This window comes from Durio zibethinus, chromosome 6 (genome assembly GCF_047325235.1).
Source record: "Durio zibethinus cultivar Kanyao isolate XHJ-2024 chromosome 6, ASM4732523v1, whole genome shotgun sequence".
Taxonomy (NCBI): domain Eukaryota; kingdom Viridiplantae; phylum Streptophyta; class Magnoliopsida; order Malvales; family Malvaceae; genus Durio; species Durio zibethinus.
This window is the reverse complement of record NC_143167.1, coordinates 25,782,434-25,843,381: the sequence shown is the minus strand read 5'-3', so window position 1 is coordinate 25,843,381 and position 60,948 is coordinate 25,782,434. Positions and strand designations below refer to the sequence as shown.

At 30.3% G+C, this 60,948-nt stretch overlaps 4 protein-coding genes and 1 long non-coding RNA gene across 7 annotated transcripts; 3 read left to right on the top strand and 2 right to left on the bottom strand.

The window, feature by feature from the left end:
• The first annotated feature begins 455 nt into the window (after window positions 1-455).
• LOC111285856 (Eukaryotic aspartyl protease family protein) lies at window positions 456-2,677 on the top strand. The gene has a single exon (XM_022875488.2). The coding sequence runs from the start codon at window positions 456-458 to the stop codon at window positions 1,815-1,817; it is 1,362 nt and encodes a 453-aa protein (XP_022731223.2). The 3' UTR covers window positions 1,818-2,677.
• Window positions 2,678-3,020: 343 nt separating this feature from the next.
• LOC111285403 (uncharacterized) lies at window positions 3,021-6,814 on the bottom strand. 2 transcript variants are annotated; one of them, XM_089762384.1, is made up of 6 exons: window positions 6,686-6,814; window positions 6,572-6,655; window positions 5,532-5,725; window positions 4,362-4,446; window positions 3,398-3,463; window positions 3,021-3,302 (listed from the first exon to the last, which is right to left on the bottom strand). In XM_089762384.1, the coding sequence occupies exons 2-6, from the start codon at window positions 6,653-6,655 to the stop codon at window positions 3,210-3,212; spliced, it is 522 nt and encodes a 173-aa protein (XP_089618510.1). In that variant the 5' UTR covers window positions 6,686-6,814; the 3' UTR covers window positions 3,021-3,209. The 2 variants fall into 2 exon arrangements, with proteins under 2 accessions (XP_089618510.1, XP_022730582.1); XM_022874847.2 differs by having other exon boundaries at window positions 6,572-6,804.
• A 20,476-nt stretch (window positions 6,815-27,290) lies between these two features.
• Window positions 27,291-33,108, top strand: LOC111285402 (uncharacterized). The gene is made up of 15 exons (XM_022874844.2): window positions 27,291-27,651; window positions 28,120-28,374; window positions 28,470-28,549; window positions 28,866-28,966; window positions 29,136-29,258; window positions 29,484-29,553; window positions 29,991-30,077; window positions 30,224-30,289; window positions 30,384-30,476; window positions 30,617-30,673; window positions 30,762-30,890; window positions 30,979-31,069; window positions 31,764-31,852; window positions 32,353-32,546; window positions 32,835-33,108. The coding sequence occupies exons 2-15, from the start codon at window positions 28,158-28,160 to the stop codon at window positions 32,938-32,940; spliced, it is 1,503 nt and encodes a 500-aa protein (XP_022730579.2). The 5' UTR covers window positions 27,291-27,651; window positions 28,120-28,157; the 3' UTR covers window positions 32,941-33,108.
• Window positions 33,109-53,720: 20,612 nt separating this feature from the next.
• LOC111285773 (uncharacterized) lies at window positions 53,721-55,878 on the top strand. Its single transcript, XR_016342928.1, has 2 exons — window positions 53,721-54,452; window positions 55,605-55,878. It is a non-coding gene; the product is annotated as an uncharacterized LOC111285773 (long non-coding RNA).
• A 1,478-nt stretch (window positions 55,879-57,356) lies between these two features.
• Window positions 57,357-59,660, bottom strand: LOC111285774 (uncharacterized). 2 transcript variants are annotated; one of them, XM_022875376.2, is made up of 5 exons: window positions 59,321-59,660; window positions 59,037-59,216; window positions 58,822-58,954; window positions 58,509-58,622; window positions 57,357-57,964 (listed from the first exon to the last, which is right to left on the bottom strand). In XM_022875376.2, the coding sequence occupies exons 1-5, from the start codon at window positions 59,495-59,497 to the stop codon at window positions 57,891-57,893; spliced, it is 678 nt and encodes a 225-aa protein (XP_022731111.2). In that variant the 5' UTR covers window positions 59,498-59,660; the 3' UTR covers window positions 57,357-57,890. The 2 variants fall into 2 exon arrangements, with proteins under 2 accessions (XP_022731111.2, XP_089618509.1); XM_089762383.1 differs by lacking the exon at window positions 57,357-57,964 and having other exon boundaries at window positions 58,306-58,622.
• Window positions 59,661-60,948: the final 1,288 nt, after the last annotated feature.

Genomic DNA, 60,948 nt, shown 5'->3' with positions numbered 1-60,948 from the left:
TCCCTAAGTGATTCTTTTTATATAGGGTATATAGATTATTATTATTATTATGATAATAGGTTAAAAATATAACTAAACCAAGACATTACTTGTTATATAAAGATTAAACAACCTAACCCAAATTAAACCAACCGGTTGGGGATTCCCCAATCCCGCATTCTCTTCTTTTTTTCCCCTTCCTTTCCTAACCAGAAATTTTTTTTTTAATTATTACTTCTAGGTTGCTCATGATCTTTAGTTCTTGGAATATTCAATGTTCATTAAACCCTTCCGATCATTTTACCTGTTAACTACTCTCAAAATAGGATATGTAGAAAAATCTATGAACAAAAGAAAAGGTGAAGTGGAGGATAAATGACTTGTGCGTGACAAAATCTCTCCATACTAGAATTGTTGCTCAGCTATATATATAAGATATGAATGGCCGGCCAAAAGGTTAATCCATTGGTCTTGCTATGGAGCAAATTACATTAGCCACTGCCCAATGTTTTATCTTCTTGACCTTCACAATTATAAGCTCAGGCAGTCCGACCTTCCAAGCAATACCTTTCACATCTAGCAAGCTGGTCATTAAGCTTGTCCACCGTGATTCAATTCACTCCCCATATTACAATAAGAAAGACAATGTCACAATCCGCATAAAACGTGCTATGGAAAGTTCAATCCTGCGATTTACTTACTTGCAGAAAAAGGTTAGAAGAACTTGGCCCGAAGATGATTTCCAAGCTGATGTTCTTCCTAGTGCAGATGGTTGTGTGTTTTATACGAACATATCAATAGGCCAACCATCTGTTCCTCAATTCACTCTTATGGACACTGGAAGCAGCCTTCTATGGATTCGATGCCTTCCATGCAGACGATGTTCCACACAATTTGGTCCAATATTTGATCCTGAAAAGTCCTCCACATATGCTTACCTCTTGTGCAATTCTCAGTACTGTCACTATGCTCCTCATGGCAGGTGCAACTTGCTCGACGAATGTGAATACAACCAGACATATATTCAAGGCACTCCATCAGTAGGAATCCTTTCCAAAGAGCAATTCATATTTAAAACATCAGATGAAGGCTCAGCTCCCATCCCAGATGTGATATTTGGGTGCAGTCACGAGAATGGAAACTTCAAAGATCACCAAATAAGTGGAGTAATTGGACTTGGCTTCAAAAAGTTATCACTAATAGCTCAATTAGGTTCGAAGTTTTCTTACTGTATTGGCAATGTTTTTGATCCAAACTATATTCATAATAAATTGATTCTAGGCGATGGAGCCATGTTCGAAGGTGACTCAACACCTTTAGAAGTGATCGATGGCAGATATTATATAACTCTTGAAGGGATTAGTGTAGGTGAGAAAAGGCTGATTATAGATTCTAACATATTCAAAAGGAAAACGTGGAAGAAGAGTGGAGTGATTATTGACTCTGGTTCAAGTACCACTTGGCTGGTGCAAGAAGGGTTTGAAGCACTTCGCAATGAAGTTCAAAGTCTACTGGATACATGGATGACACGGTTTTGGTATAATTCATGGACGTTGTGCTACATGGGAACAATAAGTCAAGACCTTATCGGATTTCCAGCTGTGACATTTCACTTCGCTAGAGGAGCCGATTTGGTGCTAGATACAGAGAGCTTGTTTGTTCAGCTGCACCCTTATGCATTTTGCATGGCTGTGCTTCCAAGCTATGCTAGTGGTGACAATATAACCAATTTTTCTTTGATTGGAATGTTAGCTCAACAAAACTATAACATCGCCTATGACATTTATGGAAAGACAATGTCCTTCCAGAGGATTGATTGTGAGCTCCTCGACGATTAATAGTTTGTAATTATTGCAGGATCATGTAATACCCTGATGAAGTGCAATTTTTTCCCTCCCCTATTGTTCACAGTCTTTCTTCAGAACCTTTCAAAGAAAAAGAAGAAAAAGGGTATTAATGTTCTTAATTTTTTTGCAGTCTATTTTGTGTGTGTGTTCAAAACAGAGGACTCTTAGGACCCAAGCAAATAGCCAAACAACAATATCACAAAGGGGTATCAAACAGAATCAAATTTACAAGGTATGCAGATGGGAAGTGACCGGAGGCAAATCCACACTTTAAAGTAGGGGTGTTCATAGATATCTAAAAATTAGAAATTAAAAAAAAAAAAATTCTCCGGATATCTTGAAAGAATATCTTTTTTATTAACAAAATTAATAAATTTGTCTATATACATATATATATATATATATATATATTATAAGCAGATAACTTCCAAAAAAAATTTTTGATCCGTCATTAGAGGCGACCCAATGCGTGCGGCATTGTGCAATCTTGATTTGACAGCAATCAAGTTAGCAACCTCATAGGCCTTTTTTGAAACATGATGAAAGGAGATCTGTTAGATAAAACTCTAGTGATGCTATGTCAATTGGTAATAGAGGAGATCAATCAGTGGGCCTGACTTGAATAGAAATCAAAATATAAACTTGAGTCATATTCATTTACGAATCATGAGATCGTATGAAAAACTATTGACCTGGAGATTCGTTTTGCTCCTTGAGGGCATTAAAAATTTATTGAATCTGGCTTCAGATTTTATAAGAACAACACACATGTTGGTTAAAGCAGAGAACCTCAAAACATTGAAACAACGGAAGCCCTTCCCATCCTGTAATCTCACCTCTTACTGTAAAAGTTGGCATATAATACCCTCCACATGCTAATCAAACAAGCAAAACCTTAGGCTAAGAGTATTGCTATGACTAGCTAGAGCATATTCTCGTTTTTCTGAAAAAAAATCAACATGAATTTGTAAGCTGCATACAGAATTGGTGTTTCTGATTTTGCTGACATGGCATACGGTAATACTTTTTGCTGCAAGAGTCCCAGTGCCAGTAGGCTGCAATCAAGAACTTATGTTTCCAAAGCATCAATTAGACCAGTCTCATCCTTCATTTTCCTAAGTGACTACACTGGTTCTGTAACTAATTGCAAGAAAAACCACATAAATGAATCAAGAATAAGGGGACATTTGGAAGTTAGATAAAGCTTCTCAGTTTCCCTTTTCATTAGGAATAGATTTACATGTTCCCTTTAACAACTACAACATGCTTTCCTCAAACTTATACCAATTGTGGTCTAACTTCTAAAATTCGAAAGCAACCTCAGAAATTTTCAAGTGAACTACTTTCAGCCAGGAGCTTTGTTTGTTCATTTTAGGGTTAAACTCATCTATTCCTTGTCTTGACAAACTTTGGCCTTGAAGCCTTTTTCTCCATCTTTTCCCTTTTCTTGCGAGTCTTTTCATCCTCCACCTCTCCCTAAATCACACACAATCATACCAAAAATTATGTTGAGTATAAGAATTCACTATTGCCTTAAACGTGGTAAAAAGAATATAAAGGTGCGGAAATACCTCTGAGCCTTGCGATAGAAACCCTTTAATGAACCCAAAAGATTTGTATGCTCCAAATGCTGGTATCTGAAATGCAACAAGTAGCTCCGTAATGTTTTGCCCTTATCTTATTTGTTCTACCTAGGTGAGTTACAAAAGATTCCACCACGGAATTAATAATTTGTCAGCAAATGCATAGTAGCATAGAACTTTCCATTGGGAATGTTTGTTCTTAAAGACTCATATCATCTTAAGAGCCTAAAACACAATTCCTTTCCATTGGAATCCTAGACAAACCTGGCAAATGACAAAAAGATATTCACTTGCCAATAGCACATCAAATCAAGAACTTTTCGCCAAAAACAGAAACAACTAAATAGCCAACCTAGAGATACACATCAATATTCTAGGAGAAACTGTCAACAGAAAAATAATTTCTCATGAGAAGCTCACATGAAACATGATCCCTCCACCAATAAGCCAAAGCCTTCCGGTCTAGAGGTACCATAGAAAGATCTCCACACAAGTATGTCTTCCGAACATAATTTAACAATTAGATGAGCTACCCTTTGATGGACAAATCTGACAGAAGATAGACAACTAGATTAAAAGCTAAGATTTATTCACCTTAGAGATCCCTAAATAACATTGCCAATCCACCATGCTGCCACCAAAGTCATTTACTTGTTGACTATTTAAGCACCCAAGGAACATGGGATGATATTAAGCAGAAGAAGTGGAGCCACCTTACCAAAATTACAATCTCCTAGTAAATGAAATTAGCAAATTTTCTTCTGCAAATTTCACTCCTTCACATTTTTTCCCTAAGATATTTTGACAATTTTCACTCTTCACGTTCCCTAAAGCACATAAGCATTAGGTGAACTCCCTCCAGAAACTATAAAATGCTCTTCCATTCCAAAAGCAGATCAAAGGATGGAAGTATTAGATTGGAGCTTTCTATGAGCAATCTAATAGAACTTACCACAAGATATGCATACCAAAACTTGTCTGAGATGATGGACGTCAGTTGCACGAAACTTGTAATGTAGATTACATCATGTAAATAGCTGCAAACAATGAGAAACTGTAAGTCGGAAATATTTAGTACATGCAGAAGAAAAAATACAGATTGGAAGACAGTAGATTGAATCAGTTCATAAAGTCAATAAAACTTAGATATGAACAAATAATTAAACCATCCAATTAATAAGTAAATGAACTTATTGGCAGATAAGGTCTAATTTCCCAGTTTTAAAACATACACAGCATGATTCTCTACAAAAGGCTTCTCCTCATCTCCTCCTCTCTTCTTATTCCTAAGTGTTTGAATCAAGTAGGATAATTTTCTACTTTTCTGAGCAGTTACATCCAAACACAATCACCATGACTAACATTAGCATAGAATTGGATTCTATTCATAAGCAACAAAAAATATCTCACTCTTTCCCACAATAAACATACGGTCTTATTATATTATGACTCATATATATATATATACATATATATGTATACACACGCGCGTGCGCGCGCACACACACACACACACATCATAACTAATCATAGTTGCCTAAATACAAGAAAAAGATCCACATTAAAAGGAGAAAAGTAAAACATCTCCAATAAATACTGAAATAAATCAGTAAAGAAACAGGCAAAAGAATAAGGACAACCTAAATTTATGATCTAAGAACTACATTTCTTGCATTCCGCCCTGCCACTTTTGGAAAAACCAAAACTGCAGCTCCACTGATGCAGAAGTAGTAAAAAATAAAGAGAAAATAGAGAGAACAAAGAGAAACAATAAGACAAGAATAATTGGGAAATCTCAAATTTATATTCAAATTCTCATAGAAAAAAAAAATAAAACACTAACAAGTCAACAATAACATAGATATATGAGCTCTCAAAGCCTAATATAGAGCCCATACAAATAAAGCCAAAGCAAACTAATAGTGATGTTCTGCCTAAGGTAGCAAAGCCTAGAGGCAGTGTTCCTCCATTACATGCATTGCCTCATTTACAAAGAATTAGAAAAAGTAATCAGAATGGTCCTTCTAACCAAGCTCCTCCTATCAATAATTAAGAAAAAATAAAAATAAAACCACACATTGAAATTAAGGTGAAAATAGAGAAAACATTGAACAAGACATACCCACATATTCCACCAGTACTCATATCAAATCCACCATCAAGAAGCTCTCCATCATCAGCATAAGCAGGTTTTGCCATCTGGGCAAGTTGTTGATACGGGATAAAGTAAGCCACAGATGTCAAAACAAGTCCGACCCAATGTTTCCAAGTAAACGAGGAATGGAACGTCAGCATCCTAACCAAGACAAATATAACCTAGATAAACAGCAAATTAGAACATAAACCCAATAAAATAAGATAGTAAACAAGTAAAGAATGCATCTATGAAGACAAGAAAAATAGATAGTACTTAAAACGCAACAACTACCCCTCCCCCTTTTAATCCACATCAACAAAAAAGTAACAAAAACAGCAAGACTATTAATGTAGTTGTATGTCAAACAATAGCTAACTAAGACAAGGTTTCACAGGCTAAAAATGACAATACATAATTTTCAACTAAAAGGGGCAATATATACTTCGTAGTGCATTTTTGTTGCTACATATTAATAAAGAAAAATAAATTGATGTTAGAAACTACCAAGATAAACACTAAGAATAGGTTCCAACTTCCGATGGTTATGACTGACAAGATCACCACTGTTTACTAACCAAGCTTGCACCTAATTGCCTATGCCTGTGCAATTACCGTCAGCATGTTAACGTGACTAGCCACAACTTTAAAAGTTAATAATTTTCGCTTTTACAGGTATAAAATATGCATACACAATAAACACGTATACAGAGAGACCTGCAGCCGGACTATTATCGGATTGATTTAACGGCGAGCTAAAGGTGCATTAAAAATGTCTACAGAAATCAGAAAATTCAGTTCAATTCAATTCCAAATAATTAAACCCCCTTTCCTGATTGTACATCATAAACATAATGTTATCACTAAGAGCATAAACATACTTACAAAAGGCATTCATTCATAAACATAATTTAATCAGAATCTAACACTTTCAATCAATTGCAAAATAACCAAGTAATTACTCATTATTTAATTAAAGTAGGATTTCAAGAATGAGGGGAAACAATAATAGGACGATGAGAATATACATTGCAGGCAATGATGAGGCGACGGAGGTTGGCCATATGGCGAGTATTCTCTTCCTTGCGCTTCTTGGCACCTTGATTTGCCATATCTCTCTCTCTCTCTCTCTCTCTCTCTCTCTCTCTCTCTCTCTCTCTCTTTCGGGTAGTGGTAAACGAGTTTGACTCTGTGGAACCCTAACGAAAGTCGGCTTTATTGAAGAGCCGAAGTGGAGAGGAGAGGAAAGTGATGAAGCTTTAAGAACAGTAACTTCCACTAGATTCCTTTTTCGCAAAAGCCCATACCAATGGGATTGCCTAGGCCCAACGCAAGAATCTGGCAACAGATTCGTTCATTATTCGAATTATAAATATTTATTGAAGAAATAATTCAAAATTTTGGGTTTTCAAAATTGGAAAGTAGAGAAAATATGGTTGAGAAATAAAAATTATTACTAATATTTTCACCTTCATTGCTTATAAAATGAGCTTACAAAATGATTTTTATCTTTTATATGTCTTTATTGCTTTTTTTTTTTTTTTGAAAGAGAGCATTTATTGCCTTTAACTATTTATTTGATGTATAACTGTAATTACTCATATAAGATTTTTTTTATTTATTTTATTACCTTTTTTTTTAATGAAAGTATGCCATGATCTTAAATTTTATTTAGTTGATTTTCTATTATTTTAAGATTTATTAATTTGGATTTCTTTATTTTAAGATCTATTTTGTTTTTATCTTATGCTTTCATCAAATGATAAAAAAATAAGAGTAATCTTTTATTTTAATTTATCTTTTAAGGAGTGAATAAAAATTTAAATTTATAGTTTTGTATAATTTAGGTTGAGTTTTAGTAAAAACTTCAAAGTTGAGTCTTTTTTTTTTTTAACTTTTACATATCCTTTTGGTATTCAAAGCATCTTTGAACTATTTAGTTCTTTAGGATTGCACTTTAGACAAATAAGCTTTTTTTTTCAAAAATTTGATCAAAATGATATGTTCGTAACAATTAAAGATTTATTCTTGAATTAATAGACATATAGAGTTCGTATTGAATCCACATAAATTTTCAAGGATACGGTATCATCGTCGTAAGAGTGAAATCCTTGAATTTTTTTAGTTCCTTAAAATTGTGCTTTGAACAAATGAGCCTTCTCTGTAAACTTGATCAAAATACTCTCTTTGAAACAATAAAAGATGGTCAAATTATAATAATTGTTGTGATACTTTAATAAAATTTAAAATTTAGTTCATTTATATAATTTATAGAAACATAGTTCTTTTACTGTTTTGATTTAATAATTTTAATCTAATGACTAACCTTAACAATATCAAATTTTTGTTGTTAAAATATTGATGTAGCGATTAACTTAATAAAGTAATTATTGATTTTATTGATGTGATAACATGGATGAAAAAATCAATTATCAAATTATATAAATAATCTATGTACTCACAAAAAGTTTAAATTTTAATTAATCTAATATAATTTCTAAAAATCTCATTCTTGTATAAGTTAAAATTAATAATTTTGATCAAACTACAAGTATCATTATTTACTCTTCATTAATTTTATTGACATACGAAACAGTTGTCTCTTTAGAAAAACATTTAAAAATTAAAAAATATTAAAAAATTCAAAAAGAATAAAAAACTAAAAATGATAAAAAATTTTAAAATTTATTTTTAGGCTTTTTTTCAGATTTTTAAAAACATTAAAATAATTTTTTCCAATATTTTAATTTTTTAAAAATAATATTTCTTGAATTTTAAAAAAAGTTTTTATTTTAAATAAACTTCAAATTTATGAATTATTTAGAATTATCTTCATTTAAAAAATTTTAAAAAATTTTTTTTTCCAATATTTTATTTTTTCAAAAAAAATATTATTACTTTTATTTTAAAAAATTTATATTTCAGTTTTTTAAAAAATAACTTTCAAATATTTTGAATTTATCAATATTTTTAAATATTAAATTTAAATTTTCCAATATTTTAATTTTAAAACGTTAATTTTAACATTTTAAAAATGTAAAAATTTAATAAAAAGTTTAAATTTTATTAAAAAGCTTAAAAAATATTATTTTTTAAAAAATAATATATTGTTAAATATTTAAAAAATTCTAAAATTTGAAAATTATATTTTTAGAAAATGAAATATGATTTTTCATTAAATTGAAGAAATAAATATTTTTTAAAACATTAAAATAATTTTTTCCAATATTTTAATTTTTTAAAAATAATATTTCTTGAATTAAAAAAAATTAAAATAAACTTCAAATTTATGAATTATTTAGAGTTATCTTCATTTAAAAAATTTTTAAAATTTTTTGTTTTCCAATATTTTATTTTTTCAAAAAAATATTATTACTTTTATTTTAAAAAATTTATATTTCAGCTTTTTAAAAAATAATTTTCAAAATTTTTGAATTTATCAATATTTTTAAATATTAAATTTAAAATTTCCAATATTTTAATTTTAAAATGTTAAATTTAATATTTTAAAAATCTAAAAATTTAATAAAAAGTTTAAATTTTATTTAAAAGATTAAAAAATATTATTTTTAAAAAATAACATATTGTTAAATATTTAAAAAATTCTAAAATTTGAAATTTATATGTTTAGAAAATGAAATATGATTTTTCATTAAATTGAAGAAATATTATTTTTAAAAAAATCAAAATATTTAAAAAGATAAAATTAATAATTTTCAAATTAGAAAAAAAATTATAAATAATTCAAATTGTGAATTTTTCAAAAAAATTGAAATTCGTTTGTGAAAAAAAAAATAAAAAAATATGATTTTTTTTTAAAATTAAAATATTTGAAAAAAAATTTAATTTTATGTTTTTAAAATTTTTGAAGAAGTAAAAACAAATAGATTTCTTTCCTTTTTTTGTTTATCATTTTTAAATTTTAGATTTTTTCAAATTTTTTTTAATTTTCAGATATTTTTCTAAAAAGATGGACAATTACGTCAATAAAATTAACAGAGAATAATTGATGACATTAGTAATTCAATTAAAGTTATCAAATTTAACTTGTACAAGAAAGAAAATTTTAAAAATTATACTAGAGGGACTAAAATTCAAATTTTGTATGAGTATAGGGACTATTTGCACAATTTAACAACTAATTTCATTCATCCATGTTATTGTGTCAGCAAAGTCAATATCATATCAGCAAAGTCAATGCCATGTCATTAAATAAACGATTACATTAACATTTTTAACAACAAAAATTTGATTGAGTTAATGATTAGACAAAAATTATTAAATCACAATAGTATGGTCGCTATATTTCTATGAATTATAATAAAATAATTAAATTTCACATTTTATTAAAGTATAAGGAACATTATCATAATGTATTATTTCCAAACGGGAAAATGCTTCCAGCATTAACTCAATAATATAGGCATTGGTCCCAGAGTGTACAAATCCCAGCACCATAAAATACTACAGGCTAATATCGTGTTTTGCTATAGTCTGTAAGTGCACTACAAGGATCTTGGCGAACTGACTGAAGAAGCTACTTCCTCACATCATAAGTGCAAGTCAAAGTGCTTTCATTGAAGGCAGGAGCATTACAGACAATATGCTCATGGCATAGGATTATAAGGGGATATGGTAGGACTACACTCTCATCTCGCTGTGCTATTAAAATTGATTTGCAGAAGGCATTTAACACAGTGGATTGGAAGTTTATAATTGATATATTGGAGGTCATTGGATTGCCTTTTAATTTATTGGGTGGATCAAGTGCTGCATCACCACCTTAATGTTTTCAATATCTTTAAATGGACGTTTAGTTGGTTACTTTCAGGGACCAAGGGGTGTAAAACAAGGACATCCACTATCTCCTTATTTGTTTGCAATGGCAATGAATGTGTTGTCAAGGTTGTTAGATGTTGGTGCAAAATATAAAGTGTTTGATTATCACCCTAAGTGCAAGAAGATTGGGTTAACACATTTGTGTTTTGTGGATGATCTACTGATTTTTGCTAAAGGTTACAAAGACTCTATTTTGAGGATAAAAAAGGTACTGCAAGTCTTTTATTCATACTTTGGATTGCAACTCAACTGTGAGAAAAGAGAACAGTTTACATCAGGGAGTAGAAGAGAGGAGATGCAAGGAATACAACAAGCCACCGGGTTCAAGAGAGGCGTACTACTAGTAAGGTACTTGGGAGTGCCATTGGTTACTAGGAGACTTACCGAAAAGGATTGTGCTCCATTGCTGGAAAAGATCACGACAAAAATAAGCGGATGTACTGCCAAATAATTATCCTATATTGGAAAGCTACAACTGATTCAATCTATTTTATTTAGCATGCAGAATTACTGGTGTAGACATTTTATGCTACCAAACTGTGTAATTAAAAAGATCAATCAGCTGTGTTCAAGCTTCTTCTGGAAAGGAAAAGACGGCAATGCAAAAGGAGCTAAGGTCAATTGGGAAGCAATATGCTATCCTAAATCTGGAGGAAGGTGAGGATTGAATCTTCTCTATGGCTTGGAACAGGGTTTGTTTATTGAAGAATATATGGTCTATACTGATAAAAGCTAGTTCAATATTGAGGCATACGTACTGAAAGGTAGAAGTATTTGGCAGGTTTCACCACAGTAAAAGTGTAGCTGGAGTTGGAGAAAACTGCTTCAACTAAGGCACACAGCACAACAAATTTTGAGGCAGGGGTATGGTCTATTCCTAGAAACTGCTATTCAACTAAGGTAGTGTGGAATGAGATCAGGCCAAAGTAAGGGATAGTGGAATGGCATAAGTCGATATGGTTCCAGCATCATATACCAAAGCACTCATTGATTGCATGGATGGCAATCCTAAACAGACTCCCAACCAATGATAGACTAAGAGCATAGTGAATGGAGGTGGATAAGCAATGCTGTTTATGTAGGAATGGCAATGAATCCAGGGATCATTTGTATTTTGAATGCGAGTTCACAAAAGCAATATGGCAAAAAGTGTTACAATAGTGTAGAATGGTATGAAGGATAGATGAATGAGCTGCAGATCTTAGGTAGGCAGAAAGCAAGATGAAAGGGAAATCATTCATCTTAATCATTTTGCGAATTGCTTGGAGGGCTTGTATATATGAGGCATGAAGAGAAAAGAACCACAGGTTGAAGAGACAACTGAATAGGTGTTTGCTGGAGTACGGGAAGCTGGCAAGAATCAATTAGAAAGCCTACACTCGGTTGCTGTGGACTTAGTGAATAAGGATTTGTATGCTACTTGGAATATTAACACCAATATATTGATTGCTATATAAATAGTGAATGTTAGTATGTACTAGTTGTAGTTGCATTGTAGTTCGATTATAACAGACTTCTGCTTTTCTTTGGATAAGTAAAGCACAGCATATCAAAAAAAAAAAAAGGACCATTATCATAATTTAACCATTAAAGATTCATTTTTAAATTAAGAAATTTATATTGAATCAGTGTTGAATTTCAAGAATACAATGTTATCATCAAAGGATTTTGAACCACTTCAATTACAAGACTAGTAAATTTTTCCAGAAGAAAAAAGTATTCATGTGTGTATGTGTGTTGAACTTTTTAAACGCACATGTTTGAAAAGTTCTATATCATATGCAATATGGGAGAAAATGGAAGAAAATTCTACTATTTCCTCGAAAGATATTGAAGGTTTAGAAGTGAAAAAAACCTTCAAGTGGCATGACTTCGTGGATTGGCTTCGTCGTATGATGGGGTTCAAGAAAAAGAAAAAATTCAGAGTGCAAAATTTCAAGAAAATGTTTCTTTCCCCCGATTTAAGGGAAGAAATTGTTATAAACAACTAGGCTATGACTAAATTAGTTATTATCTTAAACTTTGTTTAGATGATTTTGTATTATTTTCAGATTTATTATTTTTGATATGATTATATTATATTGTATTTATCCTATTCTTTAATAAAAGGATAGGAGTTTTTTTTTTTTTTTTTTTTTTAATCTTTTAGGAAGTGGGTTTATAAGTATAGACTTATAATATGATGTTATTCTTTTTTTTTTTTTGGCAAAATTAGTGACTAGTTAAGAACTTAAAAATAATATTATAAAAAATTAGTATATAATATATTGTCGAAATAAAATTTTAATTACAGAAACAAAGTTGGTTATGTGATATATGTTTTATTTTTTAATTAATTTTTTTATTTTTTAATATATATATCACCAAATTAATTTTATCAATGTAATTAAAATTTTATATTGATAATATATCAAATATTAATTTTATTATGAATTTAAAAAAATTGATTTTTTTCCTATTTGATTTACCTAAAAATATTTTGTTAGAAAAGGCATCCCTATTATTTTAAATGATGCTCTCCATCGTAATTATCATTTTAAAAATATATACTATAATTATGTTTAGTTAATCATAACTTAGAAAATTATCCAATTCAAAATAAACAAAAGTGAATTAATGAAGCCTAATGACAAAAGAAGCCTTAAAACATTAAAACTTGGATTCAAATCAATTTTTTTTTCATGTAATAAAATATTATCCTCTTTTGAAAAAATAATTAATCAATTATGATTTAAGATTTCAGAGTGTACATATTACTTATTTATATGCTATTCCACAGAAAAAATGCCAAATACGCAACTGATTTTCTTTCGGGCAAAAGACAACTCCACGACAAAAAGATACCTACTTTTTCACTTTTTTTTTTAAGGGATACTTTTACTTTTTTTTTTTTCAAGGGATACTTTTTGTGACTAACAAATTATCATGAATGACTCTTGTCAATTGTTTGTAAATCATACATAATGACAAAATTTTGAATTACAGAACAACCAAAAACTTAATCATTTATCTATAAAATTAATTTTACTAATGTACGGAGTACATTGCTCCTCCCATACTGTGTCACGTGTGGCCTTCTGGTTCCTTCTTTATTATTATTTTTTTTTTGCTTTTTAGTTTTTTTTTTTTTTTTACGTTTTTAAATTTTTTTTTTTTGGCTTTTTTGCTTTCAACAACACATTTATGGGCTGCCCTGTCCTTTCTTACCATGTCACGTGTGGGTGATATAATTGACTTTTTCTTTGGGTTTTTTGTTTTTTTTTTTAAATTAATAAATTTTTAAAAAATAAAAAAAATGTGTTTATAAAGATTGTATTTTTAAATGTAAGACCTATTATACCAAACTTTTATTTCTTTTTTTTTTTTTTTTACTTTTTTCGATTTTTTATTTTTAAAATAAAAAAATAATTAAGGTTTTTTTTATTCTTTTTTAACATGCTTGAATGATATGCAATTTATAATTCCATTCTTGTGATTATTGCATGTCATTTTCTAAGCTTTACTTTTTTTTCTTTCTTTTTCTTTATTTATCTTTAAAATTATTTATAAATACTTTTAAAAATTATAAAATTATATATATTTTAGATTGTTTTAGACCTGTTTATATTAAATTGTTTTATCATAATTATGAAAATACCTTTCATATTATATTCAACAAAAATTACTATAATACCTTTTAACTATAATTACAAAAAAATTAAATTTTTTATTACTTCGTGCTAAATTACACATTCAATGCCCATGTGGTCTAATTTAGGTTGTCCACACTCATCGACTACACCTATCACATCATCAATGCAACATTAGTCTCTACTTTTGTTGAGAGGTGGCAACGGTAGATGAATATATTTCATATGTTGTTTGGTGAGACAACTATCATGCTGGACGATGTGTCCACCTTTTTTCACATACCAATCAAAGGGACCCTAGTTACAATGCCTCATTTGTTAACGAAACACGAGGCAAACACATTATTGTCAAGGTTGTTTGAAGTTTCTTATGATGATGCTAGATGAGAGACAGACTCGAGTAAGGGATCTACCGTTCGACTAGCTTGGCTACGTAAGGCCTTTAAGCATGCCACTAATACATCAAATGATGAGGCATTGAATGTGTATCCCATGCTTTTCTACTATATTTAGTAGGAAGTGCATTATTTTATGACGAGACCATGATGAGAGTCTTACTAGTGTACTTACCTTTATTTGAAGACCTCATTGTGCTCGGGGGATGGTTGGCCTCACTTACTTGTATAGGTAGGTTGGGGTTGTAAGCAAGGCAAACGTGCATCAAATTGCCTGATATTTGACACTTGTCCATGTATATATTATAATTATTTAAAACATATTATAATGATTTGATTTTTTTATTGGCTTTAGGGTTTGATTATGTAACTAAAAAATACTTATCTATTTCGTATAGGCATGGATTTATGAGCACTTGCCATTTTTAGGCCTAGTTGTCGATTTGAAATACATAAATGCTTTACCTCATGTTCGACAATAAAAGGCTCATACTTATATTGATACATTGCTCGCTTTACATGAGAGCTTGGTTAGGTTGAAGTATCAAATGTATGCTGCGCCTTATATGTCGATACACGACAATCTCATCCATTGGATAATATTACATTTTTCGCTGGATGTATCAAGTGCGGGGCAATTATAGAGATGTATCACCTGGAGAGGGTTATCTGCCAACTTACTTTGTGCAAACTATTCCATAGAGACCGTTGGCCCCATTTTGTGCTCGATGAGAACCATCGTTCAACCAATATGATGTTATATATAACTTCCTAGACCAATACTAGAGACGATGGGATATGTATGTTATGTTGGTTGAGTATCGAGGTTGAAGATGTTAGAGGCCTAGAAAGTGTTCATCATACAATAATGCCTATTTCATAGTAATTTCATACCCTCAAATTCAAAATTCACAGCATCAATTAAGGTCCCAGCATAAGCCAATTCATATTACATATATGAGTAATGTAATAAGTTATAAATTTTATCATTTAAACGGTTTTTTAATTAGTTAATTTAAATTATATGCTATTAATACTAATAACATTATTAATATTTTTGTAGCAAAATTTGACGGCTTTATCTTATGTTGATCATATCTTGGCTGTCGGATCCAGTTAGAGCAATGACTATTAGACAGATGCCTTTATCCAAATATGAGCCATATTAGACGGGTTTAATCATACTGTTATAGGCAACCGTAGTTAGTCTAGACCAACATTGATTTCTACATCATCAGTTCATGCATTCAAACCACTTAGACCATCAAGGTTGCTTCTGCTTATTCTATCCATAGTCCTATCAACAATGGCACATTTGAAGACGATGATAGAGGCCACTTTTAGCCCACTCATACATGGTCCATCAGCACCTCCTGTCCCTCTACCAGTAGTATGGGCCACATCATCATCCTTGCTAGGTTTTCCCCCTCCTACTGAGATATGGCAAAGCCCACTCCTATATCACAAGCATATCAATGAAGCAAGAGGCCCAATGAGAGAGATTGATTATTAGATTCTAACTACTGATTTTATTTTGACATACTAATTTTATATGTTTATGTTTATGTTTATGTTTACTTTATATTTATAGAATATTCATTATTATCTATTCAATGGCAATTGGATAACATGTTCAAAGCTCTAAACCTCTAAATTTAATAACCGTCAATTAGATAACATGTTCAAAACCTTAAACCCCTAAATTTAACAATTGTCCATTGGATAACATGTTCATAACATAATATAAAGCATAAACAAAGATAAACAATAAACATTAATATAAAATGTTTAGGATCATTACAAAAATTAATCAATTAATGTCTATTGTTTCTTGAGTGGCCATATCGAAATTTGCACCAAAAAATAACTTGAAATCTTCTTTACGAGATACATATGGAATCTTCCATCCTCAAGCATAATTATATCGAATCTTAAGCCAATTGCATGCAATATGAGGTATTGGTACGAATAGCTTTAGAAACACATACATTATATACCAATGTTATTTATATAATGTCATTAATACTTGCATAAAATAAAAACGATAAATGTAAACAGTATTCAACAACACTAATTAATAGTATCTGTATAAAATGACAATTATTAACAACTCCAATAATAATTAATTTGTGCTTTAATGGTATAGGTGGCATAGATCTAATAGAGAGATATGTCAAGCAATGTCTAAGACTGATGTAGACTAGCATAATGTTATATCAAGAGGTAATCAAATGACCCATATCAAGTAAAGTCATCTACTTATCATATGATGCAGAAGTTTTTAAACATGATAAAGTTTATAACACGTTCCATGGATTCATACAAGGTCAAATAATCACCTCGATACTAATTAGGCTCATTAATTAAGTCTTATCGCACCTGTATCCAATCATTTAATCTCAATCTAACTAATTCAACAATAGCACAAAATCCACAATGTCCATTTACCTTAACATTAATGATGCTTTGTGTAGGTAGATGTAACTCCACTAAAAGACTATCATAATATCATATTTTCTATTTACCATAGGCTTATGAATAGGAATTTTAACGATTTGTTGTATTGGTTTCTTTGAGTTTGTCATGCTTGGTGGTGAGATATTACCCTGAGTTGATAACACAATCTCCCATTATGATGGGTCGTGTTATGTAAAGGTATATGCTTTTAGCGTTTTACGACCTTTTAACATAACCATCTGTACTATTGGCATCAAAATAGTTGTGGATAGATTGCCAAATTCTCACAGCTTTATTTTCAAGGCCAATTTACCAAACTCATTACATTCATTGAAGTGTATTTGATCAACCTTGGACTAGATAGTTAACTCATCAGATATTGAATTATCTTCATTTTTCATTAAATCTAATTTCTTCCAATATGGATGCACTTCAGATAAAGAAATTAGACTTTCTATCATTATATGCTCCGTAACTTCATGAGCATAAGGTAATCTATGCATGTTTCTAATCACACAACTACAAGCATTTGCATTAATCCCAACATGATTAGCTCATTTAACCTCCATCAATATCATATTCAATGTACTCTTAAAAACCAAACCTCGCAACTCTTTGAATAATGAAAGCTTGAAATTATGCTTTACAATGGTAACACTTCGCTCAAATAAAACCTTGATCTCTGTATGTTAGAGCTCAATAAATGTGTTCACTATCTTTCATGATGATTCTATCTTTCATGATGATTCAAAATGCCCCTATGATGATCTAAGGTGCCTCTTTAATTTTAAATATGCACTTTCGACCCTGAAAAAAAATTAAAGGTATATTATTGATTTTCTATGAAACATTAAAAATCATAAATAATATTACGAACATAAATAATACATATTTGTTGTAACATTGTCAAAGTGCATTATTTTATCAATCAAACCATAATAAATTTGTCTTTATTCTTTATTGACCACTACTTTTTCACATACTTTAATATACCTAGATAAGTGTGGTAATCAATTTTAATAAGCTCATATACCTTTCGCACTCATCATCAGTAGATGAATACATCAATACACTCCAACTGGACATGAATGCCTCTTATTTTTGCTTTTGCTCAAAAAATATTTTAATTCGCAAGCACGATTCTATTGATATATAATCTACAAAAAAGATTGATCATGCTTGAAAACTCTGACTTTATGGCATTCATCAATGCTAACTCTCTATTAGTAACAATGACTGTGAAAAATTTACCACAGGTATCAAATCTTTTAACTTATATAGTGCCCAAAAGTAATTCTCATAACACTTGGCTTCCATGTACACAAATGTAATAAAAAATGTCATATTAGTGGAACTCATATCAACAATTTCAAGCAGTGGCATATAATACCTATTCGTTTTATAAGTGCAATCCATAATTAAGACTAATGAGAACGCTTGTAATAAATTTACACTAATAGGATGAGCTTAGAACAGGTCTTTCACACAATCGTTTAACTCGTCATACTTATTCCACTTTAGGTATTTACAATCTGTCAATTTTTTCATCAATTGTTGCATTTGTAATCTGTCAGCTTTCTCAACATATTTGTGTTTTTGACATTCATTGTATATTGTCTTTATAGTGATGACATTTTTTTCATCATTTTGTTTTATAATGAACAATATATTTCTGGGTTTGACCATACTATTTGATATATCAACAACTAATCTTTTTTCTTTTTTAATTAATTAACCTACATATGAATGTCCCTTTAATTGTTGTGTTGGTAGATGATTGTAAATTTCACATATTAATTTCACGCTCCATTCATCATCCATAATTATTAAAATATCTCTTATATTATGATTGGCTTTAGTGACTATAATACCCTCTAAGCATAATTACAAAAATATCTTTTTGATTGCTTCGTAATGACGCATTAAATTTTAATATGCAGACAATAACATAAAGTTAATCCCATTGTAAATGATCATAATACATTTTTAATTACTTGACAATTGTATTACGTGCTTATTACAAATGATCATGATGTTTTTTTAATTATTGGACAATTGATTTACATTTATCCAAATTAATTGCAATGGTCCTCTTTCGATGATTAACTCAAATTACTATAATGCCCTTTTTAACATAATTATTAAAATACTCCTCTTACCATAATTGGCAAAAATTATTATAATGCCCTTACAACCATAATTACAAAAACACCCTTATACCATCATTTGTCATAATTACTATAATGCCTTCCTACCATAATTATGAAGATATCTCTTATTTATAATTGGCCAAAATTATTATAATACCCTTAAACATAATTATGAAAATATTATTTTGTTTGCTTTTTAAGTACGCATTAAATTTGAATATCCATACAATAATATGAAATTAATCCCTTTTGAAATGATCATAATACCTTTTTAATTACTTAACAAGCAAACTACATGCATGTAATTGATTGTAATGCTCTTCTTTCTATGATTAGCTCAAATTACTATAATGGTCCTCTTCACAAAATTATTAAAATATCCATCTTACCATAATTGATCAAAATTATTATAATACCCTATCAATCATAATAATGGAAATGCCCTTCTACCATCATTTGCCAAAATTTCTTTAATGTCCCTTAAACCATAATTATAAAAATACCTTTCATATTATGGTATACCAAAATTACTATGATACCTTTTAACCAGAATTATGAAATCCTCACTTATCATAACTACAAAAAACCCCTCATATTATGATTTGCTAAAATTTCTATAATACCCTTTAATCCTAATTACAAAAAATGGCTCTTTTTTTGCTTAATATAATGTCTATCTAACCATAATTATGAAAATATCTCTCATATTATGATTGGCTAAAATTATTATAATTATGAAAATACTTTTTTGATTACTTCGTAATTATGTATTAAATTTTAACATAAATACAATAATATGAAATTATTCCATTACAAATTAGCATAATACCTTGTTAATTACTTGACAATTGAATTACATGCCCATTACAAATGATCATATGATGCCTTTTTAATTACTTGATAATTTAATTATGTTTATCCAAATTGACTGTAATGACCATCTTGCAATGACTAACTAAACTTATTAGGGAAATTCCATTTACACCCCTAATTCTACTATATATACCCCACTTCTAAATATATCCCAAATTCAAACTTCAATTTTTTATTTCTATTAAAATACATTCTAGAACCTATTTTTCTACTTTTTTTCCCTACCTTTTTAGTTTCATTCATTTTTTGTTCTTTTCTTCTCTCAAATCAAAGCCTTAAATCACTCAAACTAACCCTAAATCAACTTTATTTTTAAGTTTTTTAATGATTAAAGATAACATTTCTAGCTTTTTTTTTTATTAATTTGGTTGAAATACAGATGAAATTCATGTAAAAGTAGGGTTTAGGGTTTACGATAGAATTAGGCTGAATTCAAGTTTCTCAAAATTGCATTTCGAGAAGAATAAAAGCCTCTCAAAAATCCATTTTTGAGAAAACTTTAGGGCTCTTAAAAAATAATTATCGAGAAACATATAGTCTTCTTGGAAATGATTGTTCGAGAGGCTTTAAATCTTCTTGAAGAGGCTTAATGTTGTCTAAAAAATGAGTGTCCCAAAAAGCAACATTCTTCTCAGAAACCCATTTTCGATAAGACTTCAAGCTTATCGAAAACCCATTTTCAAGAAGACTTAATGCCTCTTGAAAACCTATTTTTGAGAAAACTTAAAGCATTTCGAAAACTAATTTTCGAAAAGATTTAAGGCCTCTCGGAAACCCATTTCTGAGAAGCTTAAAATCCATTGTTTATTGCATAAATTTGATTCAATTTTGCCATGAATTAATATATTTTGTAAATTTATGTTTGAGTTTACGATTAATGAGTTATGTTTTGTTATAAATATGGTTCGTACCAGAGGTTGAGGAATTGGATTGGATGTCTGTCCAAGTTAAAGACATTCTACTGTATTTGAGAGGAGACAAAAAGTTAGGGGCGATGATCAATCTGAGGATCATATGATTGATGAGATTTCTCATGTTGAAACTTCTATGGATGAGCATCAAGTTAACTCATTCCCAAAGGGTTTGATTGATACCTCTATTATCTCTAGTTTCATTTCTTATATTGCATTTCAAATTTGGAATGGCTAGGTAATCACTTAAAAAACTTATAATATGAATAGTTTTAGTTTATGTATTTAGAGTTTAGTAGTTGGTTGTTGTTGCTGATGATATTGCATATGATGTTGATATTGGGGATGTTGTATTATTATTATTATTATTATTATTATTATTATTATTATTATTATTATTATTATTATTATTATTATTATTATTATTATTATTTTGTTAGTGTTATTGTTATAGGAGCGACATCTATTGAAGTCAATTAACCACAAGTCAAAATTATAATAATGGTATCTAGACGAAACATGGAGCAAGATTTGAGCCCCTATGGTCCAATTTGGGTTGTCCACACTCATCAACTACACTTATCATATCATCAGCACAACATCAGTCTCCGTTATTGTTGAAAGGTGGTAACTAAATATGAACATATTTCATATGTCATTCGGTGCGATAACTATCATGCTAGACGATGTGTTCGCCTTTTTTCACATATTGATCCAACCTAGTTATAGTGCCTCATTTGTCGATGAAACATGAGGCAAATACATTATTGTTGAGGTTGCTTGAAATTTCTTATGATGATGTAGATAAAAGACGGACTCGAGTAAAGGGTATACCGTTCGACTAGCTTGGCTATGTAAGACCTTCAGACATGCCACTAATGTATTAGATGATGAGGCATTGAATGTGTATTCCATGTTTTTTTTACTATATTTAGTACAAAGTACATTATTTTGTAACAAGATTATGATGAGAGTCTCACTAGTGTACTTACCCTTACTTGAGGACCTTACTTGGACCGAGAGGTATGCTTATGGGATGATTGGCCTCACTTACTTGTATAAACAGCTTCGGGTTGTGAGTAGGGCAAATGTGCATCAAACTGTCAGATATTTGACACTTAACCAGGTATGTATTTATAATTATTTAAACATATTATAATGATTTAATTTTTTTATTAGTTTTAGGGTTTGATTATGTAACTAAATAATACTTATATATTTCATGTAGATGTAGATTTACGAGCACTTGCCATTTTTACAATTCACAAGCATATTTCTATTAATATGCAATCTACAAAAAAGATTGATCATGCTCGAAAACACTGATTCTATGCATTCATCAATGTCAACTTTTTATCAGTAACAATGACGATGGGAAATTTGCCAACAGGTATCAAATTTTTTAACTTATCTAGTGCCCAAAAGTAATTCTCATAACATTTGGCTTTCATGTACACAAGTGCAACAAAATATGTGATCTTAGTAAAAATTATACCAATAATTTCAAGCAGTGGCATATGGTACCTATTCATTTTATAAGAACAATCCATAATCAAGATTGATTGGAATGCTTGCAATAAATCTACACTAAGAGGATGAGCTAAGAACATGTCTTTTACATGGTCATTTGACTCATCATACCTATGCTACTCTAAGTAGTTACAATTTGTCAACTTCTTCATCAATTGTTACATTTGTAATCTGCTAACTTTTTCAACATATTTGTGTTTTTGACATTTATTGTATATTATCTTTATAGTACAAATATTTTTCTCATCATTTTGTTTTATAATGAACAATATATTTATGGGTTTGACTATACTGTTTGACATATCAACAACTAAGCTCTTTTTTTTCAATTAACTAACCCACATATGAATATTCCTCTAATTGTTGTGGTGGTAGATGATTGTAAATTTCACATATTACTTTCACACCCCATTTATCATCCATTACCAACTTAATACCATGTAACTTAAATGAATAACCATACTTTTTCGTTCCCATTCTTTTATGCTTTATTATTTTTACATCGCCCTTATTCTTAAGCTGTCTGTATTTTTCACTTTGTTTACATACCAATTTTATTCTAAGTTTCCTTAAGTCCTCCAACTCAGAGTGTTTAATCACTGTGATGAAACCTTCATTTTTTCTAACATGTCTAGCCCATGAAACGAAAGCTTTTTTTTATTACAAAACACCTGTAAAATATTTTTAACCTATTACGAATATACTAACTAGCATTCTATGCTTCTATGCCTTAAGATAACACTATATCTTAAAAAACATAATCTTATCTCATCCGTAGTAAATGAATTCATACAATCATATCTAATATCTAAATTGTGTGGTGATTGATCCCACTCTATTAGCTCATTTTTCAAATTAATCTACCTATCACACTATATGTTAAAAAAATATTATTAAAAGAAATATAAAGATTATACAGAATAATTATGAATTCTTGGATTACAATGTATTCTTGGAAATGGATTTTCATTTTTGGGAATACAATGTAATTCTCAGAAACAAACTTCTAAGAATAAATATAATTCTTGAAAATTCGTTTCCGAGTTGACACCATATCTCTTGAAAATGGATTTTCAAAAATACCTAATATTTTTTTGAAAATGGATCTTTAACTAGCAACGTTATATTCTCGATAATTCGTTTATGAGAATTATATTATATTCTTGGAAACATATTTTCGAGAATTACATTGTATTCTCGAAAATTCATTTATGAGAATTACATTGTTTTCTCGAAAATTCATTTTTGAAAATGAGATGTAAATATTGAAAATATGTTTTCGAGAATATATTATATTCTCGGAAGTGAATTTTTGAGAATTACAAAATTCTAGACTCGACTCCATACCTCTTTGAACTCTTCTCCCTCATTGTTGTTTTTTTATTTCTAAATCAATTCTTACATGGTTTGTAAGGTTTAACTAAGGTTTCAAAAATTTGGTTTTTGTTTTAAAGATTTAAAGTTTAGTATATGACAAAGAGAGATTAAAAAGGTAGATGAAAAAAAGGAAGAAACTGGTATTTTTATCTTTTCATCATGCCTAAAATTAGTATTTCATATGTAGGTATAATTGGAATATAAGGTGTATAAAGAATTTTTTGTAGTGTATTTATAACACCCCAAATTACTATAATGCCTCTCTTAACATAATTATTAAAATACCTCTTTTATTATAATTGGCTAAAGTTACTATAGTGTCATACAATTATAATTATGAAAATGCCCTTCAACAATAATTAGGAAAATATCTTTCATATTATAATTTGTTAAAATTACTATAATACTCTTTAACCATAATTATGAAAATGTCCTCTATCATAATTATGAAAATACCCTTCATATTATGATTAGCTAAAATTACTATGATACCTTATAACCATAATTACAAAAATTACCCTTTTAATTGCTTTATATCATACCTCTTTTTATCATAATAATGAAAATATTTCTCATATTATAATATATGAAAATAACTATAATACCCTCTAAGCATTTCAAGAAACTACCATTTGGATGGCTTTATATTTACTTATTAAATTTTAATATCCATACAATAATATGAAATTATTCCCTTTAAAATAATCATAATGGCATTTAAATTATTTATCAATTGAATTACATGCATCCAAATTAATTGAGTACCCTTCATTTTATCATTAACTAAAATGACTGGAATGCTCTTCTTAACATATTTACTAAAATACCCTCTTACCATGATTGATTAAAGTTAATATAATGCCCTTGTTACCATAACAAACTAAAATGCCCTCTTACCATTAAAGGTCAAAATTACTATAATACTCTTCCTATTATAATTATGAAAATACGTCTTACTTTATAATTTGTCAAAAATACTATAATATCCTCTTGTCATAATTACGACAATGCCCATTTATTACTTCACAATTACAAATTAAATTTTGATATCCATACAATTATATGAAAGTGATCCTTTTCGAAATTATCATAATGCCCTTCTAATTGCTTAGCAATTGAAAGAGATACATCCAAATCGACTATAGTACTTTTTCTTCAATGATTAACTAAAATTATTATAATATTCCTCTTAACATAATTACTAAAATATTTTTTTTACCATAATTGATCAAAGTTAATATAATACTCGTACGACCATGATTACATAAATGTCCTCCTATTATCATTGGACAAAATTACTATAATGTCTCTTCTATTATATGAAAATTATTGATTTTTTTATTAAAAATTTAAGTTGAACGGGTGATGATATTAGTAGGCTTTGATTTTTTGGGTAAATGGGATTGAATTTGATAATTGATCGACATTGGTAATTGGTAAATATTATATCGGTAAATTAAATTATCATGTATGTATTATTGGATTTTGTTTTAATTTATATAATTTTTTAAAATTAAGTAGTCTTTCTTATTTAAAATAAAAGTCAATACATGTTCAATTACGATTGAATGATACAATTCAAATGTCTATTTTTTTTGTCAAAAGATTATATTTAAAAAAAAAATACTAAAAATTTTAATTTTTTATTATTAAATAAAAAATACAATATTTCATAAAAATTATAAAAAAAATTATAACCGGGGCAAAACCGGATCATTCTTCTAATTCTTTATTAATGGTACAAATTTGCTTTCCGTTCTTTACCAAAAGAAAAAAAAAAGTCTCAATTCATTATGCCACTATCAATAGTCTCACATGGAATAATACAAGTGCTTCAATTTAATCAATAATATTGATAAAAATAACAATCAAATTATAACAAGATTAGAAAACTAAAAAACTTAATGGGTTTGTTTGTATATGTTACTTTTTATTTTACTTTTGAAAATAAATTTTAAATTATCATTAATGATATCTAAGATAGTGAACCAAATTTATCATTCAAACATGTACAATTTTCTCACTATACTTTTTTTTTCTTACTTATTACGACATTTTTTAATAACAAATATTAAGCGATATTTTAACTTTTTATCATTTTAAAACTATATTAGAAAATATAATAGTAAAATTGCACATATTCAACAATTAGTAATATATTTGATACTCCACCACAACAACAATAACAAATTCAATTTGGACCTTAACGCCTTTTTTTTTTTTTTTTCCATAACCTGATTTACTGATAATTATTTTAGAAGTTTTTATAGAAATATAAATTAAATTGTATATAACTGAATCATTTTAATAAAAAAAAGTGAATGGTTAAAAGATTATACATCTAAATATAATTATTTTGATGTAAAATAATCCTTTCATATATATGCAATAAAATCATGCATTTTATTAAATCAAAAGTTAAAATTTCTGTTATTTTGAAATATTAGTTTTTATTTTCTTATTAAAATCAAAAGTATAGTTTTTTTTTAAATACAAAAGAAAGTAGAAACATACTAATAGTAGCAATCATAGTCATTAAAAATTGAATTCGAATGTGCGATCAAACCGATAAAATTGATTACCATGCATTTGAAGTCGCTCTGTATCTATAATTGGGATGTTTAAGCATTTATCTCATGATAAATTGTTTTGAATTGATAGTTTAATAAAAAAAATCAGTGCATCAAATAAGTTTTATTTAAAATCTTAAATGAATTATTATTCGATATGATATTGATAACTAATTTTATATGATAATAATATTAGTACTAATGAGGATAAACAATGCTTTTTTCTTTTAATTTGAGACTTAAATTTTGATTAATAAATTTTTTTTTTTTTTGCCAATAAAAATGTAACAGTCTGTCGATTCAATAAATGACGTGAAATAATGCCAAAAAATGCCGGTCTAAACAAGTGGAAGAATATTATTGGCAAGCGGTCAGTTGGGAAACACCATGGCAGTACCAAGTGGCCGCGCCAACAATTGGGCAAATGTCGTACATGCACGTGAGGTGCTTGCTTACGGCATTTAAAGTACAATTTCAAGTTTTCCAGCTACTTTTTCACTTAATCCAACAGCACCAGTTTTTTGAGAGGAATCCTACGACAATTAAAAACAATGAAGCTCCTGTCTTTTTTTGTTTTCCCATTTTATTTATTTATTTATTTATTGGTTTTTGGTGTTAGATTTTATAAAAAAAAACTTACCACTGCATTAAAAAAAATAAAACTTAGCAGTGTATTAAAATCAAGCGTTACTGTGTTGCATTCGCATCCCTGTTCTAATCGGTTGTTTTACCTTTGCTTGAGCAAGAATTGAAAGGGAACTCCATATCAGAAAAAAAAATTATAATTAAAATATTGTAAAATAATCATTTAATTATTTAGATGAGAAAGTTAATCTGTCCCTACTAATTATTGGTGAAGAGTCACGTCAACCAAATAGGGGTAATGGCCACTGGGGCCTACGCGCACCGAAATAGGCTTTGTCCAAATTTTGTGGCGATTAGTCTATGGGACAAGAATGCGAAGCCTGCAAAATCAGTGGGGCCTATATTCCCCTTTTGGACGTATTTTCCTTTTCGTCTTTGCATTTTTTAGCGGACAAAATAGATTTAAATTAGGTTAATCAAACCAAAATTTCCATAGATAAAAAGAAAATGTTTAGTAGTATTTTATGAAATTACTTTTAAAAATCCCTTCTTGCCGTTGTTAATGATACAAGTTTGGTCGGCAAATTATGTTTTTTTATTTAAGCAAACACTTGTTTGTTTTGCAGTTGGTTTGCTGACACAAACAGCATGATTCACGAGACAATTTGTTTAATTAATTAATCGGGATAGTGAGTCAAAAACAGCGCAAAGTCTGCCTGTAAATCCATCAAGTCGGACTTCTTGGACACCTTCACCTTCACCTTCACCTCCAACTCCAAGCCTCCAACTTCTGTAATCTCTCTCTCTCTCTCTTTTTACTTTTTTTCACCTTTTAAGCTGTTTCTTGGGAAGGACTCCCCTGAAACTTTGGGTCGCTTCTCTACTCGATTCCACAACCGAAAATCCAAACAAATAAAATAAAAAGTTAAACTTTTTTTTCTTTTACTATTTTTGATAATTATTTACTTGTATTCCCTGGTCAATTTTTTCGTAGTCATTTTTTTAAAAAAATTTTTTCGTATATAATGAGGAGCTCGATATTCATTACTTTTAATTCATGAAAACAATTATTAGTTGATTAAATATATTTCTTTTTAATTACGCTAATTTTTATATATATTCTTATTTTCTTCAACAAGTTAATTGATAATCAATGATGGTTTTTCTTTTAAAAATATTTTTCAAAATTTAAATCCTGAATTTATTCTGTTTCATAAAATTGAAAATTTTACTTACTTTTTTTTTTTTTTTTGGTGTCAGGTAAACATTTAGAACTTTAAGCTCTTAATTGATTGAAAATGAGAGCGGCTGTTCGCAACATAAAATCTGCTTTTCGACATCAGAGGAATAGTTATTCGGTTGCTTTTGTAAGAAGCCGAAGTCATTTGATTGAAGGCAATTCTAGTTCTGTTTATAGACAGACTGGCAATGCCGAAATCCATAGATTTTTATTCCCTGCAATTTTTATATCAAGAGTTTTCTCAACGGATGCTGCTGCGAAAGTTAATATCACAGGTTCTATTCCATTTCTAATTTTCTTTTTAATTAAGTTAATTAGCTTAGGACACAGAACTGAATGTGAAATTGTCATTTATGTGGTTGTTACGCAGAAGTGAACAAAGCAGGGCCGCTTGTGGAGTATGAAAGGAGAATTGCAGCTGGTGAACTCGTTGATGGTGATGCCTGCCAGGTATCAATTTCTTTTTAGCCTCGCATTTGTTTTTTATGTTGTTCCAGAGGATAAGAATTGCCAATAACAAATAAAAGGAGTCCTATAGCTGATGCTATTTCAAATGTTGTTTGTGCAAACCAAACAATCATTAATCGAGAGGAATGCAGAACTATAAATCCAACTTCACATTCATGTAGCTGTGTACACCTGCTAAATATTTGAACGATTTGGTTTGTTACTATATTGATACCATGTCTTTGGTTTCCTGCTGGCATTGTGTTAGATAGTTTTGAGATCTGCCATTGTGGATTTATTCTGACAGTAATCTTTGCAGGTAGGCACTTTAAGAGAACTTCAAAGGCTTTATGATGAGATTGTTGAGTCAGCTGATGCCTGTCGGTTGGAACGCTATGCAGTTCCTGAGAAAACTGTTAGGTAAAATTTCTGTTTTATTTCTCCCATGTTTCGACCCCTGTTTTCTTATTCTGTTTATATTGGGATAGATTGTATTCTTTCTGTTCATCTTAATTTAAATTGGTTTCACCATGTTCTTTTTGTTTTATTTCATTTATCAATAGTTGGTCACTGTTTTGTTTTTCTTCAGGAATCGGTGGTTTTGGTCTCGTTTAATGCCACGGTCTTCATGCTCCCCTGTCAAGGGACTATATCTTTATGGAGGAGTAGGCACGGGGAAAACTATGTTGATGGACCTTTTTTATGATCAATTGTAAGTTTCATTAGCATATGAATTTATTGACTTTATTGAATGTTATGCTGTTAGTCAGAGAAACGGAGATAAAATCTTATTCAACTTACAATATGGGTATGTTGTTCAAATAATTTATGTTATCTGTATGTATAAATCTGTGATGTTCTTACTCATCATTGCCATCCATGCCAACTGCTCTTACCTACAGATTTCTCTCCTAATGTTCCATTTCCACCTTTTCAGGCCCAGCAATTGGAGGAAGAATAGGATCCATTTTCATGACTTCATGTTGAATGTCCACAGCCGGTTGCAGGTGAGAATCTGTATCATTGTATATTTCTCCTAGTTGAAGAACTTAATCACCATGTAAGAAAACATCTCACACTGAAGAATGCAGACAAGACTTAATTCTGGGTGGAGTGATTAAGCTGTTGTTATTAAAAAATTTCAGTTTTGGTTAGTATTTTTATCTTTCTTAATAATCTGTACAGTATTGTGAACGGGGGAGTTATTGATAAGTTTCGTGGCAATTCCTGGATGGAATCATACGCATTTATTTATTTATATACTCATGTGCTTATGTGTAGCTAACTACCATGGTTGTTTAGAGTTTGGATTCTTTCATTGTCTAGCTAACTATCGTGGTTGGAATTTTTTGACAATATCTCTTTCTGTCCTTGCTGTTTCGCATTGCACATTGTGATAAGCACAATGATGATCTGAGTTTATAACAATGATTAACTCTTGTAGAGGCACAAGGGTGTGGCAGATCCACTTGAAGTTGTAGCAGGAGAGATATCTGACGAGGCTGTTTTACTATGTCTAGATGAATTTATGGTACAGAATTTATAATACCATTAATTTTCCACACAATAGGGGAAAAAGATTATTGAATTATCATTTGTTATTCTGATTTAACATTCAAATCAATTGCTTTATATCTCTGCAGCCAAATTTTGATTTGTGTTTGTGTTCTTTTATAGGTGACTGATGTTGCTGATGCATTGATACTGAATCGTCTTTTTAGACATTTGTTTAGCAATGGCGTTGTAAGTAAATATATCTTGTTTGTAATTATTTTCTGTTGCCACTTATTTTCAGTTGAAAATTAATTGCATGGGCTCTGATGGGAGGTAATTGTAGATACTTGCTGCAACTTCAAATCGTGCTCCGGACAATCTCTACGAAGGTGGATTGCAGAGGGATCTTTTTCTACCTTTCATTGCCACTTTGAAGGTATCGGTGGAGACATCTTCTTAATGTTGTGAATTGGGGGTTGGGATTGGGAGGGGGGCAGTCGGTGGGTGGTGGATTTGTGAGCCATATAGAGTATGTTTGGAATTTATTAAAAACTGAGGGTGCTCATGTTTCTGTAGGAAAGATGCGTTGTTCATGAAATTGGTTCAGCAGTAGACTATCGGAAACTGACCTCGGTATGATATAAATCCTTCCCATGTAGATTTACCAAAATTTCGTATCTGCGATTCTAGTGTGAAATTATCATCTTCTAATTTCCTGCAGGCAGAACAAGGTTTCTACTTCATTGGCAAAGATTTGTCAGGCCTCCTCAAACAGAAATTTGAGCAATTGATTGGTGAACATGTCGCTAGTCCACAAGTGGTTGATGTAGTTATGGGTAGGACATTGCAGGTACATGCTAGGCTACTAACTTGTATTCAATGTAGGGTGCATTACTTGATTGATTGATTTAGCTTTTCTTTTCCTTTCTTGTGACCAGGTTCCACTTGGTGCTAATGGATGTGCTTATTTCTCATTTGAGGAACTCTGTGACAAACCTCTTGGGGCTGCAGACTACTTTGGATTGTTCAGTAAGTGATATTCAAGTAATGTTGACATCTACACTTTTTTTTCTTGCTTAGTCTCAACAAGATAGGATAAGAGTACCTTAAATATGAATTTGATAGTTTAGATTGGAATAATAATTTGATAGTTTGATTGAATTAGGTTGCCACATCATCTAATAATTCCATGTCATCTTTTCACATGTTGAGTAAGTGCCAACATGTCAAAAAGTTAATGCACATGCAGATCATATGACTGGAATAAGGGTTTTTTTAATGAAAAATAAAATTTTAAGGGCTTAATTTAATGTAATGAAAGGATAAGGGCATATTTAGATTTTTTAAAATAGTTCAAGGGCTTTTTAATCATTTTAGCCTAATTTATACTTATTTCTACAGTAACTGAGCATTCAGATCCAATAACTGGACAACATAAAGTATTATTTGTTACCTTATCTTTGTTTCTCCTGCATAAACTCAAGGAAAGAGATATTACTTTAAAAAGTAGGTCTCTTTTATGCAGTTCACCTATCACTTTGTCATAGGGAGGTCACCTTGGTTGAAGCAGTTGAATATGGATTTGTTTTGTTAGTTTTTTTGTTGGAAAATGTATCGGGCATCTCCTTTGGTGAAAATCCTTTCTTTTCTGGATAGATCCTTTAATGAAAATCTTAGGACATTACGTTTTGAAGATATTTCTTATATTATCTTCTTCTTGTAGAGAACTTTCATACCCTAGCTTTGGAAGGTGTTCCAGACTTTGGGCTCCACAACAGGACAGCAGCATATCGATTTGTCACTTTGGTTGATGTATGCTCCATTGCTTCTCGTAGCTTTGACTGTTTTTGATTTCCTAAGACTAAATTTAACTTGTCTTTCGTGGGCATCAAGAAGTGTTAATCTCATATATTTCTTTGTTCGCTTAGGATATGTATTGCTGGGAGTATATCTAAGTACTTTTGATATTAGCAGTCTTTTTTCCGTAAGTTTGTTCCATGCATGTTGTAAATGCCTGAAGAGAAATATTCTGTGTAGAGGAATGCTTCTGTTTATGTTGCATGAATTGCTAACTAACCGTTATGTTGGGACTATAATTTTTAATGATGAATGTATATGATAGATTTGTCAGCCTTAATCATGATTTCTTAAATTTTACAGAGCATTCGTTTTAGAGTGTGGTGATTGTTTGCTCCTATAATGCTACGGAGCATCATTCATGAACTCTTCATTTGAAATGCTCCGTTCTTCCTAGTTTGTTGTGATGAAAAGCTATACCGGTTTCCCTTACATTATTATTTTCTTTGTTGCAGGTAATGTATGAGAACAGGTCCAGACTGTTGTGTACAGCTGAGGGTAGCCCACACGAACTTTTTGAAAATATCATGACAGTTTCAGATGCCCAGCAAATGGCCCCTAGAACCTCCTCGAGGTCAAGGAGAAATGATGATTCAGATCTTTGTGTGGATAATGAATTGGGATTTGCAAAGGACCGCACCATTAGTAGGTATAAATGCTACCCTTGGCGTGTAAATTTTTTCGATCTTAACTCTTTCTTTGTACCAGTTTCTTTGGCTTTCACTGCATACTAAACACGAATTGACGCACACACCATCACATTTTCCCAGCTATGATCTTTAGGTAAAGGCATTCTATTAAGTTGGTTGTAGAAAATGGCAGCGCATGAGCATTAGGGTGCTTATAATTTTTTTTCTTTCTGGTAATAAGGCAGGGTGCCATTCATTCCTGTTCCCAACAACTGACTCTTTAAAAAAAATAATAATAATTAATGCAGACTAACAGAAATGAACAGCAAAGAATACCTTGAACAGCATGCAGAGGAAAGGCAGCTTTCTCAACAAGATGCGAATGCAGATGCCTTAAAAGTATATAAAGCCTAAAAAGAGTTGGGCTGACCTAGCGTAATTTTGGTTACAAATTTAATCAGAGTACTTCTTTGGATATGATATTTATTACGTTTGAATAGAATAAAAGAAATGTAATTTGTGAAGTTCAAAGTTTTATTATAGAAATAAAATGCCAAACTGTTCAGGAATTGTTGTAGATAATCCTGTAGAAATACCAATATGAAAGCAAATCCAAAGAGCTATACATGCAGGAATATTGCATGATTGATTGGCGGCTCTGGCTCTGAATGATGCCTTGATTTGTCTGCTTTTGAGAAGATTATTGGAAGATCCATGGCATATAATAGAGTAATAATTATTTTATATTATGTTTGGTTTATATTTAAAAAAATAATAAAATTATAAGGATGATTAATCATTTTTTTCACATAGAATGATTTAATTTTCTTGAAGTGAAAATAATTATTTTTAATCCATAAGATTGAATTTACATATTTTATTATATCCATAAAAATTATTTTAATAATTTAAATTGTATAAACTTTGAAGAAAGATAATTTTGACCAAATAAATAAATTATTTTATTATAGTTTTTTCATATATCAAATACAAGATAATATAATATTATTTAATCTAATACTAATCATAATATCATCTTATTCTATTCTATTATAATTTTGTACACCAGACATAACATATCTTAAATTATCTAAATAATTTCCATTTGAAAAGGGCACAATTTTCAAGAACACAGAAGAAACAAAAGCAAAATATATTTTGAGAGCATTTTATTAATAATTATTATAATATAATTAATCAATTATAATTTAAAATTATCTACAATCATTATAAAATAATTAATTAATTATAATTTAAAATTAAGGACAATATCCTAAATAACTCCTGAATTATAATGGTTTATTAGATTTGATACCTAAACTAAAAAAGTTGCTAAATAGATACCTAAACTATGAAATCATGTATCAATTTGGTTCTAGGGTTAATTGCATTAGTCTTGATGCTAGCGTGGATATTTTAGCCAATAACAATACACCATGTGGATACAAAATGACATGTTAGCATGCTTATGTGACTTATATAGCTTATGTGGCCAGAAAATTTGAAAAGCAAATAATCAGTAAAAAAAAATTAACATCAAACATTTTATTTCTCTAGACCCCAAACAAATCACCAAAACCCTTATTATAATGTATGATCCGTGGACCTACCTCTAGACATACATAAGAGAAGTTGCCACCAATCTTTTTTGTTTAGATGTAATTGATCATTTGATTGAATCTGTCCTATTTAAAAAAGAGTTTTAAGATTGACTTAAATATTTTTAAATAGTAAGTTATGATCTACGAAACTAGAGTTTAAGTTCAAAAGTACGATTACGCGTAGAGAAGTTATAGCACCCCCACAGTGCCCATTCCAAAAATGATACCAGTTTGATTTCAATTATCCAAGCCCTAAAAAATATTTATAATTTACCAAAATATTAAATATTAAAAATTAATTTTAAAGTTGTCTCAATAGTTTGGTAGCAATTTAAGATAATTCTCTCACTTCATGAGTATTCATGGAGATTAGTGTCCCATTTTGAAGAAGTTTCGTCATCGAATTTATTAATGTACTTTTATTTTAAAAAATTAGTAAAATCTCCTAATAGTTTGGTAAGACTTTGAAACAAATTTATTAATAGTTTGGTGAGATGTATTGTAAAAAGATTTGTAAAAATTTTAAGAATCTCATTAAGTCTCCCAATAGTTTAATAAGACTTAATTTAGAAAATAATCATTTAATAGTTTAGAGAATGAAAATTATTTTTGTTTTTGTTTTTTTGAAAATTGATTTTATGAAAATTTTCAATAGTTTGATGAATTCTATTTTAAAAAATTAAAATTCTCTTTCTAAACCGAGAAGCTCTGACTTCTCTTTAGAATTTCTTCAAAAACTTATCAGTAACTTCAATCGAAAATTGAAAATTCCATTGGTTTTTGAAAAAGTCACTGAGAAATTCAACCAAAAATTAGAAAACTCACTGATTTAAAACCATGAGTTAAAAAATTAAATCCATAAAAATTCTCCAATATTTTGGTAGAATTTCATGAATTTATTTTGTAAGGATTTTTATTTGAAAAACTTTTTTTTTTGTTATTTGTTGAAAGGATTTTTTTTTGTTGAAAAACTTTAAAAGATTTTTTTTTGTTTTTATTTTATTTTGAAAACTTATTTGAAAAAGATTTTTTTTTGTTTATTATTTACTGAAAAGAATTTTTTTATTTTTATACAATCGTTTTTTTTAAATAGAAACAATTTTTACGAAATTTCTCAAAAATAAAACCAAAAAAATAATAAAAACTAAAAATTAAATAAGCTAAAAAAATATAAAATAAAATAAAATATAAAATAAATATAAAATGAAAAAAGAAACCTTACGATCTGGGTTGGGTCGGTGTGTAGGTCAACATGTTGGTTGTCGGGTCAGAGCATGGATCTGGATGTGCCAAAACAACATTATTTTGGGCTGTTATAAAAGCCATGTCCCAACGTTTTTCTCATAATCTCATATGTTCTTTCTCTTTCTAAACCGAGAAGCTCTGACTTCTCTTTAGAATTTCTTCAAAAACTTATCAGTAACTTCAATCGAAAATTGAAAATTCCATCGATTTTTGAAAAAGTCACTGAGAAATTCAACCAAAAATTAGAAAACTCACTGGTTTATGAAAATCTAGCTGGAAACTGACCAAAAAATTCATTTGGTCATCGAAACTTCATGTTCTTCCCAAAAACCCAAATTTTTCCAAAAAAATCCCAAAATTTTGCAAATTTGCCTAGATTTGTTCAAAAATGCTCCAGAATTCAACTCTAAACCCCAGAAACCTAAATCTAACTCAGAATCTTTTGAACAAAACCAAAATCAGAAATCCAAATCCCAAACACTTCTATTCTGCCAAAAAAATTTAGAACACCCACTTTCCAAAAACCAACTTTTTTTTTAAAAAATCCAGCATACCCATTCCTTTGATCTTTAGTTCAATTTATAGGTAGCCTTAGAACCAATTTTAAGAAATGGACAGAATCAATCTAGGCTTGAATCCTAAAATTTGATTCTGTCCGAGCCTTTGTCTAAGATCCTGATTTGGTCCTAATTGAATCTGGTCAATTATCCAGACTTGATTTATCATTAAAAACATTTAACTGTGAGATTCTGATATGGCCTATTTAGTTTTCGTTTCCAAAATTCTCACTAGCAATTGGGAAAGAAAGAAATGAAGAAAAAAAATGATAATGATATAATAATAATAATAATAATAATAATAATAATAATAATAACTACAATAACTATAATAATATAATATAGTATAATAATATAATAATATAATATAGTATAATATAGTACCATAATAATAATATAATAATAGTGATATACTATACTATAATACTAGTAATAATAATAGAAAAAATAAAATTAATCTGATTGACTCCGAACATAAATGAGTGTCCACAACTATCCCTTTTTACACATTTCTGTCAAACAAAGATGATACAAAGACTTAGACACCCATTCTGTTTCAAGAGTTAACTTAACAAGTAGAAATGATCAGGACTAAGTTGTAAGTTAAAAAAAATAATCTAGATGAAACCATGATCAAATGACTAGGATGAAACCGTGAGTCAAAAAAATAAAGTGATCAGGATTGAGTCAAAGTCAAGAAAGGTTGATCGATATCGTGAAATGATTTGGATGGAATTGAGATCAAATGAAAATCGTGAGTCAAAAAATAAAGTGACTAAGACTAAGTCGAGGTTAAAGATGACTGACTGAGATGGAACCGCAAATCAAGAAGTAACCAAAATCGAGTTGAGGTCGAAGATGAATGATTGAGATGATGCCACGAGCCTGAGAATAATCTGACCTGAATCAAGAGAGAATGAATGGGACGATGCCGCGAGTCTGAAAGTGACTAAAATTGAGTTAAACTCGTAAATAAATGACTGAGATGATGTCACGAGTCTAAAAGTGACCAAAACCGAGTCGATGTCATAAATGAATGATTGAGACGAAGTCGCAAGTCTAAAAATAATCTAACCTAAGCTAATATCGGATGACTAAGACAATGTTGCTAGTCTGAAGGTGACCAAGATTGAGTTAAGGTCAAAGATAAATGACCAGGACGATACCATAGGTCAAGAAAATGATATGGCCTGAGTTGAGATTGGATCTGAAAATGAAATTCAAAATTTCACTCTAGATCCAAAGATTCACAATTTGGACATTTAAAAATTTGTAATGTTTCATAATAGAAGTTGAAAGATCCCAATATTCTAAGTCTAACAAAATCGCAAATATTCAAGATTCATAAAAGTTTTCAAATTCACAAGAATAAAAGATTCGCAAGATTTCAAGATTCGCAAGATTTCAATATTGGCAAAAGCTTTAAGTTCATAAAAATTTCAGGTTCGCAGGGACTTTCATATTCGCAAGAAAAACAAATTCATAAGATTCCAAGTTTCAGAAGGGTTCTAGATTTGTAAAGATTCTAGGTTCACGAGGACTTTCAGATTCTCAAGAAAGACAGATTCATAAGATTCTAAGTTTCACAAAGGTTCTAAATTCGAAAAGATTCCAAATTCATAGAGACTTTCAATTCATAAGATAAAAAGATTCACAAGATTCCAGTTCACAGGGACTTTTAGATTCATAAGATATAAAGATTAGTAAGATTTCAAGTTTTACAAAGGTCAAAAAATGATCTAAACCAAGCCAAGATTGGACGATAGGGATGAAACCACGAGTCATAAAAAATGATTTGGAATGAGCTAAGATCAGGTTATGAAGACGAAACCACGAGTCAAAAAATGAAATGACCAGGATTAAGTTAAGGTAAAAAATAAATGGTCGGGATGAAACCACGAGTCATAAGATGAAGCGACTAAGACCGAGTCAAAGTAAAAAATAAAATGATTAGGATAAAACCACAAGTCATAAAAAATGATCTGTACTGAGCCAAATTGGGTGATTGAGATGAAACCACGAGTCAGAAAATAAAATGACTAGGACCAAATCGATGTTGAAAATAAATGATCAGGATGAAACCACAAGTCATACAAAAATGATTTGGACTGAGCTCAGATCAGAACTTGTGATGAATGATTATGCAATGATATGAATGTATACCTTATCCAGGTTGTGAATGTAAAGGCAATGAATGTAATGCTAATGTCATTAAATTTTGATTATGAAAACAAGGTTCTCAAGACTCTACCAGTTCTTTTTAGCTTCTCAGCATCTTAAAACAAAATTTTATCAATCGATCCATGTCATTCTTCTCATCTGGTCATAACTCGTAGGTCATGTCAACCAATCTATCATAAGATCACCTTACTTGCCCCAATGTAAATCATTTTCTTATGCTCTTTTCATTTATCTCATCTTGTGTTTCTTTCAAAAATGGAAAACTCTTTATAACAAATGTCATTCATTTATTTACCATCATTCAAATTAGTGACAGACATGATACATTTCTTTGGTTCATTTAAGGGATGTTCATTTAATGAAGGATAAGAATGATGGGTTTCTATTATTTAAAAAATAAAATGTAGGGTCAAGAACAACTCAAGGGTGAACGAAGGTAAAATATTGTAATTTATTTAAATAGGACATTAATATCCAAAATAATGATTACTCAGATAATTTTAGACTCAAATTTAAGATCATCATTCAAAAACATATTCCATTAATATCTTCAATCTTTGAGTTAATCATCATCCTCATTCTGGGGACCTTCACATGATTTTTTTTTTAAGTTTTCATCTTAAACTACCTTTTTGGGTTTTCAGTTTAAGTCTTCTTTTTTACTCTTTTGTCTCTTTTTTTTTGTTTGTTTTTATTTTTTACCTTTTTTTTTGCACATTTTTTTCTCAATTTTTATTTTTTCTCCTTTATTTATCAATGACACTTTAATCAAAGCTTCACGTAATTCAATGGTAAACCTACCCTAATTTAATTCATGATTTTCTAAATCAAGTATTCACATTTGAATCAAAATAGACTTTTAAGGGACGTTACGTAAGCTAGGGTAAAAGATGTCAAAGAAAGAGATAAAATAGACCCAAATTGTATTTGAAAGGTAATCAAACTAAAGATCATTTCTTTATGTAGAGCACTTTGACATTTTGTCCCATCAATTTTTTTCTTTGTTTTTTTATTTTCTTTCTTTTTTTTAGTGAAGCATATTGGCATTTTGCCCCAACAATTTCTCTTCATTTTTTTTAGTGGAGCATATTGGCATTTTATCCCATTAATTTTTTTTTCAACAAAAGTGCTTTGGCCCTAAAATTGCTAAAGGTAAATAGATTTTTTTACTTAGATTTTTTTACTTTATGCCCTAGTGTGGGGGTGATCTTTAGTTAGGATTTCTCAAAAGAAATTTTTAACTATCTCAAATGTGGTAGCAAGGATTATAATTTTTTAAAGGATAGAAGAAATATGAATATTTTTCATTTCGAACATAAATACTTTTAATGAAAAACATTCATTGACTAAAAGCAAACTTGTGAATGAATAATTACAAGGATCATGTGTTGCATCACTTTTAAAATTTTTTACTAATTTTATTTAGTAATCCCAACAATCTTAAATTTATCAATCAAAACATCATGAATGGTGTTTTCAAAGTTAAATCCTAAATTATCGTCATAATTGTTTGAACATTCATTATTCGAAATAAAAAAATGGGTATAAGAAGAGGTATGATAAGGTAAAAGTAAATAATGGGTATTCATAAAAAAGAGGAATGTCATGAGAATGCATCAAGCATGTCATTTTATTAAAATGATGAAAAATAAGATGAAATTCAAGTATATAAAAAAAGATTCACATTTTTAAAAAATCTAAGATAATAAGTAGTTCCAATCAACCTCTTAAAATTATGCCCCTGAATGATTGGACAATGAGTTACCACTAATATTGGATGCTGTGTTTTCACCGGTATCAAAATTTATCAGCCTTTTTTTAATCAGACTTTGCACCATACGGTTCAAAGGGATGCAATTTTCAATAGAATATCTTGTTACCCCAAAATGATAGTCATAGTGAGCAGTGGAGTCATACCATTTGGGATAAAGAGGTTCAAGTTGTTTTGTAGAAATGGGGGCAATCAAGTGGTTCTTGTAAAAACTCTTAGTATAGTTTGGTATAGCTTATAAGGATAAGGTCAAATGTAAACTTTTTCCTATTCCATGATTTTTGTGCACCACTTGTTAGGGTAGTGGGATGAATGGAAAGCTGAAGAGAAGATGGATAAGAGGGTCATGGAGTTGACTAGTAGAGTGCAATAGAAACATGACTTATAGGAGAATGATATATGGGATAGATTGGCTGAGGGTAATTTTTAAATTACTGCCTATCGAAACTCATAGCTTGAGTCTCACTTTTTTTTTTGGGCATCTTTTTAGTAACAGATGATTCTCTTTCTTTCAGTTTGCCATTCTTGATTGTATTTTTGATAATCTCTTTTGAAATTATTATGTCGGTAAAATTCTTAGTCATGTTTCCTATCATCTTCTTATAATATGACAACTTAAAAGTGCTTACAAATAGCATTATCATCTCTTTCTCTATTAAAAAAGGCTGTACTTGAGCAACGACATCCCAACACCTTTAAGCATACTTCTTGAAAGACTCAAATGCTTTTTTCTTTATCTCTTGTAATGAAAAATGATTAAGAGCCATATCTATGATGTGGTGATATTGGTTAATAAAAGACCAAGTTAGATCTTTCATGGCTTAATACGAGTCCTATCTAGTTAGACATACCATCTTATAGCAAATTCGATCAAGCTATCTTGAAACATATGCATGAGTAATTTTTTATTGCTGGTGTGAGTTACCATTTTATGACTATACATTGTGATATGTGTGTTGGGGCACTTGGCACTGTCATGCTTCTTAAATTTTGGTACCTTAAACTTCAGAAGAATCACAACATCTGCAACCAGACAAAGGTTGGCAGTATCTATGGATCCATAAAAATCAATACCTTCTATAGCCCGTAATCTTTCTTTAATTATACTTATGGCTTGATCAATCTTAGAGTCTTTTGGAGGTACAACCATCTGCAGCTTTTTTTTCTTTTTAATCTTATCCATTTTAGGAATTTGGATTGGCTCATTTACCTTTTCAGTGAAAACATGATTGATATAACTTTGAATATTCTCTTGATTGAAATTTGAAAACGTGATTTATTGTTGATGAAAAGTCTGATGTGAATAGAAACCTAGAAGATATAGTAGCTTAGTATCTTTGTGTAAGATGTCTTTTTCTATTACTTTTCCTCTATTTCCCTTTTCCAAAGTTTTTAAGATTTTGCTCAATTTTTTTTCAAGTATTTATTGAGCCTTTTCTATTCTTTGAAGTCGATCTACATTGTCTTGCTCCATTTTTTTGGCTTTAGCCTAAGTGTAGTACTGATGTTGAGCTATCCTTGAACCTTGATTTTCCATAATTATGATGCAAATTTAGAATGATGTTTATGGATCTATCAAATTATGCATGAGAATGAATGTAATGATGCATGAATGCATAACAATAAAAAAGGATTAGTAAACATAACATGTAATTTGCATGTATATTTATGAATATGCATAAAACGAAAAGAAATAAAAGAAGACAAGCAAATCAGTTAGTCACCTCAAAATAAAAAATAAATATTACAAAGCAAGTAAAATAACAATATGACCCTAGATTTAGGTTAACTATAAAGGGTGGTTTGGACAGCCTCTAAAAGGTTCTCAAATTGTTTCTCACATCATGATTCATTACAGACTAGTAAGGCACCCTGATCTTCACCTATCATATGCTACAAGCGAAAAGAGTCCAATCTGAATGAGAGTGTTTCGCAGGCCTATGCAGAGACATAAAATCTCACGAGGGCACAGGTACTTCACTCCTTCATAAAGGTAAAGCTCAGGTGGAGAGCTTATGTTATGCACATGTAAATGAATTATAGGTATTTATATAATAAATAAATAGTTAAGTAGATATAAGCAATGAAGAGAAACAAATGAGTAATTAAGTAAGTATAAATAGTGAAAAGGAAAAAAAGGAATAATAAAACAAGTATAAGCAATGAAAAGAAATAAAGTAATTTCAAGTTTATTAGGCAAAGCTTGGATAATAAGAAATCATTTATTGGTTTGACTTTCGATTTTCTCAGTGGAGTCACCAAACTGTCATAACGTATGATACGTGGACCTATCGCTAGACATGTGTAAAAAGAGCCGCCACCAATCTTTTTTGTTTAGGTGTGATTGGCCAAATGATTGAATTTATCCTATTTTAAGAGAAGTCTCAAAATTGACTTAGGTATCTTTAAATGGTAGGTTTTGATCTATGAAACTAGAGTTTAGGTTCAAAAGTATGGTTACGCATGAGAAAGGTTATAGCACCCCCACAGCGCCCATCCGAAGGATGGTACTAGTTTGATTCCAAATTATCCCACCCTTAAAAAATGTTTATAATTTACCAAAATATTAAATATTAAAAATTAATCTTAAAGTTATCCCAATAGTTTGGTAGCAATTTAAGATAATTCTCTTACCTTAGAAGTATTCATGGGGACTAGTGTTCTACTCTGAAGAGGCTCCATCGTTGGATTTATTAATGTACTTTTATTCAAAAAAATTAGTAAAGTCTCCCAATAGTTTGGTAAGACTTGCTTTGAAACAAACCTCTTAATGTGAGATTTTATTGTAAAAAGATTTGTAAAAAATTTAAAAATCTCATTAAGTCTCCCAATAGTTTGATACGACTTAATTTAAAAAATAATCCTTTAATAATTTAGAGAATGAAAATTATTTTTGTTTTTGTTTTTTTTTTTTTTTTTTGAAAACTGATTTTATGAAAATTTTCAATAATTTGGTGAATTCAATTTTAAAAAATTAAATCCATAAAAATTTTTCAATAGTTTGATAAAATTCCATGAATTTATTTTGTAAGGATTTTTATTTGAAAAATATTTTTTGTTATTTATTGAAAGGATTTTTTTTAAAAAACTTAAAAAGATATTTTTTTTGTTTTTATTTTATTTTGAAAACTTATTTGAAAAAGATTTTTTTTTTACACAATCATTTTTTTAACAGAAACAATTTTTACAAAATTTCTCAAAAATAAAACCAAAAAAATAATAAAAACTAAAAATAAAATAAGCTAAAAAGATATAAAATAAAATAAAATAAAAAAAAGAAACCTTGCGATCTAGGTCGGGTCGATACGTGGGTCAACATGCGAGTTATCGGATTAGAGCACGGATCTAGATGTGTCAAAACGATACCATTTAGAACTATTATATAGCTACATCTCAGCATGTTTCTCGAAATCCCATTTGCTCATTCTCTTTCTAGACCGATAAACTCTGACTTTTTTCTAAAACTTTTCCAAAAACCTACTGGCAACTTCAATCAAAATTTGAAAATTTCACCAGTTTCTGAAAAAGTCACCAAAAAATTCAATCGAAAATTAGAAAACTCATCGATTTTTGAAATTTGGCCTGAAACTGACCGAAAACTTCAATCAATTGAGGAAAAATTCATCGAAAACTTCATGTTCTTCCCAAAAACCCAAATTTTTCCAAAAAAAATCCTAAATTTTCTTATATTTGCCCAAATTTCTTCAAAAATGCTCTAGAATCCAAATCCAATCCCCAAAAACCTAAATCTAACCCAGAATATTTTGAACGAAGCCAAAATCAAAAACCCAAATCCCATACACTTTTATTCTGCCAAAAAATTCCAGAACACTCACTTTCCAAAAACCAACCTTTTTTCTTAAAATCCATAATACCCGTTCCTTTGATCTTTAGTTCAATTTATAGGCAGCTTCAGAACCAATTTTAGGAAATGGATAGAATCAATCAATGCTTGAATCCTGAGATTTGATTCTACCCATGCCTTAGTCTAGGATCTTGATTTGGTCCTAATTAAATCTGGTTAAATATTCATGCTTGATTCATCATTAAAAATATTTGATTATGAGATTTTGATATGGCCTATTTAGTTTTTGTTTTCAAAATTCTCTCCAAAAATTAGGAAAGAAAAGAAAGAAGAAAAAAAGGATAATGATATAATAATAATAATAATAATAATAATAATAATAATAATAATAATAATATAATATAGTATAATATAGTACCATAATAATAATATAATAATAGTGATGTACTATACTATAATACTAGTAATAATAATAGAAAAAAATAAAATTGAACTAATTGACCCCAGACATAGATGGGTGTTTACAACCCTAAACCCCAAATTCAAAAAACCCAAAAGATATTGAAGCAAAATTGACGCTTGTGAAGGATCTGGTAGGAAGCTTATGAAATTGGAGCTGCAACCTTCACAAAATCAATAGCAAACGAAGAAAGCAACATGGGTGAAAGAAGATATAAAGGTTCTGGTAAAGAATCATCGAAAAGAAGTGAACATTCTATGCAGTCACGATCAAGCTATAGCTCAAGAATAAGAAATCATTTGATTTTAATTAGTTGTTATTATGGAGTAATGACTCTAATTCATAGGTCAACAACATTGAAGAATCCAAGAAGAAAATTTTATAGGTGTAAAAAATTCAAAAAAATATTCTTCACATTTATTAATTTATGCAAAGTTGGTTTTGTGTTAATGAATAAAATTTAATTTGTTTATGTTAACATTTTGCATTGTGTGAATTTTGATTTTTTTCAATGGGTTGAAGACAAGCATTTGTTGGACAGTGACAATACAAATCAGAATGAGGAATTCATATTTGAAAATGACAAATTGCTAGCTGAGAATAAAAAATTGAGGAAAAAATATCACGTTAAAGGAAAATTGCAATAATAATGAAGTTAATAGGCTTTTGAATAAAATTTGGGTTTTGAAAATGAAAAAAAAAATCATATAAGGATTTGGCAACAAAGGGTCAAAGATTAATATGGTATTACAAAATTGTGTTGCTGTTGTTTTGGATGGTGTTTTTCATTTTCATTTTAGGGTTTATTTTATTGTAGATAGAAAATTTTCAAGAATTTATGGAAGGACTATATATTTTGTTATAAACTATTGTAAGGTTTCATGTAATGAAATGAAAGCAACTACTACTATGTGTCCTAGTTTAAATCCTTGTTATATGCTACCTAAATTTGGTGGTTTTGATTCTTTGAATGTAAAAATCTACTGATTGTTTTTCCTTTTGTTTCTAGCCATTTGTTTAAATCTTTTTGTCATCTTATTGCAAGTTAGTTTAGCTTTTGATTGTTTGTAAATTGCTGGCTAAGAATAAAGAGTTGAGGAAAGAAAATACTGCATTGAAGGAAAATTACAATAATAATGAAGTTAATAGGCTTTTGAATAAAATTCGGGTTCTGAAAATGAAAAAAAAATCCTACAAGGATTTGGCAACAAAGGGTCAAAGATTAATATGGTATTACAAGATTGTGTTGCTACTATCTTGGATGGTGTTTTTCATTTTCATTTTAGGGTTTATTTTATTATAGATTGAAATTTTTGAAGAATTTATGGAAAGATTGTATATTTTATTCTAAACTACTGTAAGGATTAAAGTAATGAAATGAAAGCAATTACTACTATGTGTCCCAGTTTAGATCCTTGTTATATGCTACCCAAATTTGGTGGTTTTGATTTTTTGAATGTAAAAATATCTGCTAATTGTTTTTTCTTTTTGTTTCTAACCATTTGCTCAAATATTTTTGTCATCTCATTGCAAGTTAGTTTAGCTATTGAGTGTTTGTAAATTGTTTCCACATTGGTTAAAATGTTTGTACCATAAACCCTATAATATAGTATTTTGTCATTAACTTTAATCTTTTTTATTTCTCAGAATTGAATGTTGTCTGCAACTAAGAAAACTGGTTTATATTGCTGTTATAAATAGGATGAAACTAATTGATCATTACACAAATATGATTGAAACCAATTCATTCATTTAGATCCATCATCATTGCACAAATAAAATGCAACCAATATATCAATGATCCATCATGAAAAAATTAATCAATCCCTACTCATTACAGACAAGGAAATGGATGATAATTATTCAAAAAAAGTATAAACAACATTCATAATTAATCCATTGACAAGATGAAACAAGATGAACCATAAAGAAGATGAAACCCTTTCATTCAAAATTAACTAAAATAAATTAATACAACATTCAATAGTGTACCTTCATACATTATTCATTACACAAATAAATTGATAATGAATATCCAAAAATGATAAGCTATAACATTCATATCAGTTCCTAAAAGGTATCATGTTCATAAACATTTATATCACCTACAACACAAATACATTCATCATATTTATAAATAAAAAGTACAAAAAATTTACAAAAAGGTATTATGTTTAAAATCAACATTCATATCAGTTCCTGGACTTGGTTCTGTTTGACTTTTTTCTCTCAGCCTGGCTTTTTTGTGTACTTTGTATATCATTTAAAAGAGTTTGAATGTCAACAAGTGTTGTTGAAGTTTTTCTCTTATACTTGATGCCCAATAACTCATCTATTAAATTTTGTATTAAAACCATTAAAATATTATCAAACAATGCATCAAAGTCATATATACTAACACATCATATAAATAGGTTACCTCGATCAAAACATATTTTTCATTTTCATCTACATTTCCAATAACACCATTTAAATGGCCATCAATCTCTTTATTTATAGAACTATCTACAGCTATTGTTGATATTGATACACACTTAGCAATTTTTGGAGCAGCGATCAACATTTGACCTTTTAGTCCAAGCTGTTTGATAAAGTATAATTCATTAGTATATATACATAAATCTTAACAATTTAATGTAAAATAAAAAATTACACAACAAAGGAACCTTACATTTAATATCTATAGTCATGCCTTCTTGTTAACATATATGCCTATTCCTTGCATAATTTTTCTCCTCTTCTTTTAGATGGTACAAGTTTTTCCTTAATTTTTTGTTTTCTTTTTTAGATAGGTAACTTTGAGCGTGTTTTGGCCTTTGGTACTACATTGGCTACTATAGTCTATCTTGATGGTATGTCTATTGGAGTTTGTGTGGATATTGAGGGGTATAGTCTATGTAGGTGGTGTGGCTACTGCTCTGGTTATTGTAAGTGGCTTGGCTACTACTCTGGTCGTTGTAGGTGGCTTGGCTATTTCTCTAATCATTATGGGTGGCTTGATTGCTACTATGTTGGTCATTATTGGTGGCTTGGCTATTACTGTGGTCATTATGGGTGGTGTAACTACTATTGTGGTCATTGTGGGTGGTGTGGCTACTGTTGTTCTGGCTTTCGTTAGTGATATGACTATTGTAGTGATTACTCTGGGTAGTGTGGTTGGTACTGTAGTCACTTTGGGTAGTCTGGTTACTGCTGTTGCTACTCTACCTTTGGATTGTACGGTTGTAGTTATGGTCATTCTGGGTGGTGTGGCTACTGTTGCTAACACTGTAGGTGGAGTGATTGTTCTAAGCATTCTGGGCGGTATGACTGCTACTCTAGCATGGTGTTATGATCTTACAAATTCATAAGGTAGAGGTGTATTCATGTTTTCAGCTTGTCCTGTGTTATTACCCTGTAATGCATAAAAAAACATAACATTAGGTTTTGATAAATTTGTAAATTAAACTTTAGATTGTAACTTACATTTTTTAGGGGATACTTTCTTGAATTATGACCAAACTTGAAACAGATTGACACCTTAGCTTTCTTCTTTTCTTTGATAACTTTTTCTCATTTAAGCTTTCACCCTCCTTTATGTTTCTATTCTTTTTTGGTTTACTCAACATCTTTCTAGAAATTGGTAGGTCTATGTCTCCAGTCTATGTGGTAGGCCAAAACTTGTTTCTAGGAATAGGTGACAGCACACAACTATAGCATTTCTCATACATTTTTTTCTTATATACATGTGCAACATATTCTTCAATTTTTTTCATTTTTAAAAATTATGACACATATGACATGAGGACATGGTATCCCAATTAAATCTCATGCCTTACATGTGCACTTCCTCCCACCCATGTCTACCTCAAACCTATTCTTGTAGCATTTAACCTCATATTCATCACTACCATTCCATACAACATGACAAAAAGCACTAAGTTCCTTATGCTCTTTTATTTTCTCACAAATTCTAGGACAGAGCAACTTTGTCCATTTAGTATATCTAGTCATATTGTCTATAATTCTTTGCATCATACAATGCCTAATTTTCTTAAACATTGAAATAATGGACATATGCATAGCATGAATAATCCTAGCATTAAAAGCCTTAGCTAAATTGTTATCCACAACATCAGACAAACATTTAGTATTAAAAAATGCCTTTAACCAATGCTTAAGATTTCCTTTCAAGATATCAGTTAATTTTGTACCTTTCAATCCTTCAAGTTTCTTTGCTTTAGCTTTGAAGTCAACCTCTTTTGTAGCTTGACTCCACATCCAAAATTCTTTATGAAGGTCACTGCTTGTATGGGTTTTCTTTTAATTTGCAAACCAATATCTTGCACAGAATATGTATTTAACTTTAAAAATAACAGAACTTATGGCATACATAAACCCTACAATAGTAAATGAAAAAAAGTTAATTAAACATTTAAAAGTAACAAACTCGAAACCTTTAAAAGATAAAAAAGTTAATTATCATACATAACTTTTGCATGTCACTCATGATAATGAATCTAGCACCATCCTCCATTTGAAAATCAACTTTCAAGTTATCTAAAAACCATCCCCAAGTATGATTATTCTTTACCTCAATAAATGCCCAAGCAATAATATACATTTGATTATTGGCATTTCTACCAATAGGAACTAAAAGTTCAACTTTTAAAGGTCCCTTTAGAAAACATCCATCTACATAAAGCAAAGGCCTACAGTACTTCTAAAACCCTTCCCCAAGTGTACTAAAACAAATATACAACCTCAAAAACTTTACTTTATGCTTTGGTGTAGGCCTTTCAATCACCAGATCTATATGTTCATTTGGATCTACCTTTTTTAGAGCAGTAACATAATTAAACAACTTTGAAAACTCATAATGATATCTGCCACTAATTTTTTCTTGAGTTTTCATCCTAACATTCCTAGAAACTCTTATTATGACATCAATATTTGACTTATTTTAGGTAAGCTTTTTTCATCTCAAATAACTTTAAGTCAGGAATAATCCTTAGTTTGGCTAAAAAATGATCAGTTAAAATCTTATAATCTACCATTGAGTTTTTGAATGTGATAATACACTAATGCTTATTATTTATCAGTGTCTTCACCTTAAACAATCCGTCATAATTGTCTATCATAGCATAAATAAGGAATGAACAGTCTTTCATGTTTACAAACAGCCTTTACCCTATGTTTCTTATTCCTAAGGTATCTATAATCAAACTTTGTTGCAATTGCATGTTTGGTCAATGTATCCTTAAATTGTTTTAGACTATAAAAAATCATGCCAATCTCAAACCTTAAAACCAGATCTGAAAAGTTAAAGTATTTCTTCCTACTTTTCTTATACACAACCTTCCCATCTTCACAACTCTCATAACTACCTATGTCTCAAGGGTTTATGTAATTTGTATCATCTTCTTAATTTATCCCAGCCCTACTATTTTCACCTACCTCTTTTTGCTTTGCTTATTTATTTTTTTTCTTGATATCTTGCAAAAAACCTTCAAAATCTACTTTTGTTGGGATATCGTTACTTTTTATTACCCTACTTTTTCTTTTTTCTCTAAACTTAGTATAACATGTTCTAATATTTTATATTTTCTCATCATCAATATATGAGCCCTACTCATATTCTCTAAAGGGTTCTTTCTCACTATTTAAATTTTCACCCTTATTTGCACCCTCATGTGAATCTTTATGTGTACTTGCATCCAACACAATCACATGTACAAATACATTTCCTAAATTACTATAACTGTTAGCCCAGCTATCTACATTATTATCATCTACCTTATTAATGTTTGCAGCCCATTCACTATTAATATCCCTCTTATTTTTATCTTCTACATTACATGCATCCCCTTTATTATCCTTCCTAACCTCTTCATTATGCTCCTGACGTGACAATAACGATATATCATCTACAAACTCAAGTATATCAATCTCGTATTTTACATATACATGTATCTCTTCCATTACCCTCATTAGATCTATCATCATACCAAATGATGCATTATCATAACGTAATATTAATCCATCTTTAATACTAGACCTTGATGGTAGGTAATAAAACATAGTAGTGGTACCATACCCCGTCTCTCTAACCATATTAAACAACACAACAAATGAAACACATTAAGATCTACACTCCATACATCTACATGCCCAACCATATCACTTACTTTCAGATTTGCTACAAATTTCGCACCCAAATGCATGTGTAAAAGATGCATCATAAATGCCATTATTTTAACAGCATCAAAAGCAACAAAAATATATTAAACAAAACCCTTTATAGTATAATGAATATAATAATGTAGACAAACTAAGATCACATTACAAAATCCAAGCACACAATCCAACATACGTGCAAAAGATTGACCAAAAAGAAGTGTTGTACCCAAATAAATAGGTATATAAAAAGTGAAGTGCTATGCCTATATAAACTTTTATTGAATAAAAAAGCATTTGTAATAAAATAAGTCACCATTTCCAACACTACTGCAACCCTAAACCAAAGAATAAAAAAATCAGCATACCTTAAAATTTTTTGTAACCCTCAATCGATTCTCACTTTGCTCCATAAAATGAATCCAAATACTCCACAAAGTTCCTTGTGCCAATCGAATCTTCCCATGCCAATTGATGCCCCTGACTTGTCTTGTTCTAACGAAGAAACCTAATACTTCGATTAGATAATATAATTGAATCTAACCTAAAACTTTCCACTTTAATGTCTTTTCCATCACTTTCTTGTTTGATTCTCAAAAGAACGATTCAGATTTTCATACAGATAAAAGAATGATTTGGGGCAGGTCAAATTGGGGTTTTTTACAATTTAGACTTTTGGCTTTGTTTTTTACCAGTTTAGGGTTACTTTATTTGGGTTTAGGGTTTTTAGGTTTTCTAGCCATATAGGCATGCTTACATGTCATTTTGTGTCCACATAGCACATTGTTATTGGCTAAAATATCCACGTCAGCATCAAGACTAACAAATTTAACCCTTGGACCAAATTGATACACGATATCATAGTTCAAGTACCTATTGAGCAACTTTTTTAATTTAGGTACTAAATCCAACAAACCACTATAGTTCAAGGGCTATTTAGGACATTATCCCATAAAATTAAATAGGATCCATCAAAATTTTATGTGGAGCTCATATTTATAAATGGTACATGCTTACATAATTTTTATGATTTTTTGTTATAATTGAAGGATTGTAGTAAAAAAATTATAAGTGATATGCTTTTAAAAATTTTGTCCTTAATGAAATAGAAAAACAGATTTTCAAATCAAAACACTAAATATTTTAAGAACTAGAACTCCTTTTAATTCTCAATAGGATAAAAAAATTACACTAAGATATTAAAACCTTAAATAAATGTAAAATACTAAATATAACCCTAGGTCTATAAGATATTATAATTAGTCTCATAAATAAACAAAAGTAACAAAATAAAATTTAAGTTAATATTTTATACACTCACCGTATAAATGTTATACATTCTTAATCAATCTTATGATAATACCTTATTAATGAGTAAAACTAAAAATAGTCATGTTCTTAAAAATAAATTACTAATAATCTTATTAATATTTATTTAAGGGATTTAGTTACTTTTAGATTTACTCATTAATAAAATATTACTGCAAGATTGATCAACAAGATAGCACATCAAATATTAACTCATAAAATTTTAAGTAAGCTAATGCCACAATTAGCTTATTTGTGTTCTACACCAATGATTGTTCTAAGAAAAACTCTGAGAAAATTAACTCTGAAGGAGGATAGCCGTGAGAGGTCACTTAGAGACATTGACTATAGAGTATTGTTATCATTTTTGTCGATTGATTGAATTTTATTGAAAGAAATCATCTATAAGAATAATTAAAGCTGTGCCTAGCTTAGAATTACAGTTTAGATCATATTTATTCTAAAAAATAATAAGTATACCTTAGATTAATTGTGAGTTCCTCATCACTTTACAGATTTTTTTTACCAATCGTCAATTTAATGGCAATTTATGTTATAATTGAGAGCCACTTGTTTATTAGCCATACCACCTGTTTATTTCTTCACTCCATTTGTTCTAAATAATTATTGACTTTCTCTTTACATTTGAAGAAAAAAAGTTCTTCATTTAAATGAGAAAATATAGATTATTTTCTTCTTTTGTTATTCTAAGTTTTATATCCTGCATTCGATTGAAGTTGATTTTTTTTCAATGCTTTTAGTAGTTGGATTCGATATGTTTATTATCTTCAATAGAAACATATATGGGTTTTGGTTTTAACTATATATTATGTTTTTCTTTTGATCTTCGAGTTTTTATCACTGTTTCCTTTCCTATGTTATTGGTCAGCATTCGATTTTGTTACTCATTTAATTTTGGCAATGGTTAGTTTATTACTCTCAATATGTTTGTGAAAATTTCAATGTGGATTTGTTTGCATTCGGTTATGGTTAAAAAAATTATTGTCTTTAAGGTTTCAGATTGTTGAAAGAAATAATGAGATTCTATATAATATTAAACCTGATATGAGTTGGAGTATACCTGCAATTGCTGCTGTTCCTATCATTGTGACACGACGCATGCATTTTTACATTTGTTTTTTTTTTTTTTTAATTTTAAGTTACTAATTTTTTAAGAGACTTTGATATTATTTTCTTTGATTTTTTTCGGTGTGAAGGTGGTACTGTTGCCATGTATAGACATCATTATTTTGGCACCAAAAAATGTTTTACTCCTTTATGTAAGTTCTTTCCTTTTCATGCTTCTTGAAGTCATCTAGAAAAGATTGTCGTCTCTTGCTCTTTTAAAATTGCACGAAAGTATTAGCTTTGCTTACATGTATCAATGTTCATTAGAATACATTCTTATGAGATATATAATGCAGTTCATGGTTTTTATTTGGATTCATAGCTAGAGCTTTAGCATGTGAAAGCATTTTTATAGCAGTAAAAAAAATTGTGAGCTCTTTTTAGCAATAATGCAATGGTGGTATTCTATATCTAAAAGCTTCTATTAAATAACAAGCCAGACTTAGTAACCGGAAAATAACATTGATGAGCTCTTTTGAGGTAAGTTTTATTTATGCGTATGTTCAATTCTTTTTTCTTTTTCATGTCATATATAGACACCGTCCAGTTCATTCTATGTCCAATTTTATTATTATTATTATTATTAAAAATCTATCAAATTTATGTGATAGTACTTCAAGAAAATTTTATATCATATAACGAATTGATTGAATTTTTTAATAAAATATCAAATAAAATATTAAAAATATATAAATTGTTAATAACTTTTTAAGTATTTCAAATTCAGAAAAACTTATCCATATAATGGATAAAATCATCATTCAGGTTGATAATGGAAATGAGAAGCGTTTTAGAGAGTTTGAGAATGCTGAAGCAAATTTGCGTGGTGGCATTGAGAAATTGGGTTCTGAAAACTCTGCGAAATTTGGTTTTGTTTTTTGTGCTAATTGGAGTGGTGGAGGTGTGAAATCAAATCCAGGAAAGGGAGAATCCAACGATTTTGTAATGAGTTTGGATGGTTGCAGGAGAGGAGGAGGAAAGGAGGGACTGGTGCCCAGAGTGGTAAAGATATAATAATGGATAAATTACATAAAATTATTTTATGATTTGAGATAAATTTAAAGTGACATTTTAGGTTTAAAATGTAACATTTAATTATTTTATATTTTATTTTATTATTTTTTCTCAAAATCGTGATTTTTTCTGTTATTTTCAAACAAAATTTCTTTTATTTTTTTCTGTTTCTTGTCCAACAATTCACACATTTTTCTCTCTCTCTAACATTCCAACTCTCTCACCTCTCTCTAATTTTCTTGCCTCGTCGTTCGATTTGACTGGAATTTTAATATATTGCTTCTCTCCCCGTGCTCTTCCTCCTCATGGTTTCAGATCTCCCAAAAAGTCACTGATTGCCATTCTCCACCGTTGCTCTGTCATTGTCACCATGAATGCCACTGTCGGTGCCAATCTTACCTCCTCTTCAATCAGTTTTCTCAAAGAATTCCTAGATCTTCTTAAGTCTAAACCCAGAGTCACAGATTCAAACAAAGCTGCCAGTCTCCTCTGCCATTCTAACACCCAAAATCACTCAAAAATGTTTCTCCTTCTTTACTACCTAGAGGAAACCCAAAAAGCTACTAGGGTCAACAACACCCGAAAGCCTCAAATATCACTACCCAACCGCACCCTTTATTTTTGCTTTGATTCTTGTTTGCCGGATCATTGTTGCTGGTTTTGATGGTGGTATTGGCACCAGTAAGGTGTTGGGTTCTAGGTAGGCGGTAGTAATGTGATGAATGTATGCTTTTTCTTCTATTGGTTGTTGTGTATTTGATGACTACCGAATCGAGTTTGCTAGTGGTTCTTGATTGTGAAGTGTTTCTGTGGGTTTTATGTTTTTGAACTATGATTGATTCCTTGTCCGTGTATTGTAGGCAATTGGGTAATAAGTGTTAGCAAGGTAGCAAGAAATGATGGTTTTTAATGCTTTACACGTTTTTGCCTTTGCTGCTTTGCACGTTTCTTGCCTCTATGTCCTCTTCTTGGTGCTGTTCAAACTTTCTAATTATTGGAGTGTCGCTGCTATTCGGGTAGAGACTAAGTTGAACGATTGGTGGTGATGGGGTAGGCTGTCAATGGTGAATTGGCAATGGTGTAGAAATGGCAGTGTTGGCTATGATTTTCGTAAGTAATGGTTTGAGAATGCTGGTAAACTTGAAATTGGTCACTAATTATTGGGTTTTACTTGATTACTTTCCCTATCTTTAATATCAAGATGGAGAACTTAATTTGTTTGGTTTCAAAGAAAGAGAATGAATTGATGATGAAGAAGGAAATTTTTTTTTTTAAATTTTCAAGACGGAAAAAGTAACATTTTGAACAACAAAGTAATAAAATGTTAATTGTTACATTTTAAATTTTAGAAACCACCTTAAATTTACCTCAAATCATAAGATGGTTTTATATAATTTACCTTACAGTAATTTAGAGTTTCCTTTTGCTTGGAATACGAGTGATTTAGCCTTAATTTTGGATTCAGGGAAGGGAGACTTTTACGAGACTCTCAAGGAGCAAGATTTGAATGTTGGTTTTATAAAATTTCATTCTTTCACACGCATCTAACTTCCCGCAACGAAGCGCGGGTTAAATTACTAGTATAATATTTCCTGAATAAATTTTACTGAAAAAAATCACGTGGTATAATATTTGTTGCCATGAGTTTTCAAATTCTTGCACTATCCTGCACGAAAAAACCATCCTGCTATCTGCTTCTCTTGGAAGACATCATTCTTGCATTTAAGCTGTGAATAATGCAAGAATTTGAAAACTCATCATGGCAGGAAATTCGTTAACTGGAGCCTAATGCGTTAGGTACCCTCTGAATTTAATTTAGTTATTTGCTATGATGATTTTCTCGTGAATGCAGTAGCAAGCTGGCAATCAATGGGATGAATGATGACGAGAAGCTGAAGGAAGCTGTTAATTCAAAGGAAGTTGAGGAATTCATGAAGATGCCACCTGGTGCAGCGGAATAACAGATAGGCTGAGCTGGCATATCAGCTGACTAAAGTAAGTTATATGAGAGATAATAGCTGTTTGACGAGGCAGTTGTCTTATTTGTATTAGGATTACCAAATTACCAGAATGTAATAGCCTTTTTGATCATGAAAAGAAAAATACGAGTCTCTGCTCTCTACTCTTCCTTCTTCTCTCCTTCTGGTCTATTGTCTTCTTCTTCCTTTCTTTAGCTTCCACTAATCACATTATATTGTGGCATTTACTCCTTTCGTATCAGATAAAAGATGATCAAGGTGCTTCTCCCACAGAAACCCCTACTCCAGCCTCTGATTCGTTAATAGATTATAACCAAGACACTTCCGTTCAAGAAAAATCAAGCTCATCTGTTGCATTCCGTCCCGATAATAAAAATGTTAATGGATAGAATATGAGATGGATAGAATATTTCATTTTCATCTCCGATTTTTTTTTTCATCTTATCAATTTCCATGCTTATATTCAATGAATATTTTAAGTATATCTTCATCCCCATCTCTATCGAATGTAACAGATATGAAAAATCCCCGTCCTTATAACTCATATTACATATTTCCATCCTCGTACCTTTCAAAATTTTAAAACTATATCCAATACTCATCCTAAAATTTAATAGACATCTATATTCTCATTCCCAATTTGAATAAAAAATCAGATTACCGATCAGATTTAGTAATTGACATCCCTACCCCAGAGTGATCCCAGGCAGGCTGTTCCAAAGCCAGAGGTTTCTGATCTTCTGGTAAGACTTGTCTTGAGCTAATACACTTGGTAACAATAGGTTCATTATTCTTATTTTTATTGTTACTTTACCTACCTGGTTACTTCTAGTGCTTTGACGACCCAACTCTTGCATTAACTAAACAAAAAATATTTTTTTTTAACTAGGAAATTTCAAGTGCTCCATATATATTTACTTGCAAAACAATATCCTGCATAGAAAACAACTTCCACGCCTGTATCTTGTGTCATTTCAAAGGTTGCCTTCATTTTTTTCTTACTGCATTTACCACCAAAGAAAATATTGCTAGTGACTATATCAACGCTGGAATGATACAGAATACAAGCCAGTGTTTGGATCTTTGACAGCTTTGAAGTCGTTCACACTCGTCCCAAATCAACCCAGAACAGAGTTGCCTAGTTCCTTTAGCTTTCCAGCTCAGAGTATGTACATTTATACATGGTTAGTGATGTATAAATGAAGTATGCATAAATATAAAAGCGTAAAAAGTGTCCCGTATGCTAGCTTCAACAATTCCACGAAGGATCTAAATTGCTAGTTCAACATACATAATTATACCATGAATATACAGCATCATGAAATAAAATTTAAGCTCAATATTCTCCCCATTTCTCTGAGACCGACCTGGATTGATCAAATATAAAACATAAGTTGCAAGAAAATGTCAAGTTCTCTTTGGCAAGAAAAATGCTTAGAAAAATATTAGTGACTAGAAACAAATGCCAACCTACTTCCATTTCCAATTAGGTTTCAAAGCCTACAAATAAATGCAAGATCCTAATAGTATTCATTGAACGGTATGCATCAAATTGAGATTGCACATAGCTAAAGTCAATCATTTGACATGGGCACTTCAAATCCATAGTGTTCAATTAGAGATTGAAACCAATAACCAATAAATCAGATGCTTATTACCATTTGAATTTAGTAGTAAAACCAAAAATAATCTAAATTTGTTTATGCGGTGCTTGGAAACGTGAAGTTGATATAGTATACTGAGTTTAGTTTCTTTGACACATTGAGCTAAAGGAAGTAGCTAACAAAAATAAAACTGTTATGCTCATTAACTCGGTCAACATGACCAAATTTCTTCAGGCGTCCAGCCAGTGCACGTTCAGATTGCCATCTTACTTCATTATAGAATTGGCTTGTCCCTCATCAAGGAAGGGATTGTCTAACAAATGACATCCCTACTAACGTCCTATCAAGGCATTACTTCAAAATTAAACACTTGGCCTCCAATTTATTTAGAACCATTAAATGTAACTCATGCTTGCTTGAAATCGTTCCAGGTACGTAAAAACTTAAGACCTAAACTTTGTCCTTCCATTGAAGCTTCCTCCACACACTTCACCTCTTTCCTCCTCAAAATACCTCGCTGACTTGAGCATAGAACATGGCCTGGAGAACCAACTCCTACGCCAGCCCTTGACTGTGCTTTCTGATTGCAGGTTCAGGCCACTTCACCTTCAACCTCTTATCAGCTCCTTCTAATTAAGACACTCAAAAATACCATCAACAACAATAATAAGATTAAGATATATAAATATTTGATATGTGATACAAGGGAATTTGTGTTTGGAAGTCTTATTCTTATCTAAAAATTTCAAATGCACTTTTCAATATCACATACTAAATGTTAGGAATTTGACTGTAATTATTTTTGCACACATTAGGTACATCCATTAGCATAACAACTTAATGTATGATTTTCAACACAACCTTGAATAATATAACAATGCGGGATTTTAGTGAATTCTCCCCCCTCCACTTCATAATAGTTTTTCAGGATATAATAATAATAATAATAATAATAATAATGTAGAGCAGTAAAACATCCATAACACAGTAAAAGGAATATGAAGATTATGATTTATGATCCAATACGGTAAGTATCAAGAAAAATGATTTGCCTTGCTTAAGAATGCAATACATGAGATGATCTTCGAGTGGAAAACCAAAAACGGAAAAGAAAAAAAAAAAAAAAAAGAAGAAGGAAGAAGAGGCAAATAAAAATGCAGATTTCAAGCTTACCAATCATCTCCTCTTTCATGTTTCTTTGTTTTGCAGCAGCCAGTGGATCCAGCCTGTGAATGGCCTTTCTAGCCTGGCCATTAGAAGGATCCAATTCCAAAACCTTCTTCATATCTGTAAATTTCATTTTATTTAAAAAAAAAAAAAATTCAGCAATCAAAATAATTACAAACATATATAGTGCTGACACATAAATCCAATCCTCCAGATGAAGCATTGGATAAATTTTCCCAAATACAGTTAACTAAATACATATTTCTAACCTTTTTGTAAAAAATTAAAAGAAAGAACAATAAAATCAAATGGAACTCACCAGCAATGCCAATGGCCTCTTCAAAGTGTTGAAGCTTTTCATGAGCTTCTCCTCGTCCGACAAGAGCTTTTACATAAGAAGAATTAAGTACCAAAGCCTTCTTACGCTCCTTGATGGTTTCCTCATACTTCCTCTAAAAATGTACATTTTTTAACATTAAAAAAAAAACAACGAATGACAGTTATTCAACTTGAAGAAGTAATAAAAAAAAGTACCAGCTTAAGAAAGCAAACAGTGCGATTCGAATGACAAATGGAACGAATTTCAATGGCAGTAGGCATCTCCACTGTAACTTGCAAAGCAAGATCGTACTGTAACACTGCCTCTTCGTATTGCCCGTTTCCAAACAATTTATTTCCTTCCATTTTCGTATCATTTGCTTGTGCCAAAATTTTCTAGAAATAGTATTTTTTATAAAAAAAAAATTAGCTATTTTGTTTCATTTTAATGATTGATTAAGCAAAAAAAAAAAAAAAAGCTCTTGGAAAGAAGAGAGAACCTCGTTCAGTTGGTCTTCGTTTAAGGCATCTTGATAAGAAGCGGGACCTTTCTGCTCAGAAGGTTGTTGATCGTGTTGGGAATATTGACTCAAATCCCATAAGAGATTTGTTTGAGATTTGTTAGAGATTTGTTTGGGATTTGTCAGATATTGCTTAATAAACAAGAAGACTTGCATAAGAAGAATTTCAAGAGAAAGAGGATTCTTAATAGGTAGGTTTGACTTGCAAGAGAAGAATTCTAAAAGGAAAGAAATTCTTAATAGGCAAATTTGACTTACAGAAGAAGAATTCTAAGAGGAGAGGGATTCTTAATGGGTAAGTTTGTATGGTTATAAATAGGTGAAGTCTCTACAAGATTAGGTATGAGAAAAAAGATGTAAGAGAGTTGTAGGGTTTTGTGGGATAGATACCCCATAGGAGTATTGGGGCTCTACGTCTTATGGGTTTATGTTTGTTTGGGTAGAGAATACTTCATAGGACTAGAGGAGATTGAGAGTGTCTTATGAGTATTGATTGTTGAGTGAGGTTGATGATTTGATGTAAGTTTGTAATTCTCTACAACTAGTGGATCTTGTTTCTCATCCGTGGATGTAGGTCAGTTGGACCGAACCACGTTAAATTATTGTCTCTTGTGTGTTTGATTTATTGTTTGATTTCGCTTTCGCTGGTGTGATTGGATTGGAGGCTTTTAGCCCAACAAGTGGTATCAGAGCTGTGGTGATCCCCAACAAATGGTATCAGAGCTGTGGTGTTCCCCAACAAGTGGTATCAGAGCTGAAGCTTCGAAACGTGAGAAGAGTTGAAGATTCAAGATGTGAAAAGAGCCGATAGTTCGAGACATGAGAATAGTTGACAGTTTGAGATATGGGAAAAGGAAGAGTTCGAGTTTGAGTTTTTGAAGATTGAAGATTGGTTTGTATGAAGCGTGAAGACACAAAAGAAGAGAAGATGATTGTAAGACTTCCATTGCAGGTGGAGTCAAACATGTTTAGCATGAAGACAGATGATTGATGGAATTTGAGTCAAGGTGGAGATTGTTGGGAATATTGACTCAAATCCCATAAGAGATTTGTTTGAGATTTGTTAGAGATTTGTTTGGGATTTGTCAGATATTGCTTAATAAACAAGAAGACTTGCATAAGAAGAATTTCAAGAGAAAGAGGATTCTTAATAGGTAGGTTTGACTTGCAAGAGAAGAATTCTAAAAGGAAAGAAATTCTTAATAGGCAAATTTGACTTACAGAAGAAGAATTCTAAGAGGAGAGGGATTCTTAATGGGTAAGTTTGTATGGTTATAAATAGGTGAAGTCTCTACAAGGTTAGGTATGAGAAAAAAGATGTAAGAGAGTTGTAGGGTTTTGTGGGATAGATACCCCATAGGAGTATTGGGGCTCTACGTCTTATGGGTTTATGTTTGTTTGGGTAGAGAATACTTCATAGGACTAGAGGAGATTGAGAGTGTCTTATGAGTATTGATTGTTGAGTGAGGTTGATGATTTGATGTAAGTTTGTAATTCTCTACAACTAGTGGATCTTGTTTCTCATCCGTGGATGTAGGTCAGTTGGACCGAACCACGTTAAATTATTGTCTCTTGTGTGTTTGATTTATTGTTTGATTTCGCTTTCG

What these genes read in the sequence shown, in the direction of transcription:
- LOC111285856 (XM_022875488.2), top strand. Translation starts at nt 456, where the DNA reads ATGGAGCAAATTACATTAGCCACTGCCCAATGTTTTATCTTCTTGACC.
- LOC111285403 (XM_089762384.1), bottom strand. Translation starts at nt 6,655, where the DNA reads ATGGCAAATCAAGGTGCCAAGAAGCGCAAGGAAGAGAATACTCGCCAT. An exon ending in AGTACTGGTGGAATATGTGG is followed by an intron (nt 4,447 to 5,531) that starts GTATGTCTTGTT and finishes CATTGTTTGCAG; the next exon opens with CTATTTACATGATGTAATCT. An exon ending in TTCTATCGCAAGGCTCAGAG is followed by an intron (nt 3,303 to 3,397) that starts GTATTTCCGCAC and finishes TGTGTGATTTAG; the next exon opens with GGAGAGGTGGAGGATGAAAA.
- LOC111285402 (XM_022874844.2), top strand. Translation starts at nt 28,158, where the DNA reads ATGAGAGCGGCTGTTCGCAACATAAAATCTGCTTTTCGACATCAGAGG. An exon ending in TATGTCTAGATGAATTTATG is followed by an intron (nt 30,078 to 30,223) that starts GTACAGAATTTA and finishes GTTCTTTTATAG; the next exon opens with GTGACTGATGTTGCTGATGC. An exon ending in AGACTACTTTGGATTGTTCA is followed by an intron (nt 31,070 to 31,763) that starts GTAAGTGATATT and finishes TTCTTCTTGTAG; the next exon opens with AGAACTTTCATACCCTAGCT.
- LOC111285774 (XM_089762383.1), bottom strand. Translation starts at nt 59,497, where the DNA reads ATGCAAGTCTTCTTGTTTATTAAGCAATATCTGACAAATCCCAAACAA. An exon ending in ACGAAGACCAACTGAACGAG is followed by an intron (nt 59,217 to 59,320) that starts GTTCTCTCTTCT and finishes TACTATTTCTAG; the next exon opens with AAAATTTTGGCACAAGCAAA. An exon ending in AGAGGCCATTGGCATTGCTG is followed by an intron (nt 58,623 to 58,821) that starts GTGAGTTCCATT and finishes TGAAATTTACAG; the next exon opens with ATATGAAGAAGGTTTTGGAA.